The 71,478-nt window shown below is 40.2% G+C and overlaps 4 protein-coding genes across 9 annotated transcripts in view; 2 read left to right on the top strand and 2 right to left on the bottom strand.

The window, feature by feature from the left end:
* Positions 1-3,119: 3,119 nt before the first annotated feature.
* Positions 3,120-24,688, bottom strand: LOC128461341 (putative tyrosine carboxypeptidase MATCAP2). 2 transcript variants are annotated; one of them, XM_053446212.1, is made up of 9 exons: positions 24,357-24,688; positions 15,569-15,637; positions 15,291-15,342; positions 13,873-14,546; positions 11,217-11,360; positions 9,144-9,276; positions 8,553-8,858; positions 8,275-8,372; positions 3,120-6,794 (listed from the first exon to the last, which is right to left on the bottom strand). In XM_053446212.1, the coding sequence occupies exons 3-9, from the start codon at positions 15,313-15,315 to the stop codon at positions 6,636-6,638; spliced, it is 1,539 nt and encodes a 512-aa protein (XP_053302187.1). In that variant the 5' UTR covers positions 15,316-15,342; positions 15,569-15,637; positions 24,357-24,688; the 3' UTR covers positions 3,120-6,635. The 2 variants fall into 2 exon arrangements, with proteins under 2 accessions (XP_053302187.1, XP_053302188.1); XM_053446213.1 differs by lacking the exons at positions 13,873-14,546; positions 24,357-24,688 and having other exon boundaries at positions 15,291-15,584.
* Positions 17,564-32,440, top strand: anln (anillin, actin binding protein). 4 transcript variants are annotated; one of them, XM_053446208.1, is made up of 23 exons: positions 17,564-17,775; positions 19,784-19,934; positions 20,023-20,460; positions 20,906-21,228; positions 21,646-22,006; positions 22,306-22,508; positions 22,592-22,699; positions 22,822-22,936; positions 24,390-24,694; positions 24,798-24,940; positions 25,045-25,186; positions 25,376-25,511; positions 25,688-25,870; positions 26,213-26,339; positions 26,577-26,625; positions 27,117-27,170; positions 27,937-27,969; positions 28,076-28,094; positions 28,528-28,640; positions 29,752-29,838; positions 29,930-30,037; positions 31,075-31,247; positions 31,337-32,440. In XM_053446208.1, the coding sequence occupies exons 1-23, from the start codon at positions 17,758-17,760 to the stop codon at positions 31,449-31,451; spliced, it is 3,504 nt and encodes a 1,167-aa protein (XP_053302183.1). In that variant the 5' UTR covers positions 17,564-17,757; the 3' UTR covers positions 31,452-32,440. The 4 variants fall into 4 exon arrangements, with proteins under 4 accessions (XP_053302183.1, XP_053302184.1, XP_053302185.1 ...); XM_053446209.1 differs by having other exon boundaries at positions 24,393-24,694; XM_053446210.1 differs by having other exon boundaries at positions 21,649-22,006.
* Positions 32,441-35,647: 3,207 nt separating this feature from the next.
* On the top strand, positions 35,648-51,649 carry asns (asparagine synthetase). 2 transcript variants are annotated; one of them, XM_053446214.1, is made up of 12 exons: positions 35,648-35,807; positions 36,921-37,176; positions 38,400-38,637; positions 38,722-38,907; positions 38,997-39,098; positions 40,443-40,570; positions 40,662-40,788; positions 41,856-41,962; positions 45,684-45,784; positions 47,362-47,443; positions 47,577-47,732; positions 50,324-51,649. In XM_053446214.1, the coding sequence occupies exons 2-12, from the start codon at positions 36,928-36,930 to the stop codon at positions 50,531-50,533; spliced, it is 1,686 nt and encodes a 561-aa protein (XP_053302189.1). In that variant the 5' UTR covers positions 35,648-35,807; positions 36,921-36,927; the 3' UTR covers positions 50,534-51,649. The 2 variants fall into 2 exon arrangements, with proteins under 2 accessions (XP_053302189.1, XP_053302190.1); XM_053446215.1 differs by lacking the exon at positions 35,648-35,807 and adding an exon at positions 38,107-38,226 and having other exon boundaries at positions 37,038-37,176.
* Positions 51,650-67,039: 15,390 nt separating this feature from the next.
* tac1 (tachykinin precursor 1) overlaps positions 67,040-71,478 on the bottom strand; it is a 4,542-nt gene continuing 103 nt past the window's right edge. The window contains exons 1-5 of the mRNA XM_053447093.1: positions 71,274-71,478; positions 69,771-69,873; positions 69,662-69,685; positions 67,542-67,598; positions 67,040-67,441 (exon numbers count right to left, since the gene is read on the bottom strand). The exon at positions 71,274-71,478 is cut by the window's right edge and continues 103 nt beyond it. Of these exons, the coding sequence (XP_053303068.1) occupies positions 67,395-67,441; positions 67,542-67,598; positions 69,662-69,685; positions 69,771-69,873; positions 71,274-71,390 (348 nt within the window). The 5' untranslated portion in view covers positions 71,391-71,478 and the 3' untranslated portion in view covers positions 67,040-67,394. The remainder of the gene's footprint in view (positions 67,442-67,541; positions 67,599-69,661; positions 69,686-69,770; positions 69,874-71,273) is intronic.

The following is a 71,478-nucleotide window of genomic DNA, read 5'->3' on the forward strand; positions in this document are numbered from 1 at the left end:
CTGCACGTGGCATCTATTGCACTTCTGTCCGTCCTGGGAGAGGGATTCCTCACATGTGGCTCTCTCTGAGGTTTCTACGTATTTTTACCCTGTTAAAAGGGTTTTTAGTAGTTGTTGAGGGTTAAGGACAGAGGATGTCACACCCAGTTAAAGCCCTATGAGACAAATTGTGATTTGTGAATATGGGCTATACAAATCAAATTTGATTGATTGATTGATAGCGACAAATCTAGCGACTTTTTCTGGTGATATTGGAGATTTTCTGGTGTTTTGGAGACTGACGTGAAAGCACGTATCGTTCTGCAGTTACTGTCCTCAACGAGCAGCGGGTGCTGCCGTGAGCCCCTCCGCCGTCCCAACGGACACACAGGCGCTCACTCTCCCAGTAGCCCGCAGGAGTCCTGCAGTCATAGCAGAGAGGAGACCCACACTCCGTGTCCTCCAGACTGCAAATGAATCGCGCATGCGCAAAGCCACCGCTGATCCTGCCCTTTCTTACAGAGAGGGATGTAAGTGTCAATGTATCTTCACTGTCACTCGAAAACATGAGTCATGAGTCATTGAAATCAGTCTCTTCATCGATGCAGAGTCCACATCTCTCGTGTGGAACGTGGTGAAACTGACAGAGGTGTCAAAAGTGTTCCCATTCATTACTCAAGTTGAAGTATAGGGTTTAAAAATACTTCTATAGAAGTTGGAGTATCAACTCAAGCTTTTTACTTAAGTAAAAGTGTAAAAGTACTGGTTTCAAAACTACTTAAAGTATAAAAGTTATGTAAGAGGATTTTTTTAATGTAAATACATTAAAGTACCATATGTGTACTACTGAGCATTAACATGTGTTTCATGGAGCGGACGACATGATAACTAGTTGCCAATAAGTATTGTAATAGTGCCAAAAGTCAAACTTCAGTGGAATGTTATCAATAACCTTTATCGGAGGAGACCTTGAGACCTTTGGACTAAATCCTGTATGTACATAAGCACTACTGAAAGGCATTGTTCAGCCGAAAAAGCATCAGGTTCTCAAAGTTATTTGAGCCTATGCATGCTCTACCTGGCCTGAAGATGACACCTGCAACACTAAACAGTCTTTCACAGGCTGCTGAGGCCCTGCCCTTTGTACACACCGCCCGTCGCTACTACCGATTGGTTGGTTTAGTGAGGTCCTCGGATCGGCCCCGCCGGAGTCTTTTGATTAAATTTGTTATTCTAACATTTAACAATACAGGACAAAATAGATTTATGTATGTGGGTCTTGATACAGCATTAAAGTCATGAAGTTATTTTGAGAAGTGATGGCCTAGTTCAATGGCAAGATTAAAAAAAAAAAAGAATCATCAGAAGAATACGGAGTTTTTTTTTTTCTCACTTTATGTTACATTATGCAGTTACTAAGTAACGCGTTACTGGCATCACTGATCATGATCCACCATCAAGATCGGATCCACTATAGTCCACAGTCATTGTCCACTGCCTGCCAGTTAGGATCCATCATCAGCTGCCAACTCGGTCGTAGTCCACCACCATTATCTCACTCCAACGCGACAAAGGATCCGCCATTCCCACTACGATTAGCCGGCACGACATAGAATCCACCACACTGGAACCACCACCGCGACCTCCGACACTCGATCCACAAATCACAATCCATGATGATGTGGCCACAGCTGCGGGCCTGGATCTGCGGGCGATAAGGCAAAGGGACTCCAGGGAAGTCTGAAACATGTATTGATGTGATATGAATTACTTTGACAAGTGTTCTGCTTTGTATTATGTTTTGTGCACATTGAGTTCATCATACCAGGTACAAGTGTGAGGAAGTGGGAGAGTGAGGCCTGATGTGTAGACCGATGACATACCGACTCTTTGTCATGTCACTGCTGGTGGTTATCAGTCACACTCTGACACCACTCCGTGGTTTCCAGTTATCAGTGAAACCAGACCCTGGTGAATGGGAAGTGTGACACCTCTGGACAGGGTTTGAGAAAGCCAGCAGCGGGTTGTGACACAGTCTAGTTTACTGCGGTAAACGCACTGAAAAGGGCTCCACAAATTAAGCTTTAGCATTATGTACATTATGAAATTGACCTCAACCATATTGGCCAGCAGATCCATTTGGTATTATATTCAGGTAAACCGGAGAAACCGAAGCCTATGCCAAAACTAGATAGATAAAATACATTGGCTTGTTCTCATTCCGGTTTGTCAACTAGGTATTTAAACATTCTTCAAATACATTTTTCAAATGACCAAACCAGTAATACAGATTTTTGGCTTAGTGTTTGTGGAACATGAAAGGGATCAACTCTCATCAGTACCAATACAAATATGTAAAAATTACAAACAAGTAATTGTATTTCAAAGCCTGGGTGCTGAGGTAAAGATCACCAAAATATCTTTCAAGTTATCAAGAGTAATTGTCTTGAAGTAAACTGGCTCTTGAGACTGATGCACTGTTATAATGATATGACATTAAATGGATTGTTCATCAAGCATCAACACCCTAACAGCATTACTGATACTGTTATATATGCTTGAGGTGACTCACATCATATACAGTTTGATAGTATGGTCCTCCAAAGGGCCACGTGAATCTGCCACATGAATCTGTGGAGCAATGAAATGATTGATGCGAGCAGAAGAACTTCTGTAATTTCTTTATTTTTGTCTTTTCCATCTGTGTAAACACCTGATCGAGGATTCGGATAATTTTCTGCTGTGCTTTAATGTCGACTATATTGATTATAGTGTGAAGTTTTTGCTTCTGTAATTTCTTTATTTTTGTCTTTTATCCATCTGTCTTTCTCTGTCAGAAAGCTACTTGTGTATTTGGTTGAGATCTCTTGCTTCGGTTTTTGATTTAGATTTTTTTAATGATAAAGCTTCAAATTCCTTGAATCACAATGGCTTCCAATGAGCAAACTATCTGGTAACTCTTAATTATCAGATGTACAAATGAAAAAGGAACACACAATTAATTGGGAGAGGCAAAGCACACAAATAGACTAGGGACAGGGTGGGGAGGGGGTTATGCCGGGGAACCATTTTATTTGTAGATTCTATTTACTCATATGACAAAAAATACTTCAAATAGAAAACATCTCATAGAAATGCCATGTTATTAAACTGTACCATTTAAGAGGTCTTAAAGAGCTTCATACATGCTCCTTGCATCAGGTCATCCTAGGTATTAGCAACATAAAATGATTACACTTCGGGTATTACAGTAAATCCAGAAGGCATCAAACAGATCAGTCTGTAGCTGCATACGTCAGTGCGGTTGAACAAGTAGATCCAAGGTAAGAAAGTGCAAATATTCTAACAGGGCTTCAAGTCAGTGCAATTAGACAACTAGGGCTTCACTGAACACATCTTCAAATCGTCACACAAAGTTTCACAAGAACGGTGCTCGACAGGTTCTGCTTTAATAAGCAATCCTGCATGTGACAGTGCTGCATCACCCTGTTTTCACCGTTATTCTCTCGAGCAACAAATGTCAGTTTTAAATCCCAACACTACATACACTACAACAGAAAACTAAGTACAAGAAAGTGTTCATCTTCACCCCAGAGATAGATACAGAACACTACTGTAGGTAAGTACACTTGCAGGAGAGACAAATAATCCATATCTTAGTGTTATATAAAGCTAAAACTCATGGATGTTTCATATGTCACATTTTACCATATTCACACACCAGAGTCCACACACATTTAAGCATTCAGCTATTTAGGATTTCACTGTCAGGTTAAAAAGCTTGGGGACAGTATTAAAATTACAGCAGATATACATTGTCACATCAAGTCTTATTAGCTTATCATTGATGAAGACAGATACATTTATATTATAAGGTTGTTATTTCTTTAAACTTGGAATTTGAACAATCTGTTTTCTTCAAATAAAACTATTTGAACTATTTAAAACTACCTTTCGAACCAGAAAAAAAAAAAAATCATCTATGGTGTTATGGTTACAAAATTTTAAAGAACATATAACTAGTCTATCTTGAAAGAAACAAAGGAGTAATGGTAACCTGAGCAGAGAAAAGTCAAACTTCTTCTTTCGTAAGCGTCTCTGTTGTTTGAATTAGTGGCTGCTCCAGGAGCATGTTCATATGCACGTGTGTTAGTGCATGTGAGTCACTCCCTGTGAAACCTCTGGCCCTAGAACAAACAAACTAGAAAAGACATGGGCTGTGTTATTAACCATGTTTTAAGGGTGGTTTAAATTTGGAAAACAAAAGAGTGACAGCCTTTTATTGGTATATGTGTTGGTATATTTTGGCCAAGAAATAGCAAGAAACTTGAGATTGGAAATCCCAAAACATACTAGAAAATTCCTCCTGCCGAGAAATTTCTAAATGGGTGCCTAGGATTTTGCCGGCTCGAAATGAGACTTTCTGTTTTTTGGAAAGAGGGACACTGACCACTAGGTGGCGCTATCAATATCACTGCATACACACTAATATATCTGTTCAGGTCAGGAATCTGATGAAGTGTGTGCGATTTGGGGTCGATTAATACAACTTCATTTTAACACCGACCACTAGGTGGCGCTATCCCTATCACTCCATACACACTAATACATGAATCTGATGAAGGGCCAATCACATTGTTGTTCAAATCATTGAGGGTTGTATATTTAAAGAGTTCAATAGTCCCCTTCTGAAAAACAATGTTTGACTCCTGCCCTCACCAGGATTTTAACTCACCACCTCTGGGTGTCTATACCTCTGCTCTGCTCACTACACCACCTACAAAGCTTATCAACACCTTTGAAGTGTATATTTAAAGAATCCACTGTCCCCCTTTCCCCCTCTGGCCCCCCTCATCAGCGTGTGTAACTTCACTAACGACGCACCTGTGACACAGAGACAGTGACAGATTGGACCTGGGGAGAAGGTCCCGAACAAAATGCTGCAATTCAAAATCTATAGCTCCTATCCGAGAAATGAAAACACCGTGAGAATCAGAAAGCTTGGCAAACAAGTACATATCTATGTTATTGTTTAGAGCAGAGAAAAATGAGGCCATGTGAGCAGTTTAGAAACGTACTTCTCATTTCATAAATTCTCCTAAAATTATCATTAGTTTAAATGGAAGAGAAATTTTTCCACACTCTAACGCCGTCATCAAACAAATACTTGTTACTCAAAAACTATAAGTCCTATCTGGAAAATGAAAACATTTTGAGAATCACAAGGCTTGACACTACAACCAGATATATTATTGGGAGAAGGATCCGGAATGGGAAATTCCTTGATTTCTCGTGGCGGATATAAGCATAGGTCCGAGAGATTTGAGAGTGACATGTGTGCGAAGGAAACATTCTCACGACATAAAATATCAAAAAATCCTGTCTGAGGACCTCCGTTTGGGGATTTGAGAGCAGTTTTAGTGACGAAAGAAGGCCCTTCAAACACAGTTTTTCAGCCTCTCGCTCTTTTGATAGAGAGACCTTGAGTCCCATTCGTCGTTTTCGGTTGCGTTATCTCGATCTTTTGAGCGAACTGTTGGAATTCTTATAAAAGTAATAGCACACCATTTGACGTAATTCCGCAGGTTTAATTATAGGTCTCGTGAATGTGCGACAAAATTTGTTGGATGAGAAGAGCGCCGAACTTTTTGGCAGCGGAACTAAGAATAAGAAACACCACCGAATAGTAATATGTAGTTACAACATATGTAGTGGCAACGCGCCATGCAATGCACTGCCAAGTGGTGGCTGCACCACTAGGCACCCACAATTAAATAACAAACAATCTCACCATAATATACATATTCCACCACAAAGCACTTGCAAGTCACAACTGAGGGATTCCCCTGTTCATGTGATGTATAATTGTTGTGTGTATTAGAATATCAAATATCCATTTAAGCGGAATTTGGGTTTAATACTCATTTTAAACTGCTGGATGTTTGGATAGCTTTTGGAAAGCATGTGAGGAGGCAGTCAGGCAACACACCTCCCTCTCTCTCACCCTCTTTGTGAATTTGTTGCTCAACTGGGTCTTATGCCAGCTTTATGACAACAGGCTTTTCAGGAAAGACCACACTGCCTTTGATTTCTGGTGTTATCAGACAGCATGTCTTACAAACTAGTTCTGAAAAATTATTAACCAGCCCAAAAACCAAGGATCAGCTAAGCTCATATTTAGGGTCTTTATATAAAATAAAAAGTAGTTTGTAAACTACTACTGTGGCTACTGACACAAACCAAATGGAGCATCAGAAACCGTCAAGAAAGAATCATAGTTGGCTGGTAATTTCATAGAAAGTAAAGTAAAATGTTTTGTTTTTTTGTATGAATGAAGTAATACAGGTATTGTATTTGCAATTTTATATATACAATGTTCACATTCCTGAATTTCATTCAGCCCTAAACACAACCCACTGTAATGATTGGGTGATCTACTGCACCAGTGGATGAATTATTGGTTAAAAACCTATGTTTAATTATGAGAGAATCTAACAAAGGCCTGCAGTACATACAATATAGCATCCAGATCAAGTCACACACTTCTACAATGCACCATGTGCATGTGGTTTTAGGGGCATGCAGGCGACAGCTGAAAGCAGTTGGCAGCATTTATTCAGGCCTGATCAGGATTGTGCAGGCAAAATGAAACAGGCTCAGATGATAGTCTTGAGCTCCTCATCAGTCAGCTGGTTGACCGTCATGATTTTGGTCAGTTGATCAGCATACCTCGCCTGGTCCTGCATGAAGTGAGGGATGCGGATGTTCTCCATCTGAGCCACTGCTTTCAGGCGGTCCAGATCTTCGAATGACACCTGAGCTCACAGAAAAACAAAGGCAATGGATTAAGAAACCTTTTAAATGGATGAACAAAATAATTTCAATGTCAGAATCCAGGTTTTTGTATATTGTAATTATTTGTTGAAGAATATTTTGTGTCTTAAATGCTCAAACCACTGGTGTTGTAAAACAAAGCTTATGGATCTTGCTCAGGAGAGGCGGTGGTCTAGTGGCAGAAACTTGGACCAGGGCCGGGTCTAGACAGGCATGTATGAGGGGGCAGCCACAAATCTTGAGGGGGCATTGTGCCTAACCCTAACCCTATTTAGTTTGAGGGGGCACAACATTTATTTGAGGGGGCCAGGCCCCCTCTTGCCCCTGCCTAGACCCGGCCCTGACTTGGACTATGGGCAGAGAAGGTCTCTGGTTCGATTCCACAGAGAGACAACAAAAGACGAACCTGGATATATCTGTCCAAAAATCCAAGAGTCTCCCTACCCTGTCTAGTGCCCCTGAGCAAGGCACCTTACTCCCCCAACATCTGCTCCCCGAGCGCCGTACATGGTCGCTCACTGCTCTGTGTGTACTGCACCAGATGGGTCAAAAGCAGAGATTAAATTTCCCTACCTGCATGAGTGTGCCTTTGCATGTCTGTGCATGTGTTTGGGACTAATAAATGCATCTTAATCTTAAAAAAAAAAGAAAGGGTCAGATATTGTGATATAAACAGATTGGTGATGTGTCAGCAGTTATGCCAATGTTGCAGACTGTCATGGTGAAGAAGGAAATTAATCTGAATTCTGATGTTCCAGCAAATCTAAACCCTAGCTTGTACTTATTATCATGAACTGTGGGTTCTGACAGAAAGACTGAGATCATGGATAAAAGCGGGTGGAATGATTTTCCTTTGCAGAATGTCTAGGCACTCCTTGAGCTGTGAATGCCTACAGGACATGACATGTTCCTTCAAACTGAGTGCACCATTGAAATGGTTCATGTAGTAGTGGAAAGCATGTCAGTATCCCAGACTTGTCCAGCTGAAATGACCACCAAAAAATATGACCAAATAAAGAAATCGAGTGTCGATCATTATGTAGAGATCAGGGTTGATAATGTGACAGTAACGTCAAACAAATCAATGTTTAAACTGTAGCGGGTCAGAGACGTCAGCTAAGTCTGTGTGTGTGTGCGTGTGTATGTCAGCGCAAGCAAGAGAGCGAGGGGAATGAGGTTAGACTGAATCAATGGATACATGTTTTTTAATATAATTAAATATTAAATAATGTAATAAGTGCCAGTCTGTGGGTTCATTTATACAGTTGAGGCATAAAAACGTAGACAGTGATGTACAAGTTAACACATGATGTGGCTCCAAGGCGGCTCTAGCCTGTCGGAAAAAAAGCTGGATGCAAGTTGAACCGGCTCCGAACCAGCACCAAAAAAAAGACAAATCATCAAGGAGCAGCATCCACCGATCACCCACAATCATTAACAGAGATAATTGAGATGCCTCACCTTTCCTAGAGCCATCAGCAGCGGGAAGTTGATCTTGTGTCTGTATCTCAGGATCTTCAGGATGCCATCAAGGTAGACCTGGTCTTTACTGAAGCACCCTGCAATGTGAGAAATGAATGAAGTGTGAAGATGACAAATATACATTTTAAAAGGTTAGTATCAATATTTTAAAGGTTATTTTGAATAAATCACGTGTGAACGTTGTGTGAATCTGCATTCGAAATGTAATCAAGCCCAACATTAGATGCATCAATCCCAGTAACTACTCAGTGATTTACCTGGCTGTGCTGTATCGGTCTGGCCTCTCTTGGCCCTGACACAATAGTCCCAACGGGTGTTGGGGTCCTGGACGAAGCGTCCCAGGTTGTGGAAGAGCTTAGACAAGGACATATGGCTGGCCTGGTAGACAGTGTAGTATAGAAGGGCAGCACGCCACAGAGTGGGGTCTTTCCTGAACAGCACACTGTGGATGCTGGCCAGGCCCTCCTCTGTTGGATTCAGGGGCTTCAAGTTGTGCTTTTTCCTTCCCACACTGCTGCTCCATGGCTGGTGGCAGTTGTTGATTCCACGGAAATAATGTGTCCCTGATGGAACAGGATAAGGACAATTTATACATATATATTCAAGTTCAAATTCAAGCCAACTTTATTAGTAGCAAAAATCAATTAGATCTTTGCCATGATCTGCTGATATATTGGCTCAATATATCAATAACGACTGGATGGCGCAAATCAGACCTGTGATTAGGGAGGTTATCCTTTGATTAACTGCAATACATTCAAATTTAAATAATTTCCATTTAGCTGGTGACCTAAATGGATAAATAAAAAAGAACAAAATCAAATTCTTGCATAAACTATTGTACCCACCAATCTCATGCCTCAGCATGCCCTCCAGCCAGTGCTCCCGCGCAGTGGAAATGTTGATGGTAAGTGTAGGTCTGCTGTTCACGACTGTCATGGAGGCTCTCGACAGGAGGTCATCTGTCACCTGGACAACTATCTATCAACACAACAGAGATAGAACATCTACATTAGAGAACTATTTTAATTAGAACCAAGGCTCAACAAAATTACTGTTAAATGGCAACTGTTTCCATTAGTGAGTGGTAACAGAGGTACATAATCTTATATTACTGAATTATATTGTAATTAATGGATTAGAAACACAAATATATGTCTATCAATGTCTATTAGGTTTATCAAACTGACACCCACTTGTGTTAGCAACAACTACAATTACCGCACTGTTGTTGTATGCCTCCTCATATCATTGCAGTTTCTTTCTGATTCATATACGGTCACTCTGACCTTTACCCTTGACCACTGAAATTGAATCAGTTAATGAGTGTGTCCAAGTGAACACGCATGCCAAATTTGTAAGAATTTCCTTGAGATGTTCTTGATTGTATATCATTCACAAGGCAAAATGTGTGTTTCAGAGGTCACAGTGACCTTTGACCTTCTAATTATAATCAGGTCATCCATGAGTCAAAGTGAATTGGGCCAGAATAAATCCCGTACGGGCAGTCCTGTTATATCACATTCAAGGGGATATGAGGTTATTGTGACCTTGACCATCAAACTCCAGGCATTAAAATCAAATCATTTAATCTTTGAGTCCAAGAGAATATGTGTCCCAAATGTGAAAGGAGATATATATTACCTCACAAGGAAAAACTATGCTTTGTGAGGCCACAGTGACCTTGACCTTAGACCACCAAAATCTAATCTGTTCTTCTTTAAGTCTAACTGAATTTGAAGAAGTTCCCTCAAGGGGTTCTTGAGATGTAGCTTTCACAAGAATGGGACAGACAGATGTACGTATGACCTGATGGCCACTAGATGTCGTCGGCGCGGAGACATAAGAAATATCAATATTATTTGTTATGCAAGACATTTGACAATGTCACTTTTGATACTGGGTATTCAGTTAGACGTAGCAGTAAGCTCTAATCGGTAAGTGTTTCTCGTCCTAAAATGTCGCTGTGGTTATCTAATCCAACAGCTTGGTAATTTGCAGATATTTAGGAGAGGGGGTGACGGAGCATCCGTATCACTTCTTCTTTTCTCTTTTGTTTTGTACTCACAGACATATGTAAAGTGTCCTTGGGTCCTGATAAAGGTGCTATATAAATGCAAGCCATTATTATTATTATTATTGTAAAATAACTAATTGAGTGTGTGTTTGTTTATCTCCACAGACAAAGAGGAAGGAGGGTCTAGGGATGGAAGACAGAGCTCATGGGAGGGCATATTAGGAGAGAGCGGAGAGGACACAATGAGAGGAAAGGGCAAAGGAAAGAGAGAAAGATGAGACAAAACACCCAAACAAAGGAAGCCTGTATAGGACCCAGCTTTATCTAATTATATAAGACTCTGTCCTTGGTTGACCACAATCCAAAAGTTGAAATACAAATTACTCTGTAAAATAAACATATTTGAATGCATTGAAATATATCTGTTTTTGTCACATACACTTAGGTTTTTTCTTTCACTCACTTGAATTTTCTTTCTGCTGTCTGGTCTGTTTGAACCTAAAAGGAATTTGTCACGTATCCCCAGACGTGTGTGACCCTATAATGTTATATGTTCAGTGAAACATTGTTAACTTGGTGATGTAACGTTGGTTGTTAGTTACATAAACACAAAAGCAAACTGGTTTTGATGACCTGAGTGTGAGGCGGCTTTTACCATGTCTCACTTTTCCCTGAAGCACATTAATTTTGATGCCCTCTTGTCTGCTGCCGTGTGATGATGATTTACAAATCCACCATGACACAGACTGCAGAGGCCACAGTAATACACCAGGCTCCACATCATCTTCTCTTTAACCTTTTACTGTATTTTAAACCACACTGAAAATAATCAAAGCCACAATAACATGAGATTATGCTGCAAACACTCTCTTTCTTCTTATACCCAAATCATGTATCTTCTCACCTCCCCCACGCAGCCTTCCTTCTCCATGTATTTCTTGACATTGTGCCAGATGCGACTCTTGGTGAGGAGATTACCCCCAGTGACCTGCTCAAACTTCTCATAGCTGCCATATCGCTGCAGCGCAAGCTCCATGATGTGGACTGCCTGTAAAAGATGAGAAACTCATTATGTACAAGCTGTCATGACTAATGACCTATTACTGATGCTTAGAACATGCAGTATTTTTCACTGTGGTGATCCAAAGTGGAAGTTAAAGACAACTGCAAAAAAATCACTAAAACAAAGTTAAACAGAGAAGAAATAATTAGTCACTGTGATTTTTCTACATGCCAATTAAGACATGTGTAGGTCCTAACTGGTATATCATTATCAATCAGATCAAATAAAATTATATTTGTATAGCCCATTCACAAATCAAAATTTGTCTCATAGGGCTCATCCATTGAAGCTTCCATAGGTATTACAGTTGTTCACAGTCCAATCCCTGTCTCTATTGTTATGCTTGTTCTTATTAAAAGTTACAGTTTTTTTTGTAACTGTTAAAATGATGATTCCCTGATTAACCTTCTCCTTGAGCATAATAATTTGAGCCTGACCAACAGTGGATCTTGAGTCCAATATTAATATACAGTATATCTTTGAGAGTCTGTATCATTGATCTGTATTATCAGTGCTCTATGATGCTCCAACTATGTAATGGAGACACTGTTTGGCCTTTATTTTTCACAAAAAAAAAAGTAACTAACCAATAAATACCCCACTACAAGAATCAATTTACTGGGATCATATCAATAAATTCATCAGCATGGCCAATTTATTAGTCTGGATCTGCTAATTAAAACTTGTATCTTCTTGTTGGATAACTACTTTCTCCAGCTAAAGGAGCTCTCATATCCATCCACCAATCCAAAGTATTCACAGCCTTGATTAGAATAAACAGTTTGTACCATAATTGAAGGTAAATTAATTGATGCATTATTGTCAGTAATGGTAGAGTATATGAGTAGACATATTATATATCAAGCAGTCTTGTTCTAATCTAATCCATGATCCGCAGCCACCCCGATCAGGATCCACCATCTTTAGTTCAAGATGGTGCCAGTGTTTAGATTTAACTGCTGCCTGCCAGTCTCGGTTTGTCTGATGTATCCTGTGTTGCTTCGCTTTATTGTATGTTAATGATGAACTTGCTGCTCACATGTGCGATCACCAGACTCATCTATATATCACCTCATCTATGGTGGATCATTGTGCTTTATTTCCATTAGTTGAAGAGAGGAGGAAAGGCTAGAATCCAGGTGAAGATGGACTCAGAGAACTGTTGAGAAAATGGTGCCTGATAAATGTCCCCCAAACGTTTCTAATGACTCTTGGCTTTTCCTGCCCATTCATGGAATGACCACCCTCTATGGTTGGATACGTCATATTTTCCTGTCTCCAGCCCTTAATTTCCCCTCCATAAACTTTTCACATTTCTCCTTGTTTCTTTCGGGAAAAGAGCAAGGTCTTTACAGCTCTCAGGGTGGTGCTGGTAGATGCACTCTCCGTAGCTGACATTATTCCATCTAAAAATACTTTTTTGTTTGTGATAGAAACCTGGCAAAGGGATTTGGAGAATTTATCCATTATGAATAATGGCAATAAAATTATATGTTTATCTGATTGCCTAGAATTTCAGAAGTCTAAGACACTAATTAAATCTTTTATGATTTGGAAGTTGTGATTCTGTAAAAATATATTTTGGCTTTGCATAGAATACGATCATTACAATTATTTGTATTATTATTACACATACAATATATATCATACTATAAGACAAATGGGATTAAAGTGACAGTTCACTTTCAGAATTCAGCACAGAGGAAGAAAACATGACAAACTAGGGCAGACAGAAGAAGACGATCATCCTCTACAAGATTGTCTTACTGCATTCCCTGTTCAGCTTACTCACACATTTCCTGTTCAGCTCACACAATGGTATTGTTGAGAAAGCTTGCAATTCAACACTACCAGACAGTTTTACTATACAAACAAAATACATTAGTGGGGTGAACCCAATGTTTAATTCTGAAAGTACAAAATATGTTTTTGAGAGTATCGTGTTTCTTCTACAACTTAAATATTGTTCATGGAACATGTAGTCATGTTGTAAATGGTGATTTGAGACGAAAAGGCTTTCACATTTGTTTCCTGAACTAATTAATCAGAGCCAATTCATTCTAATTCTAATTCTCTAATTTGTCATTCAATAGCTCCAGCAGCAGGTCTCTTTGATGGCTGTATCCAGCACCAATATCATGCACTATGGACATTGTTGTAGATTAGGTTAATGACCTGTCACTGCTTCTGGTCAGGAAATTCTTGCACTCTCATTTTTTCGCCATGCAAGCAGGCAACTTCCCTTTCGTTTTATTATACAATCAAGCGACAAAGGCTTGTTCAACCCTGATATCTGTTGCGGCTAACCCAATCACAGGTTGACAGCTCTGGAGATCTGGATCAGGAGATCCGAATGATCAGACCACATTCAGAGGTTTCAGCTTTACTGAGTACTATTTCTAGTTGCAGATGGTTTTGCTCTTAACTATGTGAAAAACAAGTGAACCACACTGAAAAATGTAATTGTTCTAAAACACATGTGGTGGAACCTCCTTACCTGTGTCAGGAAGCGATCTGAGGAATTATTATGCCGTGCCAAGACAAGCGGAGAGATGGGGTTGCTATACTCAAACTGGGGATTGTAGTTGAAGTCAGACTTAAAAAACTTGACCTTCTCTTTCTCCACATTAGAAGGCTTGATTGCTGTAAGGATGCAGATTTTCTTGGCATTTTCCACTTCCCCCGCAAAAGCTGCTTTATGCAGTGATCGAGGTTTGGTGCGAAGCGAATTGGGGAGGCACATCTTCCTGAGTTTTGGGACTGTACGAGGGGTGAGGCTCATAGTGCTGCCCACTACTGCGATACTCCGTGTTGGTTTAGAAAAACTGGAGTTGGAACCTGAGATGACACAACTTGTCTGTGCAGGTTTACCGCAACCTTCTTGAGCATGCACCTTTTTAAAACCCATGCCTGGATGGTTCCTTTTACCAAGTGTGGTAGCACATTTCACTGATGTTTTTGGCTTCTTGTACAGATACTGTTTTGGGCTCTCCCACTCTTCCTCCTCCGCCTGCAGCCGTATGCATGAGCTGCTGGAGCCAGTACTGAAGAGGTCTTTAAGGACACTGGATGACATCTTATCCAGGTTTACATGGCTTGGACTCAGTACCTTGTCAGTAGAGTTTAAAATGTACTTTTTGGACATTTCTACTTCTGGCCAGTGAAGTTTTTCTGAAATGAATAACATGAGAAACCATTAGGTGAGGACAGTGTGTATTACTTCAGATTCACCTTCACATGCAGACCTTTTATGGATAGCTAGATAGATTAATCCTCTTATCAAGCCAGGAAATAATTAGATTATTCCAGTGCCAAGCTAAAAAAAGGTGATAAAAGATACGGATACAAGAACTTATGATGAGTATGATAAACAGTCTCTCTCCCTATTTTGGTTCAAGCTTAATGATGCGATTTTACTCAAACAGACCTAAGTTGACTTATCCTGGACTTGTGTTTAGTCTGTATCACAAGTCAGTATACTGCTGTCACAGAGAATATTCCTATCATCATATCTCCAGAGACTAGTTGTTACAGTACAAGAGTCGTGAGAGCTCTACTGAGGAAACCTGCACATCCTCAGGCTGAGAGCAGCCTCACATCGGACAGGAGCACTGAGGCAGTATCCAGTAATGAGCACAGCAGCACAGAGATGACATGAGTGGAAGAGCTGAGGGAGAGTCCGACTCTGAGTCTTTGCTGTGCTCAGCCACCCAATCAAATAGTTATCTAATACATCAGATGGGCAACCGATCACTCAGCTCATAGCTGATGTGATAGTCTACGCGCACATCGCAAGTTTAACCAAACTGATATGATTCAGTAGTTAACGTTAATGCTCCTGATATGTTGTTAATCCGTTAAGCAGAGCAGCTACAGTCAGAGGAAAAACCAGAGAAGCAAACAAACAAACATTACCTGTTACTTTTATTGACTCCAGCATCCTCCGTCAGGCTCAACCTTAGCAGCGCTGTTTGAAGAATAATAACGTTACTTAGCAAAGTTGAACTAGCTAAATTAGCCGGATAATAACGACCAAAGAGAAATTCAACGATGGAAGCGTGTTGCCCGTCGAAACTAGGTATATCGACACGTAGAAATAAATTGGTGAAACATGTCATCGGCGAAGGACTGAGCTGACACTGTTCATCCAGTCCGACGGACGACTGAAAGATCAGAGCTGTCTCTGCACTTACTGCTCTGTTTCCATGGTTCCGCTGTTGCCTACGCAACCCTCACAGACGCTGATGGGAAATGAAGTCCTTCTGTGAATAGGAACAGTTAAGACCATTTAGACAAAAGAGATCCTTGCATGGTCTTAAATGGTCTAAGATACATGCATACAGACATACACACATACATACACATATTTCAAGTGGATTAAATTGAATCCTACTTCTGATCATACTCAGTCATTGTTCCTATATTAGACGCCATGATTGTAGTTTTCTTTATGATGGTTGCTCCTCCCAACTATTAACGGCCCAACCGTTAACATTCTAGTTTTATTTGTCATATTCAAATTAACACAGGGTCAACTGTACAATGATGTTGGACAAGAAGAAGCTGGTCAGCTCAGCCGTGCAATAGTAACTTTCAAATAATAGCAAGGTAGAAACAGCTTACTGTAAAAAAAGTCAAATACAATACAAAATGATATACATTCAAAGGTATTTTTAACAACTTTAACTAATAAGAGTGTGTGTGATTGTTATTGCACATGCATGTATAATTGTTGTATTATGTCTCTATTCTTCTCTAAAAAGAAGCGATAATAATTGTAGATTTTATTTGAAATTGTTATCTAATTAAATATTATATAAGTGTCTTGTGGATTTCTTTAATGTTTTTATGAATCATACTTTCTTTGTTTTTAATTTATTCTTGTTTGGTGTCATATGTGGCAAGTGCCTTGTTGCTCTAACACAAGAATTTACCAGTTTTGGAAGACCATCCATTACTTTGTTAAGGCTATACACTGCTGGGACAAGCATAGGGCTATATTCATATAAAATTACCATACATATGCCCTGTTTTAAGAGCTCTATATCCGTAATTTTTTTTGGTGACTCATTTGTTTCAGCTTCCTATACGAGTGGCATTCAAACTTTATCCAAATGTATGACTGTTTTGTATTTGGATCTCAAATAACAGGAGGGGAGGCCATATGGAGGACCACAAGTGTCACATATAGTAGTAAAGCATATTTTTATTAGCCTTTATTTCAATGCTTTCGTATTTTATTGTGCAACATGCAAATTATTTAAAAAAAGTATATGTGGGATAAAGCCCATGTGGCGTTTGGGGTCAGGGTAACAGTCTTAAATCTCCCACTGGTCAGCAGCATAGCAGAACTGTTGCCTTCCCCTGGAGGGTCTTCCCCACCACAAATATAATCCTAGATTCTCCTGGCCAGGCGAAAGACACCTTACTGAGGAGGTAGAGGTCACATGAGGTAGCTGGGAAATAAACTATTGTGACGGCTGGTCACAACACTTTCTGCATTTCCCTGCACTCCATGCAGAGGCGCCAATCAGGTTGGATGGGCCACTGGCCTTGGGAAGCTGGTGGATGGGCACTGACCATCACATACAAATTGAGGCTGGGGTCCCTCCTCCCCAAAAGCTCCTGACAGATGCTCAAAGACTGAATTCTGGCCTGGAAAGACAGTAGGGGACATATTCATTAATTCATATATGACCACACTTTCATGATGATCGGGATGTGAACATGGTATATGATGTCATGTTGAGATAAATGTTAATTAGCCACATGGTGAGCTTATAATAGACTATCTTTAAATAGAGAAAATGGAAAGAGGACTTTATATGCAACTAAAATGGGGCCGTTTTAAGAATGAGAAATGTTTAGAATTGTTAAAATGTGTTTCTTGTTTTTTTTTTTTTTTTTTTTGTTTCTTTTAAAATTGACATCACGGGTTATATGATAATAAGATAATAATCGGACCAACAGATCATCCATTGTAACTGTTTGTTTTCTGCACTTGAATCATGTGTCAGAGGGAAGTGTTTTAAAGTGACCCTCTTCCTTTCACACGCCACTTCCATGGCTGTGATTGGCTGACGAGCGGAAAGCTTGGCTCGCTAATTCTGATTGGTCCTCAAGCGTCTTGCTCAACGGTCGGAGTCTGCGCAGTAGGCTCAGCGCGGCAATTCAAATTTGAACAGATATTGTTTAGAGCGAGAGAAGAGAAGACGAAGCGAGAGAAGAGAAAAGAAGAGAAGAGAAAAGAAGAGAAGAGAAAAGAAGAGAAGAGAAGCTGAGAGTCGCCTCAGCTCGTCCTGTGGTTACACATACAGGTGGACAAGACTTTTGAAATACATCGCGGTTGAATTTCTGCTCAACACAAGATAAATCTCCGAAAATGGATCCTTTTACTGAGGTGAGTCCGTGAGCTAAGTCAAGCGTTAGCTCAGAGCTCATGTCTGGCTGACTTAAGGTGGAGTCGAAATGGCAGCGTCTGTGTTGCCTGCTAATGCTAAGAATTAACATAACTACCGTCGTTATTAGACACGTACTATTAACGACAGAAGATGGCGTTGTTGTTCTCGGTAGCATTCAAACGTAAGCTAACGCTACCATGCAGGATTCCATTGTAATACCTGGAAATAATGGCTATGATAACGTGTCACATGTTTTCTTTGTCTTGTCCATCGTTATCAGCCAGAAATCTATTTAAAATAACATCTAAGATGCCCCAAGCTTCGAAAGTTTAGTAGTTTTGACCATATGTTAAGTAATTTTGACGAACTGCCGTTTGAATGGCTTCTTAGATAGTTTTGTAGGATCCATATAAATTCACCACATAAGTCTACTCAACCAAGAACACAAGACAGCCAAAGTTATTTGAATGGAAATACTTGGTCACCTTATATGGTAGTGGAATGTGTCATAACTGGAAAACATCCAACTCTCAGCAGAACTCATTGCAAGCTAAAACTTGGATATCTGATTACAATTGCTGTCAGTTAGTCATTTGTCCTGGCCAGTACCGTTCGAAATTTCAAATCCAGGGACCACAAGCAGGAGTGGCTCATTCTTGAGGAACGCAGCATAATGAGACGTCAGGTTTTCCGCAGTGCCTGGAGTCAGTTTATGGGCGGCGCAGTGCAGCAGCAGGAATGTGTTGGAGCTTGCACAGCACAGTAAATCAGACTGTGAAAGGCTGTGTCTGAGGCCCAACGAAGGGAATGTCACTCATGAAAAAATAACGGACATGCAAACAGAAGCCTTTTCATCTCTGGTGGAGGGGGACTGTCCATAAAGAGGTCTGAGTCAGTTTGTATGAGATGTCAATAAGGGAGCTGTAGAAGGGCCAATGGGTCAATTTTAATTGAAGGGACCAAACATGTTTGCCCACCATACACATTTCTCTTTTAATATACATATATTTATACACACTATATGCTATAGTTTAATTAAAAAGGCAAAATGACAGGTTTGTTGTTATTTACAGCCTTGGTTTCTTTAAGTAATTAGCAGCTTATTGTGAGGTATGATGACCCAGCTTGACTCGTCGCTGCTACCTGTGCTGTAGATAGTATTGAAAGCATTGTAAACAGCATTACTGGAGAAGGCTCAGTTAGATAAACTGTGACTACACCAAGCAGCTTTTTCCACATTGTGGTCTGGATAAATAAGTTTTTCATTTTGGTCAACATTTGTTCTAATGCTGATGCTCTTACCAGGCTCTACTTCATGCGTAGCTCCCAAATTATCAAGATTTAGAAGCCACCCTGTTTTCACGAAAAACTACTACAGGTGTGAATAGCCCAGTGTCACTGCAAATTTTAAATTAAAAAAAGTTTAATACTCTGTATGTGGGTAATCTAGCTCCAGAAATTAGTGTTGCACTGGTATTGGTGGGATAATACCACAGTGAACCATGATTGCTCTCAAATTTTCTCATTATGTACAAAACCAGCTTTAACAGACAGGCATTAGAGTAGTTAAGATCTGCCCACATTTTGCAAAGTGGTGAACTGTTGCTTCGAGGAACAACAAAAGCCTTAAGTTTTCATGCACACTCGCTGTTAAAGCTTCACATTTGGCTTTTTATGCAGAACAAGAGCAGTTACTCTGAATTACTCTAAATATCACTTGCCCCGAGAGCACTCCTTAGAAACAAGGATGCACTACAGACTGTGAGGAAACCCCATGGTTTGATCACATTGACGCTCTTTACGAGGATAATTGCAAAAATCAACAATTATCAAACAATATAATGCAACTCAATACAAACAACCTACTATAAGTAATCTGTTTGTGGAAATTAAATTGGTTGATGTTCAGACTGTCAAATTTCTGGTACGTTTTTAGCCTTTACCTTGTGATGGTGTTTTTGATTAAAAAAAAAATCTAAACACTTAAACTCTGTTTTGTCAAAACAGAAACTTTTGGAGCGGACTCGGGCTCGCAGAGAGAACCTGCAGAAGAAAATGGCAGATAGACCAAATGCAGCAAACAGACCGATGGTAAAAAGGCCCAGAGAGCCATTGGCCGACTCCAACAGTGTGATCAGTGAGCCAGCCACTGATAAAGGTAGGACTATGTTTAATGTCTTTCTTTGCTCTGAGACATTTCCTTTTTATTTTTGATCTTTGTTCATATTTTCTACCACGTCTTCCAGCTCCACAGCCATCCAGCAAGCCCTCTCCGTCCAAGCGCCTGTGTTCAGGGGAAAATGTCCATCCTGAAGCTGGTGAGGAGAACCAAGAGCCGCTGATGATGCGACCTGTGGCCCAGATTCTTTCTGATCCTCCCACAGACAAGAAACCTCCAGTTGTGTCAGGCTGCAGACAATCTTCCTCCCTGGAGAGGACTGCTAACCAACCTGATGTTCAGCCTCAGCTAGGGCAGCTGAAAACTGTACAGCCAGAGCCAGAAAAGATGGCCGTCACCACTGCCCCACAAAATCAAAGCTGCAAAAAAACAGAGATGGTGGTTGCTAGTCTGGCCCCCCAGAGGTCCAAGGAGAACCTGGTGGGAGATTCAGGTCGATGCGTTGCTGGCATGAAGTCACGTCTACAGATCCTAGCTGAGCAAAGAAAGTTTTGGGATGGCAATAGTAAGAACATTTTAATTGCTCCCCAAGATAATTCTGTTTGATTTGTTACACCTTAGAAACAAAATTTGAATGAAGTGGTCAGTATTTAAAGATATGATCTAAATAACAAAACACCCAGTATAGAATTTAAGGACTTGTGCTTTGTCCTTTAAAAATCTAAATGATTTAACTGAGTGAGTTGACCGGTCTTTCTTCAGTGGGTCCTTCACCATTGGCCACCCAGCAATTATTAAGTGTCAAAGAAAGAAATGGCACCAATGCGTGAAAAGAAAAATGCTCTACGTTAGTTTTTGTGATTTCAAGACTAGACTGGGTGCTGTTACCTTGATGTATCAGTAGCTCAAAGTTGGCAAATTCTAATTGTCTGGTATGATCATGCCATTTCAGTCAAACACCTGCTCATATAATTTGTCGTTGTCTAAATGGAACATATATTTCCTCTAAGGCACCTCTGATGAACTTCCAGACTGTACTCCTCTGTCCCTGCCGAAGAGACCAACCGAGGACCCACCAGCTGCCGTCCCATCCGCTTCCACAGGAACTCCAGTAGGGAGGAGAGGCAGATTGGCCAATCTCGCTGCCACCATTGGATCCTGGGAAGACGACCTAAGCCATGCTAATATCCCCAAAGAGAATACAGAAGAAAAGCTGGGCAAAGCTGCTCCCAAGTTAGCTGTCAGAGATGCCACAGTGGCTGCAAGCCCAAAACCAAGTGCCAACCAAGGTTATTCAGCTGCAAGCAGCAAGTCTACATCCAGCTATAATCAGGTGGGCTGACCCGTAATCATCTCATTCTTCAGCATAATTGTTTCTTTCAGACATTTATTGATGACCAGTATGTTTAAAACTGTCTGTGACTCTCAGATTTATTATAAAGACCCTGAGAATATACTTGTTTTTATCCAGAAACATGTTTTTTTCTTTGTGTTTGTGGATGTTTCACCTACATCCATAATTATGGTATAAAGTCTCACTGTATGTAATGTTGATGAGCTTTCCAACTCACAAATCGTCTACTCAAACAGTTTTCATGTTTCCCACTGTCTCACTCATCCCTGAATTAATACTGCCCAGCGCCAGAGCAGCCCATTGTTTTATGTCTGAATATCCTGTTAGTCTGACAACATCAGCAGGATGTGAAACACTATATGCAATAGAGACCTAACTGAATGTTTTTTTTCGCAGCAGGCTGTGTATGCTCCTGTCAAGGCTAGCCGAGTTTTTCCACCAAGCCCTCAGGAAGCTGACATCCCTGCTGCCAGACCAGCACTCCATTCAGTGACTAGTCCTCCAAAAAGTTCCAACCAGGGTATGACCTCCATCTCTAGTCCTCAGAAGAGCAACAACCACAGGACGGCCTTCCCGTCCAGTCCCCAGAAGGCCGGCCCCTCCTCCACAGCATCTGTGCCTCCAAGCCCTCTGAAGAATCAGGTCCCTTCCAAAGCCCTCAACCTCACTGCCAGCCCCCAAAAGCAAGAGCTCCGTGCCAAGCCTGCCATTGTTGGCCCCTCTGCTACCCAGGAAAAGACCACTCCTGGAGGTCCTGGTAAGGTTAAAATCATCCAAGGATAATTAGCCGAGGGCAGATTTGATCTATACTGTTTTTAGCTTCAATTTTTATGACCAAATAGGATTATAACTATCCAAATCTTGTATTTATAGGAGACCTTGTATTTTTTATTTTTATTTCACAATATAATTATTACAGACCTTTTTAATGTAAAGTGCCTGCAGATTATATATGTTATGATTTGACGCTATACAAATACAATTTTATTTTATTATTGTGGTTGTGGTAAGGTTCTTACAAATGTGAAAGAAATTAATGCTTTCCATTTCCTATAGTTGTAAAATCCTTCCTGGAGCGCTTTGGAGAGAAGTGCCAGCAGCGTAACAACCAGAGTTCTCCAGCAGGCGGCACTATCCAGGCCAAGACTCCCACTGTAACTCCTTCAGTCACACCAAACACCAGACTGGTACAGGATAGACTCAAAGCTTCCCAGGCTGCAAACACAACCACTGCTGATCTTACCCAGAAACAGAGAATGGTGGGTCAATCATCTTATTATTCTGATCCTTTGTAACATTATGATAACAAAAAGGGATTAAAAAAAAATCCCCTACTTTTCAGGAGCGTGAATCTGAGCTGGCTAAGATTCGCAGTCGCTTCCAGAATGGGAACAACATGTGGAAAAACAAAGATGAGGCAACAGAAACCAAGAAAATCACAGATATTAAGGTTGGTGGAAAAACCTATATCTGACAGAGAAAAGACAAAGCTGCTCTGTTTGACATCTCACTAAGTAATAGTTTTCATATCACATACTACCACACATGTTTTATGTGTAATATGCTTCTTAGGAACAGCTTGTCACACCAGTAGAGAGCGAAGTTGCCCCATGTGAGCCACAGGATGAATCCACACCATCCATCTCTACTGAGAAACCAGGTGCACCTACCTCACGCACTCCTGCAGGTACTTTGTGATATTACAGATTGTTGATTTGACATTTTTTATATTGATGTTCAAGTGTTCATGTAGCAGAAGCCTTTATTTGATTCATTACGCTTTTATAGAGCCAAACGCGGGCCAGCTTTAACTTAAAAAATGTTTATTTGAAGAGGAAAGTTCAAGTTTAATCTCAAACCTTTTGACGAATACAGCTGTGTTTTCGATCAAATATAATTGTAGGGAATTAATATTCTTGATTTAAGCTGGAATTATTTTTATTTTTTTTCAGATGAAGATTTTATATTTTAACCCAGAGAACTTATTTTCCTCAATTTCATGTCACATTATTTTTTCCGATTCAAATTTTTTTTTCTGTATAAAATGTTTGGCCTGTGTCTAGTATGGGGCGGGTGGCATCAGCTGACAAGTTTGTGGAATCAGGAATGACAGTAAAACAAAGGAAGCTGGAGATTCCTCAGTCATATTGCCTTCAGGAAATGTGGGTACTGCAAGAAGTATGACTCAACATATTTAAACACTCGCATGATAAAGGAGTAAAATAACTGATACCGGTGAATTATCCTTAAGATTACACGATTTCCAAGAGTATATTCCTTACACTGCATCCAGTCACATGTGGAAGAGGAAAAATAAATTCTTGGTGTGGCTATTGAACTGCACAAAATTGCATAACTTATTGCTCCTGTACTGTAATTGGTGCCACATGTTGTCTAAAAAAGCTTGATGAGTGCAACTTTGTCAATATTGCCAGTTCTTATACAGCTATATGTTGTATAAAAAGTGTTACACTTCTTGCAGTAATTATGTTTCCATAAGGATCTTTGATTGAGGAAGGCCCTTCTGTGACTCACAATCCTACACTCTTCTCAGTTGATGCCACACCCCCACGGTAGATCCAGGCCAAAAGTTGAAACTAACGAACAATCAGAAACTGTAAAATAATCTTAACGTAGAAAAAACCTCAAATTGCTAAATATTTCTGAGAGGTTAAAAAACATGTTCTTCAAACAGTACAAGAATTGAATAAGAATATTAGAATTAAAAAAAATTGTTTGCATGTTTTTATTAAAAATGTCTTTTAAATTACAAACAACCAAACAATTTCCCTTGATTTAGCTCATACACTTTCTGTCTCCAGGTCAATCTAACTAATGCTCAGATTTAGCTACCAACTCCAGCCATCTTTAACATAGACTGTTTGTATTTACAACATACAGTCAAGTTATTTTTCTTAGTTTATATATATTAGCTATTCATAGCTTCATCAGACTCCAACACAAACTAATTTCATTAAGAAGAAAAAACAGATCTGGTTGGCACTGTGGCACTTATTTTAGTTACTTACTTACTATGTTTAGCTTTTAATGTAACAGCCTTTTTGAGAATAATGGTTAAACAATAAAGTGTAAATATGTGTAGATACCTTTTTATAGGTGTGTAACAAACTGTCAAACAGCAGGTCCTGTGTTGGCGGTCTCGCCTCCAGCAATAACATCCAGCCCTCTAAGGATTGTTCCTACTGAAGAGAAAGCAACTGATGAAACAGCAGAAAAAGAGGAAGTGGTCACGGAGAGAGAGATGAACGTGGACCAGTCCATCAACTCTGCAGTTATCAACGAGCTGTTTGATGGAGTTCTGGATCAGAGTGAGGAGACGGAGGAGGAGGAGGAAGACGCTTTGAATATCTCCTCCATGTCCCTCCTCACCCCACTGTCAGAGACTGTGGCTGCTGTGGTGAAGAGTCCAGAGAGGAAAATGATGGTCAGTCCAAACCTTGCATCTTACTACCAAAGATGTGATGAAAGATTTTTTTTTTTGTGAAAGAGGTAAATTAACTAAAAAAAATGAAATGGTCTTTGTGCAGACGTCAACTCCAGCCAGTTCATTCATTGTGAAGTCTCCACTGAGTGACTCCAAACCTAGCAAGTTTCAGAGGACTAATATAATACGGACTGGCTCCTCAGACAGTGTGGAGGCCTCAGATGAAGACCAAAAGCTACCATATAGGTGAATTCTCCAACATCTTACTCGGATGCATATTTAAGTTGCCTGTTCCTATTGTTACAGACCATTTTGATCTTAATATGTACATTTGTTTTTTTTCACTTTAGCATTAGTGCATACAGGTCCACCAGAGTAAAGGAGACGGGGAGACCACATGTGAAGCAGGTCATTGTTAGAAAAGAGGATGTTTCTCACAGAGCAGAAGAGCCCAGAGGATCTGCTCTCTCCAGTATCAAACAGAAAATGAAGGTTTGGACTAATTACAGTCACCTTTCATTCAAAAATGCCATGCAGTTAAGATTGATTTTTGTGCATGGGGGGGGGGGAAACAACTCTGTTTTAGCTGTAGAGTATTTCAGAAACATGTTTTAAATAGATCATCCTTCTTTGCTCTTGGACTCTGTGTGATGGATAATCACCATGTTTACGTGTCTCTAGATTTTGACGAATGAGATGAACATGCAGCAGACAGTTATTCATCAGGCCAGTCAAGCACTCAACTGCTGCACAGATGAGGAGCACGGAAAAGGATCCCAGGTGGAGGCTGAGGCAGAGAGGATGGTGCTGGTGGCAAGTGAGTTCATCCATACAATAGATGTATGGAAAAAGCAACAGATGTAGGCACATTAAATGTATACAGGGTTCCCACATACCCTGGAAAAAAACAGACAAGATGATAGTTTGATAGAATGAATGCACAACGAAACAAGACACATGCCGTGAAGCTGACTTTCTTACCTTTTGACTCAGTGGAGAGGAGGGGTGCGCTGATAGCAGAGCTGGACCGTCTGAAAGGAGGTGTAGCCGGACAGAAAAAGACCCCTGCTGCCCCAGAATCCTCCAGCACGTCTGCCTCCAGAGGCTCCATCAACCTACAGGAGTTACGTCTGCCTCTTAAGGCAGACTTTGTTTGCTCCATTGCCAACAAGCCAGGTACACTCAAAAAGTACATGGTCACAATTCTGTAATATAAAGTACTCAGCGCTCAGTTCAGTTATCACCTTATAACCTTTGACATGACACAAGCTGAAAGGGATCGCCCTCTTCTGGATAAGGAGGCCAACTACTTGTAGTTTATGTTTGAATAAAATTTTCAAATAAAAGGTGACAGCACCAGTCTAGGATCAAAGATACAAATTCGCTATGTTTCTAACTCTGGATCAGTGGTTATCTTGTGCATGGCCCCTGTAAAAACAATTCAACGAACCAAACTCATTGTTGTGTATTTATTGTAAAGCTCTTCATTGACATGATTCTCTCTTTTGATTATTTTAGAGTCAACCAAACATTCTTTCTTCATCATGATTCGGGCTGGAGCAGAGAACACTGTGGCTACTCCGCTGGCCAGCACACACCGTGGCCTCAGTGGAGACACCCTCTCCTTCCCTACAAAGTTCAACATGCAAGTCAAACTCTCTGGCCATGTTTAATAGAGACATGACAGATTATAACTATTCACATTATTAATCAATTTCAGCACATTGTGTTTGTTCATACTTGTGACTTAGATGACAATCTCATCACATTTGATATGATGTTCTCATTTCTAATGCACCTTCTAATCAGACCCTATGCTCATGATATAGAATATGATTGTTGAATATTGACAGAAAATACTGCTCTCCCTCTTCACTTTCAGATCTGATGTCTCCAGTGACTTTGCCATTGATATTCAGGTCTATTGCCTGGTAAGTAATTTTAATAATCTGAATTGTGTTCTGAATTGAGCTCCAGACAAAAACCTATTTTAACTGTTGGCACATCCCATAGCTATGTCATGTTCTCCTTCGTAAGGTCTTGATATGCATCTTAATTTGCTTACTTGAGCAACTTTGACATGAAAAAGCTTAGCTTTTCCTCAATTGGGAAGTCTTTACCTGGGTGCATTGAAAGTTCATCCACGTTGATCCGATAATTTACATTTTTTATTTTGGCAATCAGTTTTAAATGCTTCCATGATGTTTCAACTTTTTATCAACGTAGAAGTCTTTGATGGGTCATAAGTGCTCGAATGCACAGTTACTTTGGAACTCCATATACTAGCTTTTTACCTGTTTGTATATTTTTACCATGTAAAATATATTTTGGATACCAAAATGAATGTTTTGTCATTGGACTGTTATAAACTGTTTTTAATTACTGATAAGTGACAATCTTACACATTGTCTGACACTTTCAGGTGCAGAAACAAGATGTTTGCAGTGACAAGAAGAAGAAACCCAGCAAATCAAAGGTACCTCCACTGGAGACGCATTCATGAAGCACATAATTTGTGTATGTTGGTATGAATTGTTTCAGATCAGGCAAGTCTTCTGCAGGCAAGGCGACATGTGCTCAGCTAGCATCTGTGTTCCTACTGTCATGAAAAACCTGGAAAAGTCATGGAATTGTAAAATGTTTATTTCCCCCAAAAAAGTGCTTGAAGTGCTGATGTTTTTTTTATCCCAAGTTTTGGAGCAGTCATGGAAATTTGTTATATTCATATTTTCTATTCGTTCATTTACGCTGAGTTTTATATAATACATACTCTCAAAATGTAAGCAGAGATACTATCTCATAATAACTGAAAAGATTGGTCGAGAAGCAGGCGGGATAATGCACTATGCCAGGCAAGTGTAGATTTAACCATACTTAGATAAAAATGGAAAAGTACATGTACTTTTAATCAAACTACTGTCTCTCATTCATTTGTCATTTAAGGTATACTGTATGCTTTGGAATTGTCATTGTTAGTTTAAATCCTACATTTTGTCACTTGTTCATATATGCACCGAGATTTCACAAAATGTTTGGTCATGGAAATTTTGTTTAAAGTTATTGAAAAGTCATGGAAAGCCATTGGTCAAAATGTGTATGAACCCTGTAGCATGCAGACAGTTCGCACTGCATATATTCTACAGAGCTTCAGGTGGTGGAAAATAATATAAACTTTTTAGACAGATGCATCCAACTGTCACATTCAAAGCAATACATTGATTTCTTTCATTTTATCTTTCTAGGCTATCACTCCAAAGAGACTCCTTGGAATCACAGTAAGATTTGTTTGCCTGCTTCCCAACAAAAGACTTTATGCCCAAGAATTTCAAGATGAATTGTGATTCAAACTAAATGTGTCTCTTTTTATCTTTTGCCTTTCAGAAAAGTGTGCAGACACCAGGCAAGTCAAAATACATAAAAAAATCCCTCTTAACCAATGTTTGAACTAATAAGTGAAATGGTTGGTTTTGGTTTTTGTATTTATATATAATATAATGCATTTCATTAAAATCTTATGGGGTTTTGAGATGCTTTTAAAATTATTTTAATGAAGCACCTCAATTGAGTTAAGAGACCTACAAGTGACAAGTCTAAAATGAGATTTGTTATAACTAAGATCCTACATTTTCTATAATGCTGTTGAGTTATGTCACATGTTAAGGCCTGATAAGCAACCATGTGTTTAAAGCTTTGCACACATACACAGACAACACAGACTTGGTTATTACCTGATCACATGGAACTGTTCATTTCCCTTTAGAACAGGAAAACTAACATTGACATGTAAAATTGCTTGCTAGCTTCATGTGTTGTTTTTACCTTTCTTTGTGTAGTTGTGGCAAGCCCAGGAGGCCCCAATGCTGTTCGCACCAGTAACTTCATCCTGGTTGGATCCCACAAGCTCACTCTGTCTTCAATTGGAAAAAACAAATTTCATTTGGAGAAGGTACAGAATCCCTGAATGTCATTTAAGGTTCTTGTGATGTCTTTCCACATTCACCCTTTCAGAGCACTCTAGTTATTTGCTTTGATCTGCATTTCCCATATGGCTGGCCTTTGTCTAAAAATCCAGTGTTCATCACGTTTGTATGAGGCCACAAATGGCTCACTTGGATTATGGTCATACAGTGTGTGTACCTGTGTACTGGCTTTATGGATATCCTCAGTAACCCAATTTGTTCTCATAGGACGGTACCTTCTATCTATGCTTCCATTCACCTGCCCTGATATCTTTCTTTTAGATCAAATATGAACGATGTGAAAGAGAACTACTCAGTGACATGTTTCATACCAAGGTTACTACTTGTCCTCTTGTCTGCTATTTTCTGTTTGCGTGGGGAGGGGGGAGCACACTAACAAAGACCATTCTAAACTGCATCACATTATCTGAACACTGTCAACTTGTTTACGGATAGGTTCTCATCAGAGCATGTACGTTTCTTTTCATCTCTGGCTAGGTTCACAGGAGTGCTTTTTCATCTTACAATGAAAATGATCTTTTAGACAAACACCTCTGAAAAAACATGTCACATGAAAATTCACCTTAACTGTAAACAAGAAGCACAACGTCTCCTCTGCCGGCAATGCCTTAAAGGTTTAGTGTTTATAATTTAGTGACATCTAGTGGTGAAGTAGCATGTTGCAGCTGAATACCCCTCATCTCACTCTCCCCTTCCAAACATGAAAAAGAACCTGTGGTGACCTTTAGTTGTCAAAAAAAAGTCAAAATATGTTTAGTTTGTCCAGTCTGGGCTGCTCTAAAAAAACATGTCGTCCTCTGTTGAGAGGACCCGCTCCCAATGTTTACATATATTTCAATATAAAGGGCCCATTCTGGGGTCATTTGTACGATTTTTATGAAACACACTACTGAAAACATCACTAGGATTAGTTTATATTAAATTTATGCCAAAAGATCCCTATCACATAAATCCTACACACTTAACCTTTAAGTAATTGGTCTTAACCATCTTGAATTTTATTCTTGTATCCTAAATATTTTTGAAATGTGACGATGATGTTCAAGCTTTTCATCCAGCTTCTATTTCAAATCCAAGGTGCCATTCTTGTGCCCCCTGGAGGGCCACATCTACCTCAAGATGCAGTGTGAAGTTGGCTCAAAGGTGGAGGAGAGGGGTTTCCTGGTTAGTATGGAGAGCATTAATTGGGCACTGGTTTTCTCATGCTACTTTCCGGTTTTGTTTCAGTGTTAATCCCTCTTTTACTATACCTCAGACAATGTTTGAAGATGTTAGTGGATTTGGAGCCTGGCACAGGAGGTGGTGTGTCCTGTCGGGATACAACATCTCCTACTGGACCTACCCAGATGATGAAAAGTGCAAGGTAATTGTCAGTGAAGAGTTTCTTTATTTGATTTCAATTAGGGATGAAATGGGTTACCAGTCCCACAATTAACCAAGGGAAATTCCCAACGGTCATTTTTGCCAAGTGCAGTCGCAGCAAGCGCAGCATTTGTTGTATGTTGTAAAAACATGGCCGAAAGGAGCAACAGGCAGGTGGGGACTTTAACAGCAGGTTAACTGATAGTAGTCTCTGGCCATAGCTAACAAATGCTAAAATCCACAGTTGCCAAATTACATGAGTTTAACAAATGCTGATATTTTGTTGGGGTCTATTTCTGCACCTAACTGGCAAGTTGTGAACCTATAATAAAAATACTATTTTCATTTTTATAGATTATATATATTATGTCAATATAAAACTTGGTGAGATTACTATAGCTTTTGTATGTCTGAATATTTACAGCACATTTGAACGATAATACTGATAAACGTGATTATTGTTTCCTATAATAACGATAGAAAACCTTCACACCGTTTCATTTCTAATTTCAATATGGCCCAGTTATACTTGCTTTTTGTATTGACATTTTTTTTGTATTCACACTCAAATACTTGAATCTAGATAGAAATTTCTGTAAAGTTCAGCCTACTTGATTTCTACCAATGTTTTGTTCTATTTTTAGAGGCTCAGACTTTTACCGCACCGCTTGTCAGGCAAAGATATGTCTCCAGTAGCTTCCAGACAGACAGGATTTTTACATGAGTCATTTAAAATGTTTGTCTCTTATTTGTCAGCAACTGTGACTATGGCCACCTGCGTCAAGATCAATATCTTGTTCACTTCGTTCACTGATTTGTTTACATGTTTGGGAATGTGAAGCGCTGACCATGTTGCATGTTTGAGACCAAAAATTATAAACAGATGACATAAAATAATTTTATAAGCAAATGTTTAATTCTAGTCTGATTCAACGAAAGTGGTGATGTTGAGAATATATTGTTGCAGTGGAAACAAAATCCACATGAAGGGCTTTCTGCTGCTGTGACCCTGTTTTTCCCTTCTGCTTCTTCTGGCAGAATCCGATTGGTCGTATCAACCTGGCTAACTGCACGAGTAAGAGAGTAGAACCAGTAAACAGAGAGTTTTGTGCCAGACCACACACGTTTGAGCTCATTACAGTCAGACCACGGAGAGAAGATGATAAAGAGACACTTGTCAATCAGTGCAAGAATACCATGTGTGTCACCACGTAAGTACCCTATAATTATACATGCTCATTAATATACATCAGTTTTAAAAAGTGACAGAGCATGTGCTTAACATTGGCTGTGTTTGCAGAAACTGGCTGAGTGCTGACACCAAGGACGAGAGGAATCTGTGGATGAAGAAACTGAATCAGATTGTGGTGGATCTGCGTATGTGGCAGCCAGACGCCTGCTACAGGCCTCTGTGATTACCGCACTTTGTCACAACCAGCCTTTTATCTTTGGACTGACTCATGCAATTACTGAGTGCAATACAGTGTGAGGATTGTAAAATATTTTTATTTGTGGATAGTTTACAGGAACTCAAACACAAGTTAAAGTTTAGAGGAGAGTAAATAAAGCCATATTTAGGAACATTTCAGGGCAGTATTTTGTGCATGTGTCTGGGTTTGACATAATAATTTTTACATTTCCAGGCTGATTTGATACTGGCTACTTGGGTATTGTTCAGTTGCCATCTTTTTATGTTAATGCTACTACTAGGTGTTGTGTGGCATGATGTGTGGCTTTTAGTCAATTGGTTTTATCTGTATACATGGTGTTGAAAATACAGATGAATGCTAGTTTGTATCACCACAATTCTTTCTCTGAATGAACACTCTTTATTTAATCTTGAATGGCAGCACAGAACATTGCTGATAATTGTTTTAAGATTTCACTTTATATATTAGCTTTTATGCATAACTTGTGGGAGGACTTTTAAATGTGTTTCTTTATTGTCATGCACAGATATTTGATACTGTTATACCCCAGCTTTCAATCTGTTTGCTCTATTTTATCAGTGTTTGTGTCAATGTTTTAGTGTAGAAGTTAAAGTTTTGTATCGGGTTTAATGTCTGTTGCATATTCTGCTCTCGAGCATGTCCAACACTAATTTTAGGCCAAAACTAACTGTCAATTTAAAAACAACTACTTTCTGAATCCCAGTTCATTATTTATCATATCCTACACAGATACTGATATATTACCTCTCAAACTTTACTCCATGTTTTGTGTAAAAAAATGTGTTTAAATACACCCAGACTATATCAAGTTCCACTCCTTGTGTTGCTCAAAGAGATTATGTAACAGACTTTACAGTGAACCCACAGATGTGTGTTTGAAAATCTGTTCACTAGGTATAAAAGACAATGTTTTATCAGCATGTTGGTATCGAATACACATTTACATAACCATACTGTGTTGTTTCGTTTTTTTTTTTTACTTTCATCTTGTTGAGTGGGAGAGGGCAGGACATTTGAGTTGGCCAAGTACTACTACAAGTTAAAACCATAAAGTGTTTTTGCTGCAAGTCTTTACCATAGACTGTATATGGTCTTACACCAAGTGGTCTTACAGATGGCGAGAGGAAGCTTCATGAAGCATTTAAGGTTTCCATCCAATTGGTCCACGCATGGGCCGAAGCGTCATGGTGATTCATCTGCTCTACTGTGCTATCAAGTGGACAATAAATGTAAAACAGGCAGAGTGAATATGATGACACCATGCAGAGCTGCCAACTTTTCAAAAAACCTTGGAGTGAGATTTTGTCGGGGGTGACCAACATTTTGCCGCGCACACAGCCACACACGTTGGTGGCTCAAATATCAGGGAATTGTTGGAATTTGGCGTTGTATCCATGTTGTTCGCTGCATTCTGGTTGCCTTTGGGGCCCGAAGTCGTTGATAGGAGCGGCCGACTGGAGATGGACAACATTGGTTACATTCTGTGACGCAAAGACATAGCTGAAGGTCCACCCCCAGGAAATGTTGGTTTAAGTAGATGTTGTTTCCTGCATTCTAGTGGATTTTTGGGTGGTATGCTAAAGATGTGCAATACCTGAACTTCTTCTGATTCATGTTCCTCTGATCATGACTTGTAGGGCCTTCTAGCCTTGAGCTGAACATTCAACCAGAAAACTATTGTTGTGCCTCAATGACCACAATATAGCCTAGACCTTTGTTTAAGATTTGACCAAGGTAGGTTGATTGACATTTTGATTTCAATGGTTTTCAACTAATTCTGAACTGAAACCTAACCTATATTTTAAATAATTGTATTCTTAAGAGCAGTTAATGATTTATGTTCGCCTCCCACCACACTTTCCATCAGACAAAAAAGTGCAACAAATAAAGTGCTTAAACAGTAGCCTTTTTAAGCAACACAATGGACCCTCTTCCCCAAAAGAAGGGGGTCCATTCTTTGGATTTGTCTGGAGCCGCAAAACATATTTGATAACAAAGCTAATAAAGTTTTATATAAAGTTATACTATACTAAACTATGGTTTGTTGCATTTATGAAATTATCGAACAACAATAAAGAAAACTGTTGACATTTGATTGATATTTTTACCTGTTACAACAAAGGAAAAACCAAACGCTTATGAAGAGAAGAAAATACACAGGCAAGTGTCGGCCTACTTTGAAATAAATTAAACACAGACCTTTGTAGGGTTATTTGAGTCCTCCCCGTATTTGTGGAATATGTATGAAATAAGAAGTACCCTATTTTTAAATAAATAAAAACATATAGCTGCAGCCTAATAGCTTAAAAATATATATTTTAGTTGGCGAAATATTTAAACGAAAAGTGAGAGCAGGTCAGGCTGGAGGCGGACACAGAAACTGCAGCTCGGTAGAAACCAACTGCAGCTTCTGCTCTGATCAAGACGCTGAGCTCTGATCAGCTGAGACCAGAGAAACTCTGTGTTTTCACTGTTTCCACTGAGCAGCCGGTGAGTCAGTGACCAGCTCCTTCACGTGAAGGAGCTCTGGTCTTGTGTCTCTGAGCGAGTGCGCGGGGCGGGGGGCGGAGCCTTGGGACCGGTGCGCTATCTGGGGCACACACACACACACACATACACTCGCCCGCTCCTGGTACTTCATGACGGCCTGATACGATGATGTTTTAAAAAATGATCGTGACTTAGTCAACCACCAACATTTTCGTCTCGTCTCGTCAACAAGTTAAAATAGATTTAGTCATGCGCTTCACTTAAAAGATCCAGGTTTTTTTTGGCGTGAGAAATTGGATGTGTGGCGTGAGTGCGTGTGAAAACATGCAAAAGCGTGTGTCACACGGCGGAAGCGTGAGAGTTGGCAGCTCTGCCATGGCTTTGGTGTTTGACGCTTTGAATTAAATAAATTAATGAATGCTTGTGATGCCAATACATAAGCTATGAACTTATTAATATGGTGTCTGTCTTTATGATACAATGGCGGAGTCAAAAAGGAAAGTGGATGTTCATTGCTTTTCACCGCCGCTTTTATTTCGAATCACACGCCAAACTCGCAAACCATTTCCTGACTCACTCACGTGGTACGGCCGGGCCGGCTCGCGAAGCTTTGAACGTCACCACGTGCGTCGCCAACACAAGCCTCGATACGCGCTTCACACAGATCTACCTGGACACGGAAGACACATCACTATTACAGACCCTTTTTTTGGAATGTAGGGAAATTGGGTCTGTATATTGTCGATTGCTTAACGGCATCCGAAATAGCTGGCATGCCATATATGAAAACTATTTGTATATGTTCCAAACACGTGAACAATAATCCAGCAAATCCACTTCCTTTTCATGAAAAACACTGACAATCAAATTAGTCTTTTTCACAGCTCGCTTATGCAGTTGCAGAAAGACAGGTCTACCAGCATTACAGAAGCCGAAGCAAACAGGCAGGTTTAGGAAGGGCCCTTCACGAGACATCCACATGAGGCAAAGAGGACATGGCTAATTATCCTATATCAAATGCTTATAACATGGGAGTGCAAGCATTTCTGCATGGTTGCACAAGTGCTTCTGCCATAAATAATCGGAGTTTACTAACTGCTGATCAGACTTTCAAAGTTGACTTTGATTAACGTTTCCTTTTATCAAAACACGTTTACACTGCAGATAATTCAAAGACTGATTCTAAGTCTTTTTGGAGGCACCTGCCACAGTTGCCACACTGTTCGATGGCAGCTGCCACTGTTGCAACGCTGTTCCGAAGGCATCTGTCACTGCTGCCACACTGTCTGAGAGCAACCACCGCTGTTTGTCACTTATTCAGGGAGTTTTATTCGTGAACGTTTACTTATTGTTCTGGGCTTGGATAATTGAGATGCTGCCTACAGTTATGGTCTCATCCTTTCATCTGTTTTATTCTGCCATTTAAGACGGCTTAATTTTCAAATAAATATTTTCACTACTAAATATTCACATATATTGGTTTTCATTTGAAAAAAATGTTTGAGGGATTTAGTTACCTTTCATAAACCAGCATATATCTCGTTGAATAAATCACAAACAGCTGTAGCTGCTCTCAGACAGCGTGGCAACCAAGGCAGCTGCCTCCAAACAGCATGGCAACTAACTTTACAAATCAGTGGCAGTTTCTGTCGTCACCGGAAGTGCCTCTATCTGCCATGATTTGACTGTCCTTAATGTTGTATCTATTTCTGGCATTTCCGACTCGGTGTGCGTCGCTGTAGGTTGTCCTCACTCCCGCGGACACAGCAGTCACATCAGTGTTATCATCTTCCAGCACAACACGGGGCATCCCTGACAACCAAGAACAAGGTAAGTGACTCGGCGAGAACTAAAGCAGAACCCCGCTTCAAAATGGGTGTTTTCCACTTTAGACTTCAGTGATAAATCGCACACGCGCGTGGAGCACAACTAGTGCAATCATTATCGGGTGTTTCATCATCCCACGGTCAACATCTCCACATGTCTGCAGCATGACTCCAAAACATGGTGGTATAATGCAATAAGTGCGGATTAGACTGGGCTGAGTTCAGCGACACAGCTTTTTATCAGAGGTCGTTCATTATTAAAGTTTCTGAACATCTCGAAGCAGTCTTTTAATCCGTGCTATTTCCACATGGACACCGGCTTGAGTTGTCCCTAGATTCAAGAGAAAGGTGTGTTGGTGGGTGTTGTAAATTTCTGGAAACTGGGAAGTTAAGGGGAAGTTAAGCTTGGGAATTTTGAAAAAAATAAAAATTACACGAATTAAACGCTGAGCAATAAAAACATCATTCAAAACTCTATTTTAAAGATGGGTGTCAGATGTAACATGGATGTAACCCACACTCAGAGAGGCTTTGCACAACTTCACTACTTTCTTGGAAATGAATGCCCCACCCTATGTGATCAATGGGGGCAGGGTTGCATTCCCCATAAAACAAGTGTAACAAGCTCCTAATTGAAATATTCAGTGGATCTGACATTAATGCTTACTGTAGCTCTGAGATTTAATATATAAATCAGATTAATCGGATCAATGAGTAATACAGGAAACATTTTTGGAGCAGAAATGCCGTCTCTTTCCCATCGTAGTAAAGTGGATAACAGGCTACAAGCCCCTCTTTATCAATATGAGCCTCCGAGCTGGACATTGTCTCTATGAAGACAGTGCGTAGGGACCCTCTACAAAGTGCAGCACCAAAAAGAGATGTTACAAAAATATTCAATAACTTCACTCTAATGACTCTATGGCCACAACACAAACAAAACGTAGTCCCCCCCCAGGGACCTGAGTGATCAATCCATCGTTTTAAACAGAACAGTTTGAAATGGGACAAACTAAAGTTCTAGATACGGGCCTGAGTTATCATTATATATCATCAAGTATCATTAAACCTCGTATGAATCAACACTGTACCTACCTCTCTGTCTCTCTTTTTGCAGCTGCAAAATGTGTGGAATCTGGGCAATGTTTGGCAGTGATGAGTGCCTGTCAGTTCAGTGCACCAGTGCCATGAAGATTGCTCACAGGGGCCCTGATGCCTTCCGCTTTGAGAATGTCAATGGCTTCACCAGCTGCTGCTTTGGTTTCCACCGGCTGGCCATTGTGGACCAGCTGTATGGCATGCAACCTTTACGAATCAAGAAGTTTCCTTTCTTGTGGCTCTGCTACAACGGAGAAATTTACAACCATCACACGGTAAGGATACCCAAGCTGCATCCTCAGAGACATTACTTGATGGAAGTTTCAGATACTCTGCCATTGATAAAAAAAAGGACATCCTCAATTCCTATGTTAATACTGTGACACTGTTGAAAATAAATTCCTATGACCATGGTGTAGAGAGAGACACATTTCTTCCATTGTCTCTCAGTCTTTGTAAACCCCCATTTAATGTAAAACAAACGAATTGTCCTTTAATTCACGTTTTAAAGGAGAAACCCTGTGGCTGTGGCATTAGCCTTCAAAAAATGTTCATCCCCCTGAGGCAAATCTCTGAGAATAATCAAAATCTACTGACATTGCTTGTTTGTTTCAAGAAGCAGCCAGTTAAAATACAGGCAGACCGGTATGAAAGTTTGAGTTCAGGAAGCATTTAGTTGGTTATTGTCATTAAAACATTTTTTAAACGGCTTGTTCGTTTGTTTATTTGAAATAAAGAATTTTGACACTTGCTTTTGTTTACAACATTGGAAGAACAGTTCCGATGCTTTTTCCAACAAAGACTGTATGTCTAAATGATTTATTCAGTGTGAAGAATGCGATACAGTGCTCCTGTCCAGATGAGAAAAAATTATCTTCTTAAAATGAAAGAGTACTCTGTTAAATATAGATAGGAAAAGATAGAAAATATCTAATTTCATTCCTCACACAGCTGTGTGATTGATTTTGTTTTTTATGAGAATGGATTTTTGAATTAAAGGGGCACATTGTATCATTAATTGAGTTTTTGCTCTATTACCAACATCTTTAGAGAATGTGAAGTGACAGTGCTCATTTCTAGGTTTTGTCTTATTAAGATTAAGATTAAAATACATTTATTTGTCCCAAACACATGCACAGACATGCACAGGCACACTCATGCAATGTAGGGAAATTTAACCTCTGCTTTTAACCCATCTGGTGCAGGACACACAGAGCAGTGAGCAACCATGTACGGCGCACGGGGAGCAGATGTTGGGGGAGTAAGGTGCCTTGCTCAGGGGCACTAGGGAGAATCCTCTTGGATTTTTTGACAGATCAATCCAGGTTCGTCTTTTTGTTGTTTCTCCGTGGAGACGAACCAGAGACCTTTTCTGCCCATAGTGCAAGTTTCTGCCACTAGTCCACCGCCTCTCCCCCAGGGTTATGTTAGAGAGAGATGAATGTTTGCATTAAGATCCAGAACTAAAATTAAACCCTTGTGTGCTATGTTCTTTCAGCTGAGGAAGCAGTTCGAGTTTGATCATCAGACTAACGTGGACGGTGAGATTTTGCTCCACCTGTATGACCGCTTTGGCATCCAGAAGATGGCTTCTCTGCTGGATGGCGTGTTTGCTTTCATTCTGCTGGACACAGCCAACAGGAAAGTCTATTTGGGACGGGATACGTATGGTGTGCGTCCTTTGTTCAAACTCCTCACAGATGATGGATTCCTTGCAGTCTGCTCAGAGGCTAAAGGTAGTGATTTATTACCCCCATTTAATTTGGGTCTTTTTAAACTGTGTGTAAAAGCACTGCTTAACTTTTGTTATCTGATCACAGGCCTTACAGACATTACCCATGCAATGGACACCCCTGCCAACATTGCTCCTTTTCTTCCTGGGCACTTTGAAGTCTTTGATTTAAAGCAGAATGGCAAAGTTCAATCTATTCAGATGGAAGAGTTTCACTGCTGCACACAGGAGCCTGCACATGCCAAGTATGACACCTTGGAGAGACTACCTATAAGTATGTGATAGTTCCTTCTTAACCACTGTTAATTTTAATCATTTGAGAAGCATTTTGTTAAGCATATTTTAAAATGGATGTCTCCACAGGCTTTGACGAGGAAGCAGTGAAAAGCAACATCAGAGCTCTGTTTGAGAATGCTGTTAAGAAACGTCTAATGGCTCAAAGGAGAATTGGTTGTCTTTTGTCAGGTAATAAAAAATTCTGCCATCCCACGGCTGTACAGAAACGGCTCTAGTGGCTATTTGTCCCATTAAATTAATATGTCATAATTTAACATAAGCCCTCATTAAAAAACATCTTTAAATCTCATATATAGTAAGTGAATCAAACTAAACCGGGGTGGCCAGGTCCAACCCAGTAGAAAAAACAACATGGATCGGCCACCACGTGGATCCACCACCCTTGGGGAAGAGCATCGGGAAATGTTGCTGTGTACACCTGGTAGTAGACAGAGGTGGGAGCCTGGATGTGCTGACCCCTGGCCTCTCAGAGTACAACTAGATATAGTTGACCTCAGTTCAATGAACAGAATGGGTTTTGTAACCAAAATCCTGAGGGACTGTACTCTTTCCTTTTCTGGAGTTGCCTGAGGTGATAATGTTATATATAAAAGTTATAATAATTATTGTTATTATTTCAATTAGAGAGATAACTTTGACTATAAGAACAAAGCTTAATGTAGACTTCACAAATAGTTCAAACATTAAATATAAGAATGCTCATTTGTGAAATTGTTCAAACTCAGAATTGAGGAGTGTAGTTCTGCTCTCACCTCTGATATGCTTACTACTCTATTAACATGTTGACCTATTCCTCATGTGCAAATAATTTTGAATAATTGCACGTGCACTTGTATGTATAGTGGTAATGTTTGAGAATTTACATAGTAGTACATTAAACGTAAATTAACTGCTTATGACATGTAGCACTATCTAACCAGGTACTTTAACTGCTTGTTAGCTATTTATCTAGTAAAACAATACAACTACCTGTTTAACACAACATTACAGCAAACAATACAATAAATTTGTACAAAAAACAAGCTATAATAGGAAGAATAATACTAATAATAATACTAATTGGCTTCCCAGTGTCATATCATTAGTTTACAAATGCTCCGAAATCAATCTGACTCCAATTCACAATGTCTCCATTCGATTTGCTGTCCCATTTGATTCAATATCAATTCAGGTTAGGATATTTTATTGTACATACCATTTTTTTCTTGGAAATTAAAGAACTTAACTTGTCACAGAAGTTAAGGTGGAAACTGAAAGGAAAGCTCTAACTTGGGGCTTTATTGGAAATATTAAAGGGATAGTTCACCCAAACATAAAAATTCACTAATAATGTGCTCATCACTATGCCAATGGAGGGGTTGTGACCACTTCTTCAAAAGTAAAAAAAAAAGAGAATGCCTCCATATTGCTATTGACATCACCTGAATTTAGATATTTCTTGGAAAGTGTTAATGAGTAAACATTTTGGAATGGATGTTTCTGTCGATGATCCTCCTTATGTCTATTCTTCAGGTGGTCTGGACTCCAGTTTAGTCGCTGCTACACTGGTGAAACTGGCCAAAGAGCAAGAGCTGGAGTATCCCATCCAGACTTTTTCAATTGGCTCAGAGGACAGCCCAGATGTCTTAGCTGCTCGCAAGGTTCATAGAACAGAGTCTGATAAGGAGTGTATGTGGTTTGTTCTTTTGGAAAGAAAAAAATTGAAAATGTATTGTGTTTTGTGCTCATCAGGTTGCAGCTCATATTGGCAGTGAACACCATGAGGTAAACTTCACTGCAGAAGAAGGCATCCAAGCAGTCGAGGAAGTGATCTACCACTTGGAGACATATGACATCACTACAATACGTGCCTCTGTTGGTTAGTGCAAAAGGAAATATCACATGACTTTTGTCGCACAGAAAAACCACAAAAACGTAATGTAGTGTAAATGGCTTTCCAAACTGGTATTCGGCCAACTGAAATGATAAAATTGAACAAGATGCTTTTTTTGGGGGGGGCAATGGAAATTTGGAGACCAGTGTATTTTATTTCCAGCAGTTGGGATTTTTACATAATAGTTCGGTAAAATTAGAATAAAACAAATGTAATTAGAATTAAATTTAACAGAAAACCGAACACTTTAAACTTGAATTTTTTTTTTTAATTCATGTCTGTTATATAATATTGTACATTGGGTGTTTATGTAGGATATATACCTAGGTTTACTTGCATATCAAATGGTGGTATATCTTATTTGAAAGCTTGAATATAAGTATTAAGGTATAAATGTTTTTTTTATTTAACTAGGATGTTACATTGGTAGTTAAATTTTGACTGCCAATTTGCAGTTACACTACATTGCATAGAAAACCCCTTTATTTATACTGTACTTGAATCCTCCTTCCTGTAGTCCCTCACATTTCAGCTGCTCAGTTTCTGTTATGCTGAATCACTGTATTCCTTTTCCTCCTGATTTCCCTATTTGAATACCACTGGCCTCCAGTGGAATTACTTTCAAGCCAAAATGTCAGTGTCAACATAAATGTCACTAACTGTGCCATGAAATGATCATATCTGATAATGCAAAGTTAGAAACTTCCAATGTTCCAATGACAGAACTACAGTAACTTTTTCTCTCTGCAGCATTTTTGTAAAATGGGTTCAAATGTGTTTCGTTTTGTTCTCTTCTTCAGATAATGTTTGATGTTAGATTTTAAAGTTGTATATCTCCATTATTTGCTGTTGGAATTTGGAACAGAAAAGATTTAATGTGAACAACAGCTGTAATGTGTAGCCTTTTCAAAACAATTTACAAAGAATGTAGACACCTTTCAGAGAATACTGTATGTACCTCAGTAATTTGTCATATCACCTAGCTTTCCATTATGTTATCAAGTGTGCTGTCTCATTTAATGAAATTTCTGTTTCTGTGTGTCCCACTTCAGGGATGTACTTGATTTCAAAATACATCAAGCAGAAGACAGACAGTGTGGTGATCTTCTCTGGAGAGGGTTCTGATGAGCTGACTCAGGGATACATTTACTTTCACAAGGCAAGTCGTCGTAACTGAATCAGTCAAACTTTTTGTTGCAATAATTTTGATGCCGCTGCGCCAGCGAAAGCCAGTGCCCAGGGGCATTATGTGTTTGGGTTGTCCCATGCTCATGAGAATGTCCCAAGATATCCCAAGAACACTTTGATGGAATTCTTTAAAATTTGCTACAAAGCTCCTTAAATATCAGGACTGATGCCACCTAAAGGTCCGGACGTCTTTTACTGTGTCAGAGTCTGATTGTCCTCCATCCACTCTCTCACTAGCCTATGCTCACTTGACACTTTAACAATAACACCAACACTAATCAGATGTTCTCTATTGTATTGTGACTATCTCTACACTCCGTTACATATTCCATATGTACGGATATGATCCCCCTGCTCTCAAGGTGCATGGATACTTCTTTAAGACACACTGGCTTGCCTGGTCACGGCCAACGGTTTTCCTTTAAAGGACCTGTGTCGGCGTGGAGCCAGTTGGTTGTACAAGATGAGGAAGAGTGGGGAGGACATGGACGTAGAAACCGTCTTCTCCTCTTAAGATAATGATGTGGGCAGGAACATCTTGAAAGGAGAGCTAGACTGGCAATTTGGAGAGATCATTGGCAGGGCAACTAGGGCTATAAATATCGAACTCCCTGCAAACCTCAATGGCGACCTCCTCTTGGTTTGAGGAGGGTGTGGACCAACTCTGGTCCATCTCCGGCCTGACTTCAAGGACCTGTTGTGCAGTCAGTTTGGTTCACAGACACAAATTGTCTCGATCATGTACTGTAGGATATTTTCAAACATGCATGGTGGAGAGTAGGTCGCTTGTGGACAACTCCCTTCGGTATATTGAGCCCTCACTCCTCTGGTTTCCCACTCTACTTTGAGTGTTCATGGATGGTCTACTTACCAAGCTGCATAGCGTATAGCTTCTCAGACTTACACAGTGGTGCCATTATACCTCTCTTTCTCCTCAACCTTTCCTTTCAGGGACAAGAATATTCTCAGGGTTTTGGCATTATTATTACGCATCCCAAGTGAACAGGACCCTTTACACTCCCTTCCCAGCATGGCTCAGACTGGTTGCTTGGCCCCTGAAAGAGCGGCTTACCAGAACCTGTAGTGTAGACTATGCTTGAGGCGAGGGCACCGTCCACCATGGCAGCCTATTCATACCGCTGGAGGGTATTTACCATTTGGTGTGATGAACACCAGGTGAAGGCCTACTCAGCTATGGTGTAGGATATTTTGCAGTTTCTGCAGTCTCAGCTCAAGGCAGGTAAATCAGCAGTAACACTGCGAGGCCTAGTGGCTGCTATCAAATCAGTTTGTGTTGGGAAATCCACACTAAATGAGGATGACTGTGCCTTAATCTCTCCCTTCCTTAGGCCTACTGTCCCTTTATGGGTCCTGGGTATTCCTTGGTCCACGTAAGCTTTCACCCTTTCAGCCTCTTGGGGTTGCTGACTTTAAATGGCTTCCTCTCAAAACTGAGTGTTTATTTGCCATGAAGTCTACCAGGAGGATAAGTGAGCTTCAGGCACTGTCTGTTCACAGTGACTGCTACAGGTTTACACAGGATGGATGGAGCGTAGTGCTATGTCCCAATACAGCATTCCTGCCCAAGGCCGTGTCTCAGTCCCACCTGTCCCATCAATCAAACTGCACTCACTCCCCTGTAATAAAAGAGATAGGGATGTTGTTCAGCGTCAGCGCCTTGGAAAAATACATCTGACGGACACACGCAGTCAGGAATACTGATCAGCTCTTTGTCTTCTTCAATTCCAGTAAACTTGGTATGCCCTTATCGAAGCCTAGACTTTTGTACTGGGTTGTTGACTCAATTCAGAAGGCATATGAGCTTTCAGCTCTGCCTGCACCATCTGGGGTTCAAGCAACCTGTGGTGTTGCTACATCATGGGCTTTATGGTGGGGTAACTTGACTGCTGTGCAGCAGCCATATGGGAATCACAGTCTACATTTGCAAGGTCCTACCGTTTACATGTTGCAACTAGCCCCTCCTTCTGCAAAAGGTTACTGGATGTGACTTGTCAATAAAAGCCGCCCAGCCATGCATATCTTTTCATGGTTCTAGTCTACCTAGATCAGCTCAGTGGCTTGCGAGTTGACCTGAGTGGCTATCCTGGTTTGGCCATTGCGTCTGGTGAGGTCTTTACCTGTCTCCCTAGGTCATTCTTGCATCATGCAGACTAACTCTTCTGCCTTCAAGTCCTGGCCCGCTCAGAGATATGTCGCGATCAAACTATCAACTGGCTCCACGCTGAAACAGGTGTTTTTATAGGAAAAGCATGGGGCATGACCGGCTTAGCTTGTGTTTCTTAAAGAAATATCAACCAATCAGAGAACCAAGGTTACAATGTTACTTAGCGTTATTAGGACCTGAACAGTACTGAAGTTTGTGTTAGTTAATTTGCTTAAGAGTTTATGAGGCAAGTATTCAAGCACATGTGCACTTTGCGCCCATAGTTAATCTGTTAGACACATTAAGAGACACGCACAGCTGAGACGTCAGGGTTAAAGTGACAGAATGCGCGCACGGCTCTGAAGAAATGATCTACTCACCACTATGCCAATGTAGGGGTGCTACGTTTGAGTACTACTGTTTGAGTTCACAAAACACTTTTTTAGAAGTAGGCAAAATCTAAAAACAAGCAGGAAGTCAGCCTGGTTGCTGTTTCACTGTTTTCAGTTCATTCAGCTGATTTTTGTTTCTTGTTGAATGTCTTGACTTAATATTTTTTAAAAAAATGATGACCCCTGGAAATCAGTTCAGGTTAACAGTAGACGATTACCTTGGAATAATAGTTATCCTATAGGTCTTCTGAAAGAGATGAGGCCTGGGGAAAAAAGTCTCTATTTGCACAACCAAAACAAGAAATGCTAAATTTCTATCATGATCCCTTAGTTAATGAATTAAATAATCCTAAACACTTCCTTCAATGACCTACCTGCATCATTAGCAAAAGTTGAATGTTTGAAAAGTTAACCAGTCAACTCTCTAAATATGTTACGGAATTTTCCATTCTTTTCATGTACCGGTCAACAACTGACCTCACACAATTTACCAATGTTTCTTTTTCTTTGGGAAATGATATATCTATAACAAAAATATTTATAGATCTTACCATGCCCTATGATATGAATGATAATTTACCTCCTTGTTTAATACACTTTGTTTAATTAATTCAAACGAAAAACAAAATCCATGAACAGAAAAACACTGGAAACTAGGAGCCTGCTAAACTGAAAAAACATAAAACACTAGGGAAACCAAAGACACTAGAAAACATGGATAAGAATATTTAAAAATAAAACAGGTAACTGAAAACTTAGGGACTACACAAATCCAGTCACAAGGAAAACACAGGTATCAAAATAACAAAATACTCTTTATCTCAAATTAAAGTATTGAGTCCAGAGTCGTGACAGATGGATTGAAAAACGTCTTTTTTTTCTTTTTTGCATTGAATGTAGAAGCTGGAGAAGCAGGCACATTTATCTCTGACTGTGTTCATTTTGGTCTAGTGATTTTAATGAAAGTGACACAGACACACTTGTCAAGATTGTTGTGATGAGTTTTTTGTAAGGGTGATTTGGCTCTAATCCTGAGACACCAACAGGTACGTTTCCATCATATAAAGGTGAAGGGGTTGCAGTATCTTAAACTTTAATAAAGTGCTACTACTGACAGATTTATGTTCCTCCTCCAGGCTCCATCACCCAAAGTAGCAGCAGAGGACAGTGTTCGTCTGTTGAAGGAACTCTACCTGTTTGATAATCTCCGTGCTGATCGCACCACTTCTGCACATGGGTAAAGATTACTACTTAGAAAAATTACAGTCATGCGTTGTTCATTCTCTGCTGGAAAACATTTTCTCTTTTGAAGGGAGAGAAATCAAAAAGTCAATTAGGGAATTTCCTACCTGTATAGTGATTCCAGCACCCAGACATATTTGGGTTGCTTCAGTGTTAATTTCGTTGACGAAAACGATGACGAAAAATATTCGTTAACGATCTTTTTTCCATGACGAAGACGTAACGAAAAAGGATCTTTGAAAATAAAAACTATGACTAAATCTGTTTTAACTTTCGTTGACGAGACGAGACGAAAATGTTGGTGGTTGACTAAGTCACAATAATTAATTAAAACATCATCGTGTCAGGCCGTCATGAAGTATCAGGAGCGGGCGAGTGAGTGTGTCTGTGTGTGTGTGTGTGTCTGCGCTCCCCAGATAGCGCACCGGTCCCGAGGCTCCGCCCCCCGCCCCGCTCACTCGCTCAGAGACACAAGATCTGAGCTCGTCCATGTGAAGCTGCTTCTTAACAGTGGAAACAGTGAAAACACAGAGTTTCTCTGGTCTCAGCTGCTCAGAGATCAGCGCAGCAGCTTCTTGATCAGAGCAGAAGCTGCAGTTGGTTTGTACCGAGCTTCAGTTTCTGTGTCCGCCTCCAGTCTAACCTGCTCTCACTTTTTGTTTTCACATTTAAAACTAAATATATATTTTTAAGCTATTAGGCTGCAGCTATATGTTTTTATTTATTTCAAAGTAGGGTACTTCTTATTTCATACATTTCCCACAAATATTGGGAGGACTCAAATAACCCTACAAAGTTCTGTGTTTAATTTAATTCAAAGTAGGTCACACTTGCCTGTGTATTTTCTTCTCTTAAGTGTTCGGTGTTTTCCTTTATTGTAACAGGTACAAATAGCAATAAAATGTCAAGAGTTTTCTTTATTGTCGTTCTATAATTTCGTAAATGCAACAAACTATAGTTTAGTATAGTATAACTTTATATTAAACTTTATTAGCTTTGTTATCAAATATGTTTTACGGCTCCAGACACATTTTATTTGGGGGAAGAAGGGGCAAAATAAGTAAGTAAAGGTTGCCGACCCCTGCTATAGACCTATGCTGGTAGGGATATCTAATGGACAACCTAAGTACTGCAAGCTAGACTATTATGCAGTTAATGTGGCTACTAAATGTGACTAAAACTAGACTAAAATATAATTCGTTTTCGTCGACTAAAACTAGACTAAAATGTAATTCTTTTTCGTCGACTAAAACTAGACTAAAACTAAGAAGGATAAAAATGACTAAATGTGACTAAAACTAATATGCATTTTCGTCAAAAGACTAAGACTAAGACTAAATCAAAAATAGCTGCCAAAATTAACACTGGGTTACTAAGTAATTTTTCTTTCCATTGTGGTTTGGCAACATTTTAAATGTTTTTCTCTGGCTACGGAGTCCAATTTGACCTATAACTCCATGGGTGTAGGGCACATATCCAATACCCTTGTGCCAAGCACTTGACAGCCCACCTCTTTATTTGAAGCGATCATATAATGAGTTAATGACTTTGTAAATGTGTTTTGTCCCAAAGTCTGGAGCTCAGAGTGCCCTTCCTGGACCATAGATTCACAGCATACTTCCTCTCCCTGCCTGACGAGTTGAAGATTCCTCGGGTCAGTGGATCTTTTCAGCAATATGTTGTCTGACAAATCCCTGTTTTCTTCACTGCAGATGTCTGACGTCCAAAACAGGCACTGAAATGAATAATTATTTGTTCTAATTGTGTTGTTTGTCCTGTGTAAGCAGCATGGAGTGGAGAAGTACCTTCTGAGGGAGTCCTTCAAAGGTCTCAACTTGATTCCTGAGGAGATCCTGTGGAGGCGTAAAGAAGCCTTCAGTGATGGTATGACGTCTATGAAGAAGTCCTGGTACACCTACCTGCAGGAACACCTACAATCCATGGTACGTGTTAATGTAGGACCAAGATTGATGATACAGCAGCTCATACTGGTGTTTAATTTCATTCCTTTCATGTCGAGAGAAGAATAAATATCAGGGTTCCCACGGTACCTGGAAACCATGGAAAACATGGAATTTATTTTTTCATTTTCCAGGTTTGGAAAAGTCATGGAAACTGAGCAAAAGTGAGCATTTACATGGAAATTGGAGCAGTTGTCCTGGAAAATGTTATTGGATGATGTGTTAAATAGTAATAAAATGAAACTATTGAGCACAGAATTAAGATGAGTTTATAAAAACCCTTTACATGTGAGCAGCTCTTACTGTAGATAGAAATGGATGATCCCATGTTGTAGAGCATGCTCTTGGCATCGTATCTGGTATAATCGATGTTGGAATTTGATGCAGGCCACCTGGTGATATGGACTTTAAAAGTATAGTTTCGGATTGGTGGACTTCAGGAATAATAACCGAGAAACATTACTCGCGATCTCAATAGAAGGGTCAAATACATGCATTTCCAAGCCAACACGGGAGCCTTGACATCTACAGTGAAATTATCCTCAAATGTAAGTAGCTGTGTTTCAACTGTTGGGTAAACCTGGGTTTATCAACGTTAGTTAGTAAGCAGTGCAATCTTGCTAACTAGCTAGCTGCAACTGGCTAGCTAGGAGCTTACACTAGAATTTTTGAGGTAATTTTTAAGATAAGATTAAGATACATTTATTTTCCCACACACATGCCCGCATGCACCCACACACGACATGCAAGGGGGGAAATTTGTTTTCTGCTATGACCCACCAGCCTTATGTTTTCCCTTTTAGGTTAATTAGTTTGATTTACAAAAGCTTTTACAGAGTAAGGGTAGGCATACTACCCCTTCTACGTAAGACTCATAATCTCAAATGTGTGATGCATTACAGGAGTGAGTGACAATGACACGCTGTAGATTCAGGATGAGGAAGAGAAGAGGGGAGAAGATGAAAGAGGAGAAGAAGAGAGGAGGATACAAGAGTAGAGGATGACAGAGGAAAAGGGAGAAGAGTAGGAAGAGAAGACAGGAGCGGACACGAGAGAGGAGGTGTGGAGAGAAGAGAAGAGGACAGGATGAGATAGGAGAGGAGTGGAAGAGAGAACATATATCAATCCCAGTGCTCATGTGTCTCAAAGTTCCAGTTCAATAAATTGTTGTTCATCTACAGATTGTTGCATTATTTCATGCATTGATATTATCAATAAGACATAATCTCTAAGCATTTACAATGTAGACTTGACTGGCACATCTTTTAAATCAAGTAAGTAGTCAGGTGTCCTAGGGGGTTGTGTGTGTGAGGGGAGGGGAGCGCGGATGGGGACGAAAAGCTTCACTTAATATGGTACCTGGAAAATCAGGAGGTAGCATGGAATTTTTTTTAAAGGCAAGTGTGGGAACCCTGAATATTCAAGTGTAAATCAGTAGTTATGTATGTAGGAAAAATATGAATGGCCTCCATGATAACAAGTAGTTTACTGTTAAAAATGTATTACCTTTGTATTTATTGTACATATATCAGCTTCACCTGTGGATTTTTACAGAGTAGAGACAAATTAAATTTTGATAGCACCACATGCAGTCAACAGCTGCCTCTAATGTCCACATCCACTCATGGATAAACTTACTTAATAATTTAGGAAATTGCGGTAGTGCACTGCAAAGCAAATGCTAAAGAAAAGGTAGAGATCAAGGTTGATATGGATACTAATAATGATTATTATCTATTATTATTATTATTATGACAACAGAATTGTCACAAAAGAAAAGATGAAGTTAATTATTGAGTAATTGTACAACAAAAATAGGCATAAATCAATTTGTTCCCAAAACAATGTATCGATCTATAAATAAATAGACAAAATTCTAAAGTGATGTATTATTTTATATTTTATTGGGCAATTAACAAGGGAATTGGAAAATTGCACAACATTTAAAAATAATTTTATAACTATTAAACATTTTAACATTTGTTAATTGAGTTTAAAAGAGAAATGACTGGATTCAAAAACTGAGTAAAGTATACAGATTTTACCCAGATATTTAAAAGTGAAAATTCCTCCTACTTTTGCAATTAATTGTCGCTGATGCTTTTCCTGTTATCTATATGCAACAGGGGGATGAAGGGGGATGCCATCCCCTTTTTAAAACAAAATATCTTAAAAAAAACATTCCCCTTAAAAACTTGTCCATGGTGCCGCCGTCTCAGCCATTCACCGTCTATAACCTCAGTGAGAATGAGTGTTGCATGTGCAGACCGAGTACTTATGTGTGCTTGTGAGCATCCTATAGTTAATCCTAACTAAACTAAATTGAACAGCTCACATGCAGGGAGTGTGAATTCATTCTCTGCTCAAGAGACCAACACCACTTTATGTTTACATAGAAATAAGATCGTTGATGCTACATTAATGTTTAAAATGGTGTTTAGAATCTTTATGGTACACATAGTAGCTGTTGTTTGTGATCAAAGGGTTTTTATCAGGAGACAGAATTTGTCAAAGCTTCATAGAATGGCATTTTATTTTACTCATAGTGTCTAATCTGATCTGTCTTCTCTCAGGTGAACGACGATCAGATGGAGAAGGCTCACAAGACGTATCCTCACTTGCCTCCATGCACCAAAGAGGCCTACTACTTCAGACAGGTGTTTGAAAAGTTCTATCCAGGTCGGGCTGAGTGGCTCTCCCATTACTGGATGCCTCGCTGGACCAATGCCACTGACCCCTCAGCCCGGACCCTGTCTATCTACAAACCAGATAAAGACCAGTGATGGACGGAAATAGTTCAGTGCCTTAGTCTTCTTTCAGCTAAAGGATGATCTTCTTTATATTCTCTATGTTTAATTGGAACTTATAAGAAAATGGTGCTTTGTCTAATTTTGCTCATTTTCAGATGCAGCTGTATTTTTGTCATACTCATTTATTTATTTTGGGATGTGTCATAGCTTAGTAGACATCTGAAAGTCACAAGGTATGTGCTTAAGCTGCACCCTGTAATTTTTTGATATAATTTATTTTTTATCTTTCTTCAACCTGGTACAGGCTCTTTTAAACTTACCTCACAAGCATTTCTGTTTTCAAAAAAGATTGGCCTGTTCAGCATTTGCACTGCTGTACATTGAAGTTAAAACCCTATGTATTAAAGTACGAGAAGAAAGATAGAAGATCTAAGGAAATGGCACAAAAAGAAGCCTGGGGTTGCAGTGAGACAAGACAACACTAAGCTGTTAAATCAAAATGAAAGCCAATTTCATGGTTCACAGTAGATGTCACCTAAAACATGTCTAGTGTCATTAACATTAAATTATATATCTATAAAAATAAATAATACTTTTCAAAACCCACTTTAAGCAAGAAAACAGAGTGATAATATAAAAAGTAAAATAAATACTGGTCAGATAAAGAAAACAGAATTGTTTCTGGTAGAAGTACGCTTTAAGAAGGGACTTAAAAGATGAATCAGACAAGTTTTTTCGCTCCCTAGCTTTGGAATAACTTCATGATTTTGATCAGGATCTGGTCTGAGGTGGTGAAGTATTTTAGCATTTACCCAAATCAGATTGATGTTTCACAAATCCCAAACCGTGGTAAAGAATCTATAGCCTCTGTGTTATAAACTAGTCTAGAGCTGGGAATAGTGCCTTTTATACACAAACTTGGCCAATAAGGTGTAGGTGGTTTAAGATGGTTTGTATCGTCACAAATAAAATAACTGTTTCCCAAATTGGAAAGTGAATTTAAGACAATTCTGATGCTTTATCTGGAATGTTGAACTTGACTTTCACAACAGTAAATGCCTGAACTGTTTGCTCAGCACTGTAATTTAATTTCCCCCATTAGCTTCCCCTTGACTGCAAAATTGACAATAAAATAACTGATGGAAAGGATATGTGTAGTCAATGAAGTTCTTAACTTAAATCAAGTAGTCATTGTCAGAATTCTGGGTTTTTGCAACAGCTAAAGGTTAAAAAAAGTAGTCTTTTAAATGTATAAATGTTTGACTTTTATTGTGTAAATTAATCAATATTGCAGATGGTAATTACAGAATATAATACAGATTGGTAATGCTGGTTGCAGCTTTCTTTCAAACTTCACTTGCGTCTTGCTTTGGTCATGCTTTATTGATACCGAATGTAACACGTGTCACAGACAGACAGAGTTTTCTGGAAGTTATTAGCCAGATTAAATGCTTTAACAATCTATGTTTTATCTCCCCTCTCCATTTTGTAAATCGTACATAACGCGGAGACCCTGGTTGCTGTCTTACTTTTTGACAGCTTGGTAAAATAAATGCACATCAGCAGTAAGAAAGGCCAAAGCAAATTACTATTTGTATTTAATTCGCAAATCTTGTTACAATTCTGGAAGGCAGTACACGTGTAGGTCTTCTCCTCCACTTTCTTCTCTCGCCACAGCTGATGAGTGCTCCGTCTCAGATCAGATAGGCCTTTTTGTAGCGTATTCGAAATTTAATAACAAGGACACAGCAAAAGAATCATCTTTCTGGAGTTTAATTCAAACATCTGCAGATGTGGCTCAAAGGTAAAATAATGGGGACAGACTTAACTCTATGGCACCCGAGTTCAGGAAAGCCAATTCATTTATACCCAACATGCTTCACCTCTCACAGGAGCAAAAGGTATTTGAAACAGCTTCTTTGAAGTCTGGTCAAGATGCTCAAGGCATCCTGTCCCAGACACTTTGAGTGACCCCTGGGGAGAGAGAGATCTTTCTCTCAACTCCCTGGTCCCTGACAAGCAACACCTTAAGACCCCCACAGCCTCCTGCTGCAGACACTTGAGGGACCCCTGCTGTGAAACCTTTTGTCTAGTTACACTGAGTAGAGGAAGCCACTAGACATCTAAGTTCCCCTACCAAACCCCCACAAGTTCCAAGTCTATCCACAATACACATTTGTCAGTACATTCTTCTACATAAATGTCATTTCTTTCATTAAACATATCCTAGATACAGAAATTCCCATTACAGTAGCTTAGCATCTGCTGGTAACCTGTTTGAGGACCCTCTATCTCCACTATTAATCTTGACACCAAGGTAATGCCGCACCCTTGTTTTTCATTACAGCCATTCTCTACTGATGATTTGACCAATGTTGTGCTGGACATAGATCTAAAATCTATAAAAAAAAGCTTGCCTATCCTTTTGTTGTCAGCTACAGAACGTCCGTCTGAGTGGTCGTCAACACCAGAAAAGTTCTATGTTCTATGTACTCTTTTTAGACTTAATCATAATAGTTTGAACTCTGTTGCCAATAAATGGTTTAATAGTTGTCTCACACTGTGACTGAGTGTATTCTTTCTTATACTGATGACAGTATTTTATACTGTGCTGTGTTAGTTGCACTCAATAAAAAATTGTATCTCCATGTAGACAAAACAAAATCGGTCTTAGAGACAAAGTATATGCCTTGGAGTCTGGATTGATGAGAAGATAACTTAAGGAAGAATATGTCCTATAGAAACAATGCATGCTTCCCTCTGCACTGCAAAAAGATGCTTATTTAAGTAACATTTTATTCATCAATCAAATTCAAATTTAATTTGTATAGGGGAGAGCGGGGTAATGTGAGAATATTTTTACATATGCTCCCCTCTAGGAGAGCTAAAATGATATATCAGTAAAATTGACACCTTCCCCATTAATTCAGGATGTTTCCTAGCAATGGAACTGATCAGAATGTCTTCAGGACAAAGGGCAGTGAAAATATGATTGTTTTTAAAAAAGTGGTTTTGTGTCTCACTTTACCCCAACTACGGGGTAAAGTGAGACAGTCCAGAGAAATCAAGGGGGTAAAGTGATCCACTTACTTTTTCCACTTTAAAACTACCAACAACACATGTTGTAATAGTTAAAATCCTGACAACTAGATTGACAACCACACATTCCAAAACTAATATCGGACTAGTAACAGAATCATTGGGATTGGTCAATTAAGCACATTTATGATTATTATGATTCATGTGATCTCTTGCACACCCTAGCTTACCTGCACATTGTGTCTCTGTCCAATCAGCAGGGACAGGGATATTGTTTTTCTCTGCGTATTTAAATGCCAGTTCACGGCACTTAACAAGAGCATGAGCATGAGCTTGCCAAACACTTGAAACAACTAGCTGACCAGTTCCAGGGAACTCAACTCCATCTCATCTGTGAATATTCTCTTTACCTCAGCTACTGCACCCCAGGCTGATTTTACTTCCCCTTTCTCTTTTTTCTTTATAAATCTTTTGAGGGTTGTCTTGTCAATATTTCTATCCCTTCCAGCTTTTCTTAGGGACTTCTTTTCTTGCATGACCTCAGCGGCTGCACTCTCCATGTCTGGATGGGGTGTTTGGCCCCAGGTTGTCTTCCTGGTGTAGTTTCTTGGCATGCTGGCTTTTCTACAATGTTTATGCCATTACAAATAAAACATTTTTAAGAATAAACTTAACTTGTGCTTCATGTCTCACTTTACTCCACACCATCTGTCTCACTTTACCCCACAGCCACTATTTTAGAAAAAACAGCATCTCTTAGCAATTCAGGCTAATCTTCAGCTAGCATCAATCAAATGGTTTTATATGTTGGAAGTCTATCAACATGTATGATATAAGTTATTCTACCTGAATCAATTTGTTTTGACACAACAGTGGATTTTTGTAAAAAAACATACTCTCCACAGCACCAGCACCAACTTCATGGCACGGGGGGAATTGGAGGGGCTTGAAAACATAATGGTCACATGACCACAAATGTGTTCTGTTGCCTAGATATAGGGGTTGTCTCACATTACCTGATGTCTCACCTTACCCCGCTCTCCCCTATTATTCTCCCTTTTTTTAAAAAATTTTTAATTTAAATTTATATAGTAGGCATTCTTACTGGTGAGTGTGTGTAACCCAGATATATTTTCAGTCAGCTAATGCTTTTATGTATTATCACTGTTTTTGGTGTGTGTCTCTTTAAGGGTTACGACCACTTTATGTTGCGGCAGCTTTACGACTGCTGTTTTACGGTGTGTATTATTGTTACCTTGGAGACGAAGTTTTCGCGGGTAGATCTCTTCTTCAATGCCTGCAAGCAACGTGTGGTCAAGCTGTGATTCTCCTGCTGTTTAATTTTGGAGTTTAACTTATTAAAAGTATTTTTTTAAGTGAAATATTTACCGTACAAAGTACTCGGTTTTCTTTGGATAATATCCGGAAGTCCGTCGGCAAAGTTTATCCACAAGAAGACCGTTTTCAAGGAACTCCGCCGAGTGAATGAACATTGACGAGACGCTGCCGCTGTTTCCTGAGTGCTTTCCTGTGGCTCGTGAGCTCGTGAGGAGCCGTCGCCATCTTCTGAATATCCTGAGGATTGCAGGCAACACTACTAAACCACCACACACATATAGAGCTTTATAATATTATTGCTGGCCAGCACTTTACTTTATTCTGTTATTTTTTTTGTTGCTAAAGACAATATAAGGACACTTCAAGATTTGTTCTATGTTCTATAAGAAGACCGTTCGGTATTAATTTTGTTTTCATGGACTGAGAAAGAGACATTTAATTAAAGAGGACGAGTAACATTCCTTCAGGTATTTTTGTATTGAATAACAGGGTGTTGTTCAGATATTTAAGTATTTGGTTAACTGCCTAAAAAGGGGAAATATATATTGTTTTATTTTTTTTCTTATTCTAATTGAATCACATTTCCATGTGATTTAAGGTTTACTGTTTTATGTTGTTCCTGACCTACATTGTGATAAAGTAAGATGCATTTGAGTTCAGTAAATGTTAAATAAAACTGGATCGATAGTAAACTGCTATCACAACCCGAGTAAATTCTGTTTATTGGTTACATGTGCACATGGAATGATGACTCCGGTTTCTACCAGGTTTTAAAATACTGGTGTTATCCCTGCTGCTGCTTGTGGTTTGAGTGGATGCTGTGCTTTGACATTAACGTTATGTGCTCTTTGGTGTCACATTGAGAGGTACAGTTTTAAATAATCCCAGATCATACTTATCATTAGCCCATACATTTTGTTGCACTTCTTGTAACTCTGAAGAGTCAATAGTTAACTACAAACCTTTTGTTTAAATTTAGCAGTTTGTTCTTAATACACAATTCGTTTTCCCCCATAAAAGTGCTCTGAAATGGGCATCTGTATGTTTGCATTCGGGATGAATATTGAATACCTTCTCCCATATCCTCCCATATACAATCTTGTGAACACCGAGTGAACCTGGGTGCCAAATTTTCCCACTGCACATCGTTTGCTTTAGCTAGAGACACATCTGGTGATGAGTTAAGTATATTAAAGAATTTGGCTATTGTGGGGGTCATCACAACAGTCAATGCGTACAATCTATTATCGTAATACACCCAATCACTAGTAATACATTCGCTTTCTTTATCTTCCTGGAACCAGGTTTTTTTTCTTTATTTTTCTGTGTCTGGTCCTTCACTAACTGTGGCTGTGCAATGTAAATCAGATGCTTGCATGAATCCCGTGTGTGTGTTTGTGTGTGTGTGTGTGTTATTTCAAGCAGATCTGAGGTTATGTACCTGGGCCCAGAGGGTAACAGGTCCCGTTGGAATAGGTACAGTGGCTTACCTTGATCTGGTTGTACATATCGCCATGCCGCATCCTCTGTCCAGTGTACGTGAAAATAAGTCCAGTGGATCTCCTTTTCATTCTTGTTCTGTTATAGTCTCTCGCACAGTTGTCAGGGTCTTCTGGTGGCAACATTCAGCAGTTTTCTTTGAAGACTTTAATCAATCTAACCACCTTTTCAGCAGGCTTTCCTCATAGAGTCTCTCCACATGTCCATGAACAGCATCTGTTTTCCAATCATGGCGCATGTCTGTCTCTGGCCAGTGTCCTTATACTCTGCCCCATTTTCAGTTTCAGTTTCATGCTCCTTGTGTCGCTATGTCTGACAGTTCACTGGAAATTCAGCGCATCTCCTCTGGTGTCCAGGCTCTGTAGACATACACTCCTGATCAAAATCTTAAGACCAGTTAAAAAATTGCATGAATTTGCATTTTGCACTGTTGGATCTTAGGAAGGTTCTAAGTAGAGCTTCAAAATGCAAAAAGAAGAAATTGGAACAAGAGACCAAAAGTTGTGATCAGGCAATTTATTGAAAACAACAATTTAACTCAAATAGGCTGTTCATCAGCTGATCAAAAGTTTAAGACCACAGCCTTTAAAAGCCAAAATCTGTGCAAAAATTTGGATTCCATGTCATTTCCTGTCAAGTAATCACACTGTGAAGATCTCTTGATGGCAAAGGCAAAAAAGCTCACCGTCTTTGAACGTGGTAGGATTGTTGAACTGCATAAACAATCCCTCTCACAACGTGCCATCGCTGCTGAGGTTGGACGCAGTAAGAGAGTCATTTTGCATTTCTTAAAAGATCCTCAGGGTTATGGAACAAAAAAATCAAGTGGTAGACCCAAAAAAATCTCACCGGCGCTGAGCCGGAGGATCCGAATGGCTGTCCGTCAAGACACGGGACGATCCTCGTCCCAAATTAAGGCCATTACTGGTGCTGACTGCAGCCCAATAACCATCAGACGGCATCTGCGAAGGAAGGGCTTCAAAAACAAGAAATGTCTTTAAAGGCCATGTCTCCTTCAACGCCCCAACATTGCCCGTTTAGACTTTGCAAGGGAGCACCAAACATGGGAAATTCAAAGGTGGAAGAAAGTTTTATTCTCTGACGAGAAAAAATTTAACCTTGATGGTCCTGATGGCTTCCAACGTTACTGGCATGACAAGGAGATGCCACCTAAGATGTTTTCTACGCGGCACAGTGGAGGGGGCGCCATCATGATCTGGGGTGCTTTTTCCTTCAATGGAACAATGGAGCTCCAGGTTGTGCAGGGGCGTCAAACAGCAGCTGGCTATGTGGAGATGTTGCAGCGGGCATCCCTCATGACTGAGGGCCCTCGTCTGTGTGGTAACGACTGGGTTTTTCAGCAGGACAACGCTCCAATTCACAATGCCCGTCTGACCAAGACTTTTTTCCAGGAGAATAACATCACTCTTTTGGACCATCCAGCGTGTTCCCCTGATCTTAATCCAATTGAGAACATTTGGGGATGGATGGCAAGGGAAGTTTACAAAAATGGACTTCAGTTCCAGACAGTGGATGCCCTTCGTGAAGCCATCTTCACCACTTGGCGCAACATTCGCACTAGCCTTTTGGAAACACTTGCATCAAGCATGCCAAAACGAATTTTTTAAGTGATCAACAATAATGGTGGAGCTACTCATTACTGAGTCAGTTTTTGACACTTTAATTTCTGTTTTAGGAGGTTGTTTTTTTTTCCGAGCTGTGGTCTTAAACTTTTGATCAGCTGATGAACAGCCTACTTCAGTTAAATTGTTGTTTTCAATAAATTGCCTGCTCACAACTTTTGGTCTCTTGTTTCCATTTCTTCTTTTTGCGTTTTGAAACACTACTTAGAACCTTCCTAAGATTCAACAGTGCAAAATGCAAATTCATGCAATTTTTTAACTGGTCTTAAGATTTTGATCAATTATCTCATGGGCCCACCACCTGTGGGAAGACCCGTTGGGGTCGGGTGCGCAGCCACATGGGTGGCAGCGAAGGTCAGGGGTCTCGACGGACCAGACCCGGGCGGCAGAAGCTGGCTCTGGGGACGTGGAACGTCACCTCGCTGTGGGGAAAGGAGCCGGAGCTTGTGAGGGAGGTGGAGCGCTACCAGTTAGATCTGGTGGGGCTTACCTCCACGCACAGTCTCGGCTCTGGTACCGTACTCCTGGATAAGGGTTGGACTCTATTCTTCTCCGGAGTTGCCAAGGGCGTGAGGCGCCGGGCGGGTGTGGGGATACTCATAAATCCCCGGCTGAGCGCCGCGGTGTTGGAGTTTACCCCGGTAGACGAGAGGGTCGCCTCCCTGCGCCTAAGGGTTGTAGGGGGGAAAACTCTGACTGTTGTTTGTGCGTATGCACCAAACAGCAGCTCAGAGTACTCGGCTTTCTTGGAGACCCTGAATGGAGTCCTGCATGGGGCTCCAGTAGGGGACTCCGTAGTTCTGCTGGGTGACTTCAACGCCCACGTGGGCAACGATGGAGATACCTGGAGAGGCGTGGTGGGGAGGAACGGCCTCCCTGATCTGAACCCGAGCGGTCGTTTGTTATTGGACTTCTGTGCTAGTCATGGATTATCCATAACAAACACCATGTTCGAACATAAGGGTGCTCATAAGTGTACCTGGTACCAGAGTACCCTAGGCCGAAGATCAATGATCGATTTTGTGATCGTGTCATCTGATCTGAGGCCGCATGTTTTGGACACTCGGGTAAAGAGAGGGGCGGAACTGTCAACCGACCACCATCTGGTTGTGAGTTGGATCAGGGAATGGGGGAAATTTCCGGATAGACCTGGTAAGCCCAAACGAGTAGTGCGGGTGAACTGGGAACGTCTGGAGGAGGCCCCCGTCCTAGGTATCTTCAACTCACACCTCCGGCGGAGTTTTTCTGGCATTCCTGTGGAGGTTGGGGACATTGAGCCGGAGTGGGCAGTGTTCAAAGCCTCCATTGCTGAAGCTGCGGCGGCTAGCTGTGGCCTCAGGGTCTTAGGTTCCTCAAGGGGCGGTAACCCTCGGACACCGTGGTGGACACCGGTGGTCAGGGAAGCCGTCCGATTGAAGAAGGAGGCCTTCCGGGATATGATATCCTGGAGGACTCCTGACTCGGTTGCAGGGTACCGACAGGCCCGAAGGGCTGCAGCTGCTGCCGTGTCGGAGGCTAAGCAGCGGGTGTGGGAGAAGTTCGGAGAGGTCATGGAGAAGGACTTTCGGTCGGCACCAAAGTGTTTCTGGAAGACTATCCGGCACCTCAGGAGGGGGAAACGGGGAACCATCCAAGCTGTGTACAGTAAGGATGGGACTCTGTTGACCTCAACTGAGGAGGTCGTCGGACGTTGGAAGGAACACTTTGAGGAACTCCTGAATCCGAATAACACGCCCTCTATGTTGGAGGCAGAGCTCGAGGTTGATGGTGTTTCGTCGTCAATTTCCCTGGTGGAGGTCACTGAGGTAGTCAAACATCTCCGCAGTGGCAAAGCCCCAGGGATTGATGAGATCCAGCCAGAAATGCTAAAGGCTCTGGGTGTTGAGGGGCTGTCATGGTTGACACGCCTATTCAACATCGCGTGGGAGTCGGGTACAGTGCCAAAGGAGTGGCAAACCGGGGTGGTGGTTCCCCTGTTCAAAAAGGGGGACCAGAGAGTGTGTACCAATTATCGGGGTATCACACTCCTCAGCCTCCCTGGTAAAGTCTACTCCAAGGTGCTGGAAAGGAGGGTTCGGCCGATCGTCGAACCTCAGATTGAAGAGGAACAATGCGGTTTTCGCCCCGGACGTGGAACTACGGACCAGCTCTTCACTCTCGCAAGGATCCTGGAGGGGGCCTGGGAGTATGCCCATCCGGTCCACTTGTGTTTTGTGGATCTGGAGAAGGCGTATGACCGGGTCCCCCGGGAGAAACTGTGGGAGGTGCTGCGGGAGTATGGGGTAAGGGGGTCTCTCCTCAGGGCCATCCAATCTCTGTACTCCCAAAGCGAGAGCTGTGTTCGGGTCCTCGGCAGCCAGTCAGTTTCGTTCTCAGTGGGTGCTGGTCTCCGCCAGGGCTGCGCCTTGTCACCAATCCTGTTTGTGATATACATGGACAGGATATCGAGGCGTAGTCGTGGTGGGGAGGGGTTGCAGTTCGGTGGTCTGAGGATCTCGTCACTGCTTTTTGCGGATGATGTGGTCCTCATTGGATCATCGGCTTGTGACCTTCAGCACTCACTGGATCGGCTGGCGGCCGAGTGTGAAGCGGCTGGGATGAGGATCAGCACCGCTAAATCTGAGGCCATGACTCTTAGCAGGAAACCGATGGATTGCTTACTCCGGGTAGGAAATGAGTCCTTAGCCCAAGTGAAGGAGTTCAAGTACCTCGGGGTCTTGTTCGCGAGTGAGGGTACTATGGAGCGTGAGATTGGCCGGAGAATCGGAGCAGCGGGGGCGGTATTGCGTTCGCTTTACCGCACCGTTGTAACGAAAAGAGAGCTGAGCCGCAAGGCAAAGCTCTCGATCTACCGGTCGATCTTCGTTCCTATCCTCACCTATGGTCATGAGGGCTGGGTGATGACCGAAAGGACGAGATCGCGGGTACAAGCGGCCGAGATGAGTTTTCTCAGAAGGGTGGCTGGCGTCTCCCTTAGGGATAGGGTGAGAACCTCAGTCATCCGTGAGGGACTCGGATTAGAGCCGCTGCTCCTTTACTTAGAAAGGAGTCAGCTGAGGTGGTTCGGGCATCTAGTAAGGATGCCCACTGGGCGCCTCCCTTGGGAGGTGTTTCAGGCACGTCCAGTGGGGAGGAGACCTCGGGGAAGACCCAGGACTAGGTGGAGAGATTATATCTCAACACTGGCCTGGGAACGCCTCGGGATCCCCCCGTCAGAGCTGGTCAATGTGGCCCGGGAAAGGGAAGTCTGGGGCCCCCTGCTTGAGCTGCTCCCCCCGCGACCCGACCCCGGATAAGCGGATGACGATGAGATGAGATGAAATCATCAATGCTATCAAATTTATTTTGTTTTACCCTTCATTTTGTCATATTTTCCCAATTCATCTTGTAGCGCCTGTATTTGATTTATACGAAAACTACCATTCTCAGAAAATGCAAACTTTTCTATCCACAACATCCCATTAGATCACACACTTGAGTAAAAGGTTTGCTATTAAGTTATTTTACCACGCCCATTCCTAAAAAAATCTGAATATCTTCGGGGGGGGGTGTTTATACACAAATGTAGTCTGAGGGAGATGGACCCATGAACATGGAAGTTACAGCAATTTCGTGTGTCATGGCAAGCTGATGAACTTTGATGCCACGCCATTAATAATCCGCATGATGAAAAGTCACAGTAATCTTATGGTTACATTATCAATGTCTTGAGACCCATTTGACACAGTTTGACATGGTTTCGAAAAGTGGATGAGGAGAAATACATCCAAGTGTAAGACAAACCAAAAACAAGACATTTCCTGCTGCCAAAATGGCGGGCTTCCTGTTGCGTTTTTCATAATGCTTCATAAGGCTTTTTTGTGCATCTGGTCAAGATACACAACTGTCCTCATTTTCGTGAAGATCGGTGAATGCTAAACCTTTGTCGTAGGGTGTTGAGCTATTTTGCCGCGCCCATTTCCAAATACTCCTGAATACATACATTGACACACACACACACACACACGCTCGCCCGCTCCTGGTATTTCATGATGTATTTCATGATGGCCTGATACGATGATGATTAAAAAAATTAACGTGACGTTCACTCACGATCATCGTAACGTTCACGTTAATAATATGAAAACTTATTCGTTAAGTTCAGTTTGCGAAACATATGAACACCACTGAACTGTACAGCCACTGCAGAGGGGCTGAAGAGCCGCATTCGGCTCCAGAGCCGCGGGTGGCCGAACCCTGTGTGGAACCGAATTTGTATGGTGTATTGGACGTTTTTGTGGAAACACTTCCTTTGTGTTTTCTCCTCTACTTGCTGCGCGTTTTGTCTATTTGCTGTGCGTTTGTCTATTTGCAGCGCGTTTGTCTATTTGCAGCACGTTTGTCTATTTGCAGGGCGGTGGTCTATTTGCTGCGCGTTTCTGTAATGTGTTGTGTTTTGTTGTGAAATTGATGAAGATGTTTTCTTATTTTGCTTTTGTTTTGTCAACTTGCATGTGTTTTCTTAAGTTGCTGTTCGTTGAGCTCTCAGGGCCACCGTAATATTGCCCTGTAAGACTGCTTTATTTTCAAATAAACACAACAACGAAATGGTGCAAGCGTTCGATTTAGACAGCGTCTCTCCTCCAGAGAAGGAAAACATTCCGTAACGTTTTAGCTAGATAATCCCTCAGATAATATGAACATGTTCACCGTTCAAATTCATTATTTGTCATTAATTTGCGTTCAGTTCAACGTTCTCATAAAAATGAACGTGTTTAATGAACGATTTCTTTTGAACAACACTGCCTGAAACTCAATAGCCTACTGGCCTACCTGCCTCGACCGCCTGCGAGCGACTCTTCGGCTGTGCTGGATGCTGTTCACTGCTGTTCAAACTCAACAAGAGTTGTAGACTAGTGCTCTAAAGGTGGACCAAAGTTTAACCAAAAGTTTAAATATGCAGTGGGACAGCGGCATTTTAACTTTTTTTATTTTAGCTGTCATGTGGTTCATGTCTTGACATGTCCTCCCAGAGCTTCTTAAATGTTGTGATGACATGTTAAATGTTTAGTGTTTGATATTTTTAATGTCATTGCACTTATATATGTAAAGATTCTCCTTTAATTAAAAATAACTGTTTTTGGATTGGATTTATAACCCCTTGTCCTTTTTGCACTGTGTAGGAGCGGCCCCCATCAAGTTGTTGGAAGTGACTAAGTAACTTTTACTTAAAGTACATTTTAAATGGACTACTTATTACTTTTACTTGAGTAGATTTTTGGATGGGTACTTTTACTTGTACTTAAGTAAAATTTCATCAAAGTAAAGGTACTTTTACTTGAGTACAATATTTCAGTACTTTTTACACCTCTGCCAAAAAGAGCCACTAGTAAACTAGTGGCCCTGATGTTTCCCTCACTAGCTTACTAGTGGAAGACATTTTGTCTCACTAGTTCAACTCTGTACAAAGCGTTATTCCTCCGTGAAACCAGGATATCGCTGCCTGGTTATTCAACCCTTAATGGTGGCAACCCTAACACCTGTAATGTGTTTAGTGATGATCATTTCAGTGCAGTTTGTGCTACTGCTGAAATGCCAGTAATTCATATCGGGATTGAGACGCTATCACTCCTCTCAAGAGGAGGAATTTTGGATGTTTCACTTTCCAGCGAGAGGAGGGAACACTATTGGATTCACAGACTGAAAACCCTGTCACCTAATAGATTAAACATTTTTACCTTTGTTTCATTGTTGTTCAAAAACAATAATGAATCTGATGCACACACATATGTAAGTGCTTTATTCTGTTTGGATAGTAAGCAAGGAGCTGCAGTTCACCGCAGTGAAACCTCACCAGGCTTTATAGGCTCTTGCTGGAGAGCCAATAGGAAGCTTCAATTTTAATCCCCTCATTAGCATGTGTGTCCAGAAGTGCCACTAGTAAGTTAGTAGGCATTTTTGCTGCCACTAGCTTGCCAGTAAGCCCTTTCAGCCTCACTAGTTTGCTAGTAAGGTCACAAAACACTGCAACTAGTAAACTAGTGCCCATTTCAACCCCACTAGCTTACTAGTTAACATTTTGCACCCCACTAGTTTGCTAGTAAGGTGCAAAATAGGTGTTTACTAGTAAACTAGTTTTTTTTGTGGCTGCACTAGTTTACTAGTGTGCATTTGGGCTCCCACTAGTAAACTAGTGCAGAAAATTGGAGGCCACTAGTTCACTAGTAAGCTAGTAACACTTTCAGCATTACTAGTTCGGTCCAAAGGGCCAATAGTGCAGCAAAAAGCCCACTAGTAGAGACTTTGGCTCTGACAATTGTTCATTGTCATTGTGCTGACAATGACCGAACTAGTGGAGGGGACTGAAACTTGATATCAAGGATATTGAATAAATGCTCAATCGGCTTGCCATAAGAGCCTCACAGGTCACACTCATACACAGACATAGACAAAACTGGGGGAAACAAGACACATGAGGTCAAAACCAAAAACAATGTAGATACTTATCCACTAGAAAATGTACGAATAGTAATGAAATTTAGAAACTCACATAGAAAAAAAAGTATTTTGCAAAAAAAAATTAAAACATAAACCATTAAATTTGTTTTATGTCAATTAATCTGGAAATAATTTCAGCTCTTGTGAATATAGGATATAGGATCGTTTAGACCTCTATCTATAAATTCCTGGGACAACTTAGACGTTTAATTCCTTTGATCTTCAAGGAAAATGCAATCTGTTATGCCTGTTATGTTCTCGGAGTATGCTCCATCATTGCAAATTTCAATTTCAATATTTCAATTTGGAAGTCACACAGAATAAACAATGACTTAAAGGACTGATGATGAAAACAGGACTGATTGATATCCTGCAAGCGATTTTAAGAATGTTAATCTTCAGTAGCCTTGATGATTGTGTCTTCAATACAACCACAGAGAGGAAAATCCTTCATGAGATGTTATGAACAGCGACATGATTGAAGAGCACCATCAGTAAGATTAATAAAACATTATAATTACAGCAAAGTGTGATTAGTTACATTTTAATTACAAGCCTGAACATCTGCATGAATAAGATCCATCAAAATCAATAACATAAACCCATTTTGGAGAAACTCAAAAAGGGGTTTGTTGACTCTTCACCCACCCTTTTTTTGGCATAGTGGTAGTAGATAATAAGGGAATTTTCATTTTTGGGGTAAACCACCCCTTTAAGACTAGAAAGGCACTATATAAATAGAGACCTTTACCATTTCCCATTTATCTGTAAACATTTAGAAAATCACTACTGGGTCAAATTTGACAAAGATGTGGGAAACATACAGTACACAGCATGCAGTCATCATCTTACCAGTTTATTTGAAGAGATCATATAATGAGTTAATGACTTTGTAAATGTGTTTTGTCCCAAAGCCTGGCCTGAAATGAATAATTATTTGTTAAAATGTGTTGTTTGTCTCGTGTAAGCAGCATGGAGTGTAAAAGTACCTTCTTAGGGAGTCCTTCAAAGGTCTCAACTTGATACCTGAGGAGATCCTGTGGAGGTGTAAAGAAGCCTTCAGTGATTGTATGACGTCTGTGAAGAAGTCCTGGTACACCTACCTGCAGGAACACCTACAATCCATGGTATGTGTTAATGACGACCAAGATAAATGATAGACCAGCTCAAACTGGTGTTTAATTTCATTCCTTATACATTTGGAGAAGAAGAAACGGCTTCAATGATACATTTTATTTACTACCATAAGTTACTGTAAATAATGAAGTCATTTTATTAGTACTGGCCTTTCTTCTTATTGTTATCATTCCTTTCTTTCACATGGTCACATCTGTGTTGGTGGAATACAGATAAACCTTTTTAGTTTGGTGAAACCCTTTTTTTCCAAGCAGACAATTCGGATCATCAAAGCAAGAATAGTCCCGTTGTAAATAATAACAACGGGAGAAAGCTCACAGGACGTTCCTTCACTTGCCTCCATGCACCAAAGAGGCCTACTACTTCAGACAGGTGTTTGAAAAGTTCTAACCGGGTCGGGCTGAGTGGACTTGGAACTTGAGTGAAATGGGTAATCCATCACAGTGAAACAGTAACCTTAGAAATTACCATATTTTACAAACGGATGAATATATTTAAATGAATTTCAGATTGTTACTTGACCTCATTCTGATCATTCCTCATCACCCTATACTGCTGTCAATAGATTGAACCTCAATGTTAGTTATGGGGTTTAACATCGAATGAATCATGTTGAGCTGCTAACACAAACACTTCTGTTGACTTGCACTGTAAATTATACAAGTTGTGTGAAGTACATCTTGAGTTTAAAATGGATGAAGGGGAGTCTTGTGTGAGACTTGCTAGTGTAAGTGGCATGGTTCTCTATGCCAATACCATCTCTACAAATCTTTTGCATGGACTGCAGTGTTACTTCATGTCATAGGGATGATAGACATTTGTAAGCCCTTGTGATGCTACATAATTTTAAATTAGGTACACTAAATTGGATTTTAATTAAACTGATTTGGAGTGAATGTAAAATACCATGATTAAAAGAGTTACTCTACATGGTGTAAAATGTGATCCATATCGCCTTCTGCTTGTTTGAGCAAATTAACTGATGAGATTGAACTACATGAAGTGGACAAACGATTGTATTGTAAACTGTCACACTGGAACATTGCAAACTCTAAACTTTCCAAAAAATAATTGTTTCTGTTTCATACTTATTTCTATTAAAATAAATTCACCTCTTTTCACTAAAATGGTTTGAATCTGTGTGCAGCACCTCACCTCAACCACCAGAGTGTGCACTAATCTCACCCTTTAGGATGGGCTGAGCATCAGCAGGTTTAGTCACGCTCAGTAAAGGAATTCACGACATGCAAGCTGAAGTTGAACCAGTAAAGAAAATAATTTTAATATTTGTCAAACCATTGAAACACACAGGTATCCTGTCACATCAAATGATATGTCCAGGGCTAGAACATGACGGCTCCTCTAAAGTCACTTAAAGACTAAATGAGAACCTGTCCCAGTTGCAATCAAACAGTTATGAGGCACTATACAGTGAATTTGGCAGTGCAATTTTCAGCATACCCTAGGGTACAGCCTTGCTTTAATTTTCGACAACAACATGTAGTATTTGTGGCATGACAAATGGCCGAAAACGCTCACAGAAAGCACTGACACTGATAATGAATTTCCCCTTCGTCTCACTCCAATCTGCTGGGACAAATGAAACTGGCACAGATACAGTACTGCTAGATCACTACAATGTGGAAACGGAATCATTTTATTTGACTAACAGCTAAACACAGTCTGGAGAAACTGTCAGATGCCCCTCCCAGGGAAGAAGAATGGCTAGATGAGAAGCGGGCAGGTGAAGAGATGAGCGTTTAGCGGCGCTTGTCATACATCTGTACTGTACTCCACTCATACGAATCTGCAGAAGAAGAGCGCGTGTTAGCTTTTATAGTCATTTTACGTTTCGTAGTCATTACAAGGTCAACACTACAAGTATAATTCGACTGGATTTAACTTACTTGGCTCCTCTTGGCTTCTTTTCCCCATCAGTCCAACAAAAGAATTGACTTTATGCCCTTAAAAAAAGATACTTTAGTTTGACAGTGATGTTCGTCTACCAACAGCTGACTGCAACCAGGGCTGCAACCATGATTTTAACAATACGGGGGTCAACCGTTAAAATTCCACAAAAGCAAAAACAAACCCCACAAAAGCTTAAGGGAAAAAAATATATTTTGTTAATAATATTTTGTATTACCTCTACCATGGAGGTTTTGTTTGTTTGATTATTTGTTATAAGTATTAACTACTACTAAAAGACAGGTACAAGACAACCAGCAGCCAGGATGCAAACTGTACCACAGAGCAATTTAAATGAAAGAAAACACCTCAAATGTATCTGAGCGGCTCAAAGACAAACATCTGGATGTGTGGGTACATACACGATTCAGGCTGAGTTTGTTTCAACTGCTGACGTTATAGTTACAATCTCTTTCACATGTATTGGCAGCAACAAACAAAAGGTATCTAACATAATTTAAATGCAAATGTTTAATCTAGTGACCCTGACATTTTTTAAAGCATGTTAAAGCAAAACTCAGCCTACTTACCAACCTTAATCACAGATCTGGCCATATGTTCTGATCCCTTTAACAAATATCTCAATAATCCTTATAAGAATGTTAATTGACCTGGACCTCAGCTAGCCAATAAAAGCCAGTAATTCACTGGCTCCTTTACCATTTAAACATATTGTTACCCCTGAGCTTAGTTGAGTATGACATCCATGACTTCAGAGTTCGCTGCAGTTCTTTTTTGCAACATGTATGGTCTGGGATACAGAACACTGATTTTATTTCACTGATTGAGATACTGGATATTTGTCAGGTTTGCAGTGATGCAAACGCGATGGGGAGTTGCAGAGCAGATTGACAGGCACTCCTGTCAGCTACAGTTAATGGTCAGTTAAACGAGCATGATGCGTGAAGGCACACTGGCAGTATTGGATAGGAGTGTTATGAAACTATAGTGAGCCTTTAAGGAATATCAAATATTTGAAAACATCAATATCTGCATTAGACTGATTAGATTCAACTGTGTAAAATACGCCCTTCTCACTCAAACCACTGAACCTTGAACATACAGGAGATATAACATCATATATAAGGCTTGCCTTGTATCAGATTTGTTTTATTTTGTGTAAAATAAATGTGTCAGCCTGTAATGGTAGAAATCCTTCTCATTTTAAGTGAAGGGTAAAAAACGTTGCTGACTCAATCCATCACAGGCATAAACAATCCAATTTAACTCTCAAATGTCCTTGGGGCATTGATCCCAGCACTCTCCCTCTCCCTAACGATGAGTGACTTATAGTCGTGCCTGCATAAGAGGAATAAATTAGATGTATACTTACTTACTATGCTGCGCTGTGTTGCATCACTGAGTGGGTGACTAATTTAGATGAAAACCCCTGCCAGAGAAAAGGGAAAATCCCCTCCTCCACATTCTCTTTTCTTTGTCACTCTTTATCTCTTTCCCCTTTGTCGCAAACAGACGTCTGCTCTGCACCACCTTCCGTGCTGACAAATACATGTGGTCCGGCATTCAAACAGTGACACTAGAATCTTCTGTTTTTGCTGCCAGTTAATTAAACCACTAATTTAGTAATAATGTAAGCAAAATTTGTCAGGCTTCATGTTTTTTTAGTTTTCATTGAGCTCTCTGATGTCAGCTGGTCTTGTGCTCTTGTTCTTCTTAATTTTGAAAGTTATGATCTTTTTTGCAACCTAGTAGGAGTTTATTTCGCCATACTAAATTTTAGGCAGTTTCTGGAATTTTATAAGCTTCTTTTTTTTATATGGTAGCTATAAAAATGTACATATAGAAATATAATACTTTTAGCCTGACAAATGGTAAATTAAGTATGGAGAAAGCTTTGAGACAGCATTTAGGATATCATCCTTACGTTAATGAGAAACTGATCACTACATCCGGAGACAGTTTTTTTTTTCCAGATTTTACCGGTATGATGCTTTTACAACACATGTTTCCTCTCTGCGATAGTGACTTTTGATTATAGACTTTTGTAAAAAAAAAAGAACAACTAAGTATTGTATTAATGTGATATGTCTATACTTACTTTTCCGGGTGGTCTGTGAATTTGCTGTACAAAGAAAGAAAGGACAGAGTATTAAAAAAATATTCCACAAAAGTAAATAAAGCTCTCTGATACTGAGAAGATATCTCACCCATAGACCGCTTCCCCATCAGACCAATGAACTGATGCGGCCGTGGCTTCCGTGTCATCCTCAAGAGGATTTCTCTGAAGGGGTCATTGGAAATCCAGCCGTCCTAAGGGGGAAAAAACCTTAATCAATGTGAATTTAGACCCAGGACGTATTGCCATACTGTGACTTATGTAACCTGACACCAGCATGTTGAACCCTCTTTATAGAGACAAAACATAATGAGGACAAAATGTAACAACATTGGCTAAATGGAGAGGCACCTGAATGAATCTTACCATAGTGTTTTTCTCATTGCCTACCATTAATAACCATAAATATGGTCATATGGATTTTTTTTCTCTTGGTTTTTAACTCTTCTGCTGATGAACTGGATAAATGCCAGAGATCATAAATGTGTCTTTATCTGCCACCACCACATAATCCACATCAACCTTGAATATCCAACTTTCATTAATTGTTTCTATTTCCATCTCTGGATATATTTCTAAAGTGTGCATTAGTCTGACTGAGATGTGGTCCTGGGGCCACTAATGTCCCACAAGCTAAGTTTGAATGATTTATTGTGAACTCATTTGTCTGCAAAATGGCAGCCAGCCTACAGTTAAAGGTATTGGCTGAGGAGCTTGGCCCGTGGCCAGCTCACAATGTCAAACAGGATCATTGGATGGAGATGGTTTGTTCTTCACGTGCTATACTAAGCACTTAAGGGGGATATTTCAATTCCTAATGGAGAATTGCAACAATCATACTCACCTTGATTGTTACTGAGTATACAATCCTTATTTTACAGAGGAGACTGTTCCACCTGTTTTGTTATGAGTGTGAAAATCTGATCTCTGTTTTCAAAGTTCTTCTAAAATTATAATTTCATTGAAAGTGTGCTATGGAAATTCATTCGTTAAATTAAATGAGTAGCTTGGAATGGAAATGATGCTGGCAGATACTGTTTGTTTCTAGTGTCAGCCTTACACCTTGAGGATTGAAACGATTCACTTCAAAAAGACTCATCATTATGGCAGCATGCCACTGTGCACATGTTTGACATCTGCTCTTAAAATAAGGTTAAATAGCGTGTTCTACAAAGCAGTTAAGAATATGTTCAAATCATCATAAGAAATTATAATACAACACCTTGATGAGGTTTTGTAACAAGTTGGTGTAAACCCTCACCTGATTTGTTGCTTCATCCCTTGGGCATTGCCTAGCTTTATGCGCAGACGTGTATTTTCTGAATTCAATTCTGCAATTTCTTTTTCTTAAAGTGTTACTTGGAGGGATTGATCCTATACTCTCTCTGTGAAATGACATTCAAGTACAATAAGCTGATCAGACATCCAGTCTCATCACACTAACTGTGCCTCTTTCAGACTTAGGTTAAACAGACAGACAAGAGGTTCAGCACAAGAACAGAAACTCATCTGCCTGTTTCCCGCAGGTTCATCTCACACTGGTGATAAGAACGTGATGTTTATGAATGATGAAGTGAAGAAAATAAAGAAATACCTGAATTTGATTACTACTCGTCCAGTAGTCAGCCTCTGCTTTGGGGTCGTTATCTTCACAAAAAACTTGGGCAATAGATAAAAGAAGCATCAATACTGGTAAAAGCAGCAACTTCATGATGCCGAAGGTGCGCAGTAAAAACTGACAACTGAAAATAACCGTCAACAACAGCAACACTTTTTTTAAAGTAAAAAAGTAAAGGAGT

The sequence above is a fragment of the Pleuronectes platessa genome, chromosome 18 (genome assembly GCF_947347685.1).
Source record: "Pleuronectes platessa chromosome 18, fPlePla1.1, whole genome shotgun sequence".
Lineage (NCBI taxonomy): Eukaryota > Metazoa > Chordata > Actinopteri > Pleuronectiformes > Pleuronectidae > Pleuronectes > Pleuronectes platessa.

Excerpts from the sequence above, each read along its gene's own strand:
- LOC128461341 (XM_053446212.1), bottom strand. The coding sequence starts at position 15,315 with ATGCTGGAGTCAATAAAAGTAACAG. Across the intron at positions 14,547-15,290 it reads GGAGTCAATAAAAGTAACAG|AAAAACTTCACTGGCCAGAA; the intron begins GTAATGTTTGTT and ends TATTCATTTCAG. Across the intron at positions 8,859-9,143 it reads CATGCTGAGGCATGAGATTG|GGACACATTATTTCCGTGGA; the intron begins GTGGGTACAATA and ends CTGTTCCATCAG.
- asns (XM_053446214.1), top strand. The coding sequence starts at position 36,928 with ATGTGTGGAATCTGGGCAATGTTTGGCAGTGATGAGTGCCTGTCAGTT. Across the intron at positions 38,638-38,721 it reads AGTCTGCTCAGAGGCTAAAG|GCCTTACAGACATTACCCAT; the intron begins GTAGTGATTTAT and ends ATCTGATCACAG. Across the intron at positions 38,908-38,996 it reads CTTGGAGAGACTACCTATAA|GCTTTGACGAGGAAGCAGTG; the intron begins GTATGTGATAGT and ends ATGTCTCCACAG.
- anln (XM_053446208.1), top strand. Across the intron at positions 24,941-25,044 it reads GACCAAAAGCTACCATATAG|CATTAGTGCATACAGGTCCA; the intron begins GTGAATTCTCCA and ends TTTTCACTTTAG. Across the intron at positions 28,641-29,751 it reads ACAAATTTCATTTGGAGAAG|GTGCCATTCTTGTGCCCCCT; the intron begins GTACAGAATCCC and ends TTCAAATCCAAG.